The sequence below is a fragment of the Acipenser ruthenus genome, chromosome 18, assembly GCF_902713425.1.
Source record: "Acipenser ruthenus chromosome 18, fAciRut3.2 maternal haplotype, whole genome shotgun sequence".
NCBI classification, from domain to species: Eukaryota; Metazoa; Chordata; class Actinopteri; order Acipenseriformes; family Acipenseridae; genus Acipenser; species Acipenser ruthenus.
This window is the reverse complement of record NC_081206.1, coordinates 9,787,997-9,839,484: the sequence shown is the minus strand read 5'-3', so window position 1 is coordinate 9,839,484 and position 51,488 is coordinate 9,787,997. Positions and strand designations below refer to the sequence as shown.

General features: G+C 41.3%; 2 protein-coding genes across 12 annotated transcripts; both read left to right on the top strand.

The window, feature by feature from the left end:
* Window positions 1-4,568: 4,568 nt before the first annotated feature.
* LOC117423138 (ADP-ribosylation factor GTPase-activating protein 1-like) lies at window positions 4,569-27,689 on the top strand. Of its 11 annotated transcripts, none has more exons than XM_034038693.3 (14): window positions 4,569-4,775; window positions 8,526-8,590; window positions 9,005-9,114; window positions 9,296-9,467; window positions 10,474-10,574; window positions 10,818-10,904; window positions 12,087-12,201; window positions 14,689-14,745; window positions 15,877-15,909; window positions 16,613-16,642; window positions 18,879-18,935; window positions 20,940-20,999; window positions 22,524-22,594; window positions 23,390-27,689. In XM_034038693.3, exons 2-14 carry the CDS (start codon window positions 8,531-8,533, stop codon window positions 23,739-23,741), a joined length of 1,305 nt encoding a protein of 434 aa, XP_033894584.2. In that variant the 5' UTR covers window positions 4,569-4,775; window positions 8,526-8,530; the 3' UTR covers window positions 23,742-27,689. The 11 variants fall into 11 exon arrangements, with proteins under 11 accessions (XP_033894584.2, XP_033894502.2, XP_033894510.2 ...); XM_034038611.3 differs by having other exon boundaries at window positions 4,570-4,775; window positions 22,518-22,594; XM_034038619.3 differs by having other exon boundaries at window positions 4,570-4,775; window positions 10,815-10,904.
* Window positions 27,690-31,864: 4,175 nt separating this feature from the next.
* On the top strand, window positions 31,865-49,543 carry LOC117418064 (DEP domain-containing mTOR-interacting protein-like). The gene is made up of 9 exons (XM_034030631.3): window positions 31,865-32,250; window positions 33,492-33,670; window positions 35,143-35,266; window positions 36,059-36,237; window positions 36,877-37,059; window positions 38,210-38,341; window positions 40,015-40,085; window positions 41,419-41,523; window positions 49,188-49,543. The coding sequence occupies exons 1-9, from the start codon at window positions 32,165-32,167 to the stop codon at window positions 49,311-49,313; spliced, it is 1,185 nt and encodes a 394-aa protein (XP_033886522.3). The 5' UTR covers window positions 31,865-32,164; the 3' UTR covers window positions 49,314-49,543.
* Window positions 49,544-51,488: the final 1,945 nt, after the last annotated feature.

Below are 51,488 nucleotides of genomic sequence, written 5' to 3'. Positions count from 1 at the left end.
GCCATTATAGCTACTGTGATTTGAAACAGTACATTTTGTCTTATTATTGTATGCCTTTTGATACCATTGTACGTTAAAGTAATTGTAGCTTTTGCATTTCCATTAGCTACATCATGTTAGTCTCAAATGTGCAGTTTTGAAAGAAATATATGTTATAGCAAACATTGGCATTGTAAAACAGGATATCTGGTGCTACTTTTAAAGGATGAAGGAAGCTCTCAGTTTCTATGCCTTATTCTCAGGATATCTGCTACACTTGCACTTCCTGTCTCATTTCAGCAATGTGTTCTGGGTCATGTTACTGGCTGACAGCATGTCAGTCAGTAGGGGAAGTAACTGTTTGGTTAATGTAAGGAAAGACGCCTCCAGGTGACCAAGCAAGTGCAACGCTAACTGAAAGCAGGGCTTGCAAGCAGATTTCTTTAACATAGTGTAGTACCCGATATCATGTTATAAAATGAAAATACATGTTAACTATAACATGTGTCTCTTTCAAAACTGCACATTTGAGACCTACGTAGTAAATGGATGTGCATTGTGGAGAACGTGTATGGAACTGTAGCTACAATTACTCGAAACCTATTGTCTCGATGCCTCTTTGATGGCTTTTAAAGATATGGGAAAGGTATCTATACACAAGTCTTACAGATGGCAATGGCAAGATATTTTTGCAGACCCAACTGCCACCTTTGAACAGTGCAGTCATTTATTAAGTCCACTTGTTGATCTTATCATCAGTAGAGTACTATAGGCTAGCTAAAGAGCAGAGTTCAGTGTCAGTTTTAAACTGTCTCTATGAAAAGGCTTTGGAGAAATCTGATCTAACTAATGTTCTTCAATGGCAAGAATGACACTACAATGGTGAGTCTGCCATTGGACAGCAATGTGAATTGCTTCATATGACCCACAACATGTTTTGTCTGTTTACCCTGAGATGCGTTGGGGTGCATTTCAGTGTCTAAATAGCCATGCCATTACATTACATTCACTACATTAGAATACATGTCTATTTACTAAGTAGCTTGGAAGTTTGCATGAAACCATGAAGTCTCATTACTTTAATGAACAACTGGCTACCCCGCTCAAATAAACTCATTTTTTAAAACACTGCAAAACTGAGGAATGTGTGCCTGCAGCATAGCTTTGTGAACACGTGGTATTGAGCGTTTTAGAATATATACTGGGTTTGGCGAGCAAATGTTTGCAGAGTCAATAGAGTGAGGGTCACGTAAATTAATTTGAAATACAGTATATTGGATTGCACTGTCTCGGTGTCAAGTCTTCAGTCTGGAGCCCTCTAGTGGTTACAAATTAACATGCAGAAAAAGGACCAATGGTGCCAATGAAAAATGATATTCTATTTAAATTATTACTGTAGTAATAATAAAATAAAAAAATAGAAAAGCCATAGTATTACACTGTTGACAAGAATATTTTATCAATGTCTTTTATGTTATAATGTCCAAGACATCACTAGATTGTAATGATCACTGTTATCTCACTGCACCCTTCTAATCCTGTCATCTGTAATACGTTTTCTTAACTTTTAAATCTTTAAGAACATGAATTTAGAGAACCTTTTGAACTATGTGCAATTCACCTGTCCCACGGTTTCAGTTACTCAAGTGCGGACCGACATGTAGGCAAGTACTGAACCATCAAAGACCTTTCAAAGAAAATGTGAATTACAAGTTCATCTCCACGATGATAGGGTGAGCACTGAAAATCATGTAACTGCTGCTACCGGCACCTGTTTAATGCGTCTCTTTGCAGAACAAAGAAACAAACAAAAAACATTCAAACGCCTCTTCTAAGCTAAATGCATTTTTGTAAAAGCTATCGTTATCTCTGTGGTCATTTTTATTTTTTTGCAGGTGTGTTTACTACCAATTCTATCCATAGTTTTCTCTGCATTCTACTTTAGTAGAAACGTGTTGCCGGTTTGTTTATATTCCCTAGGTGGAGCCACACAAAACATTACGGTGGACAGCACAAACCCAAACTCCATCAAACACCAGCAGTTATCTTCTGCTTCTTCAGGTTAGTCTGAAGAGCGCATTCCGTCTATCATTTTAGATGATGAGCGCCCTCTATCTGTAGTAATTTCTCTCCCTTTGATTTATTTATTTATTGTCATCTTTATTTATTATTTGTCTCTCCTTTTCCTGTTTCCTGTATTCATTTCATCAATATCTTTTCTCTTTTCAGTCCACCTTCTTATTTCCCTTTTCCCAGCAAGCTCTTTATATTTAATTCACAAACTTCCACTTCCCTCAACCTCCTCTCCAAATTCCTTCTCTGCTCCTCAAATTTCTTGCATTTTAATAGATAATGTTCCACTGTTTCTATGGATGCATTCTTCACATAATCCATTGTCATGTTTCCCCAGTCTAAATAAAGGCTCATTCAGAGAACTAGGTCCAATCCTTAACCTATCTAACGATCTTTCCTCTTTCCTTCCCAATTCCTTATTCACCCAGCGACTATATTTCTCTTTCTGGATACTGTGATAAAATGTTCCTTTCAAACTTTCATCCCACTTCTCCTGTCATTCTTTTACTATCACTCTTTTAACATGGCTTCCCATTTCCTGTGATCCCAGTAGAATCACCACATCTATCTCCTCTCTTTTAACATGGCTTCCCATTCCCTGTGATCCCAGTAGAATCACCACATCCATCTCCTCTCTTTTAACATGGCTTCCCATTTCCTGTGATCCCAGTAGAATCACCACATCCATCTCCTCTCTTTTAACATGGCTTCCCATTCCCTGTGATCCCAGTAGAATCACCACATCCATCTCCTCTCTTTTAACATGGCTTCCCATTTCCTGTGATCCCAGTAGAATCACCACATCCATCTCCTCTCTTTTAACATGGCTTCCCATTCCCTGTGATCCCAGTAGAATCACCACATCCATCTCCTCTCTTTTAACATGGCTTCCCATTTCCTGTGATCCCAGTAGAATCACCACATCCATCTCCTCTCTTTTAACATGGCTTCCCATTTCCTGTGATCCCAGTAGAATCACCACATCCATCTCCTCTCTTTTAACATGGCTTCCCATTCCCTGTGATCCCAGTAGAATCACCACATCCATCTCCTCTCTTTTAACATGGCTTCCCATTTCCTGTGATCCCAGTAGAATCACCACATCCATCTCCTCTCTTTTAACATGGTTTCCCATTCCCTGTGATCCCAGTAGAATCACCACATCCATCTCCTCTCTTTTAACATGGCTTCCCATTTCCTGTGATCACAGTTGAATCACCACATCTATCTCATCTCTTTTAACATGGCTTCCCATTTCCTGTGATCCCAGTAGAATCACCACATCCATCTCCTCTCTTTTAACATGGCTTCCCATTTCCTGTGATCCCAGTAGAATCACCACATCCATCTCCTCTCTTTTAACATGGCTTCCCATTTCCTGTGATCCCAGTAGAATCACCACATCCATCTCCTCTCTTTTAACATGGCTTCCCATTTCCTGTGATCCCAGTAGAATCACCACATCCATCTCCTCTCTTTTAACATGGCTTCCCATTTCCTGTGATCCCAGTAGAATCACCACATCCATCTCCTCTCTTTTAACATGGCTTCCCATTCCCTGTGATCCCAGTAGAATCACCACATCCATCTCCTCTCTTTTAACATGGCTTCCCATTTCCTGTGATCCCAGTAGAATCACCACATCCATCTCCTCTCTTTTAACATGGCTTCCCATTTCCTGTGATCCCAGTAGAATCACCACATCGATCTCCTCTCTTTTAATATGGCTTCCCATTCCCTGTGATCCCAGTAGAATCACCACATCCATCTCCTCTCTTTTAACATGGCTTCCCATTTCCTGTGATCCCAGTAGAATCACCACATCCATCTCCTCTCTTTTTAACCAATGTTTTTTGCTGCTATATCTTCCATCTGATTACCCAGAATGCTAAAGTGACCAGGAATCCAAACTAAACTTACTTCAATCCCCATTATTGTACATTTCTTGTATCTTTATATTATTTTGAACAGGATATCATTTCTATTAGTAAAATCTCCTTTCAACACAATTAGTACACTTAAAGAATCTGAGAATATGATGGCTTTCTTAGGCTTTATTTCAGCTATTTTAACTATTGCAAATAGTTACATGCACTGATAAATGGTCCGATATCCTTGCTATTTTACAGATATCCAGTTCTGAAATATTGTACACCATGCTACTCTTACTGTTTTTGGATCCTTAGATCTGTCTGTAAATATACATAAAGCCTCCTTTCTGGCAACACCTTTACATTAACATTCTACACTAAATTCGGGTTTTCAATTCCTATTTCCTTTATCCATTTTCTCATCCAATACCCCAACGTGCCCCCATATGTTTCCCACCTCTCCTTTTTATAGTGATTTATCCACCTATCTTCCATGCTTTTCCGAGGAGGAAATTCTATATGCAGAGAGTTAGCCTTAATCCAATATTTAACACAATCATGTTCTCCTTAATTCCAGTAGCATCTCATTTACCAAAACCTGCACAGTATTAATCAAAGCAGATTTCACGAGCAGTTTTCATACCGCAGTGAAAGGGTTATTACGACTGCGAGTTACCCAGAATGCATTGTACATTGCAACGTAGACAGACGCGGACCGACAGTATGGCGGCCGTCTGAGGAATAAGATATCGATAGAGATTTTTAAATATTTTTAACACCGCTTGGGACAGCTTATAGCAGAAAAAAAGGAACTATTTCGCGTTTTTATAACGAGCGTTTACTGGGTGTAAGGTAAGACTTTCCTCCCCTCCCCCCCCCCCATTTTATGTATTGTGTTACCGGTATTGGCTTTGTGTTATAGCATTGAAAATTGAAACCAGCTTCATTTCGCCGGTCACTAGATGAGAGCTACAAAATAATAAAAATACAATAAGTATATTCGGTTTATGCATATTGACACACCCGTGTTCTGACTACTTGAGGAACTGGAATGGAATTACATCTCCAGTTACCCGTTTAATTTTATTAGAACGTGATTTTTACGAAATAAAGACCAGACGATCACTGGTTTGACGTTGTCTAGTTTTATACAGAATTGTGACACGTCTCGCTTTAAAACCCTTATTTTAAATAGCGTATCAGTTTGTTCTTGAGCAATGTTAGTACACTGACTGCGAGCATCAGAAATTGAAATGAGCGAAGTAAATGCTTTGTATCGGTATACAGTACCGTACCTTGGTTTGGATCTGAAACCGTTTCTAATTATTAAGTAAATCTCATAGACACGTTTCTTAATCCCTCGATGACTGTTAAACAGAAACCCAGGATAAAATGAATGAAACGGTTTTGTTTTATCCAGGGTTTTACAGAGTGTTTCCCCAGTGCAAAGTGTACAGGTGGCAGTTGTGCGGTTTTTCGGTTTATTTTGTACTTGATAAAAATGATTTTTGTTTTTGTTGTAAACTCATACAGTAGTAGAGTTCTGATTTTAAGTCCCATCAATTATATTTGTGTTAGTTACACTTTTTTGTTCTGCTTCTTAGACTGGGGACAGAGCTTGGATGTATAATTCACGACCAGATACGCTGTAATAGTGTTAGGCGCTCTCGGTGAGCGACGTGTCAAAGGAAGAATGAATCTTGGCCCCGCTTATACAGTGATAGTCAGGCAGGATCAGTTATTGTGGTGTAACACTCGGTGTTCGGGGGTGTGCACTTTTGAAAACCTACTTGTCTATGTGACAAAAGGCTAGACAAATCTACTTGTACTTCTTAAAAATCTACTTGCCCCCTCTCATTCGCACAAAACACACACAAAGTAGAATATAACTTGTAGGATTGTGGTTTTATTTAACAGTGAACACAATCAATCAATTAGTGACTAACAAGGGCGGATCTAGGCTTGTAGCTTGACTGGTTTACTGAATTCTTCAAGATACACAAAAGGTTCCCTGTGACCTCACCACAACACATTTATAACACACTTTAAGGAAATGTTCCTTTCAGTGCATTTTAGAACACTGGCTAGTAAATTTAAGTAACATACTAAGAGTACAACTATAATAAGCAATAATTGGAGTTATTCAAAGATAAAAAAAAAAAGCTTCTGCCTGTTTTTTTCCACTCCTCCTCTATAAGATGAATCCAACTCCTGATGTGCAGGTGTTTTAGTTTGTTGCATCACAGATACAAAATCATTGCCAACTATTACTGCTGCTCTGTGTAATTCTGATTTTTCTTGACGTTCTTTCAGTTTTGTAACGGCTGAACCCCAGTTTTATAAAGGACTTGTGTAGGCTGTAACCTGTCAAGTTTCTCTGCATTTTTTTTTTTTTTTTTTACTATTTTTCTACCAAAATGCATGTGACAGTACATTAGGCTCCATCAAATTATGCAAAGACAAAATATGTTTTTTTCTTTTGTTTATTTCTATTCTATACTTTAAAAAAACAAACAAACAAACAAACAAAAAAACACAGTGTACAGCATTTTAGAGCTGTTTTTCCTCATCTAACATCTTGTCCCATGATGGCTGACTGGAACACTGCTACAGCAGGGGGATCCTGGTTTCATACCCGCATGGCTTTACTACTCTCACTGAAAAATAAATACATAATTAATACATAAACACATTTCCGCGAGATTTACAGTCTGTATTTTATTTTAAAATAACATATTGTACATAATCTCATGTTACCATTTCATTTCTAATCTATAAAAATATTTGTCAACCATCATGTTTTAATAGTTTCACAAATCGATGGCGTGTGCATGTCGAATAAATAACTAATATCGCTTCTGTTTAAATCTAATAATAATAATAATAATAATAATAATAATAATAATAATATAGGCTTAGCATTTGAATCTAAAAAATGTCATTATGGTGCTTTTTCTGCTTTTAAACATCCCAATAAGTACACGCTTGACCACAAAGTAGACACAGAAATCATTTTATAAATTAACCTGTTTTTTTCTTATCCGCTACCTTAGCGACTGGTGTTTTTTTGTTGTAACTTCACTAGATTGTTGCATTTAAATGTCAGGTTCATGCATTAAGAAAGCAGTATCACTTATTTGCTAATTTACAAATTAAGCCCTCTTGGCAACCATTTCAGGGTTTCTTTGTAACCAATAGAAGAGCAGCTTTTTTTCACAGCTAGCCAATCAGAAGTGATAGGGGTGGGATGTAAGCACTTTTTAAAATGTTTGTGTAGGTGCTGGACTTCTGCAATTCAGTTTTCAGAAGTTTGCGTGGCTCTCTAAAAATATATCCAGAATGTCTTTCTAGCAACCAGATGAACATAGGAAAACTAAATGAATAAAAACCATTTGTCCAACAGACAAAGTATAACGGCAAAACATGTCGACCCTGTGAACAGGACAGCGCCACTCTGACAAGGCTGTTACGACCAGGAAGGGAGACTCGGACACAGAAGCTGCAGTTTAAAGGGCTAATGCACACTTTTAATAAGAGATAATAAACAAAACACTGCAACAAAACAATTCATATACTTTTAGTGGTCGTCCGTTATTGATTTTTCAAAGCCGATACTGATATATTAACCTCTTCTGTGCTACGGACGTACCTGGTACGTCATGATTAAAAACATGGTTTTGTTGTTTTTTCACTCCGGTCGCTCACCGAGGAGTTTTTACATAACACATTAGGTCAGTGGCTTTAATTTCATTATATTACACTGATAAAATATATTTGATGTGACGCAGTAGTTCAATGTAATTTACAGCCTGTTTGAACACAAGCGGTGGCTATCTTTGGCTTGTACTGTGAAACATCACGAATTAATTTAAAACAATCTGTGTGTAACTTTCGTTTTGTTTTCAATGAGGATTGATAATAGAAAAGGTTTACTTTTGAGTAGTAGGTGTTTTGTCGAGCTGTGCTTCATGAAATCAGCTTCGAAGTAGCATCTGAGTCTACATCTGGTTTTGTTGACATGACGGTAGCAGAAGATAATTCCTGCTCCTGAATGTCACAGGACACCATTGTAATGTATCGTGTGTGTGGGAGGTACTTAGTGGCTTAGTCAGCAATCAAATGGTAAAAATAAGCATTAGGAAGCACGTGTTTTTTGTCTAGAGTTACTGTGTGTGAAACCTTGTATCTCAGACTTGTTGTGTCTGGTTTAGTTGGTTGGAGAGACACTGTTAGGAAAGTGACATTGAGGATACGATTGAACTATTTTACATGTATTTCGAATACTGTATCTTATTTTTGTAATCCCTGTAGTCATCTTTCTTACTTTATAATTTTATATTAGATCTAATTTCATTTTTCTACCGCCCCCCCCCCAAAAAAACATGTATTCATCATTGTATATTTCATCTGATTTCTTTACTGCTAGGAAGACCATCGTATGGTACAAAAAACCTCATGGTCCAGATTTCTTTGTACAACAGCCATGTAGTGTACAGTACTCCAGAGAATCGGCTCACCTTTCTGGACTTTCAGGCGATTCTGAATTGAACACCCCTGGTGTTAGTGCAATACTATTCTACATGTAACTTTTCTTTCTTCCAGGTAAAATGGCGAGTCCAAGGACAAGGCGAGTTCTCAAGGAGGTCCGGACGCAAGATGAGAACAGTGTAAGTGTCTTCACACTAGAATCTTGAAGCTGTGAATGCCTGACACTGCTGGGACATTTCAGTTGACCTATAAAACTGGCTGATTATCTGGAGTGGTTCACACTGCTGTGCAACAGGATTCCTACTTCCATCTCGGATAGGGCATTTAAGCAGCGCTAAGTAATGCTTTAAAATACATGTTCTTAGCTTCTTTCAACGACCACACGTCAACTGTTACCTGGTCTGGTGACACATTTAGATGCACTAGGAGGCAGCAGCAACTTATCATTTTGTCTTTGAAATATCTGCCTGTTCCAAATAAAATACAAGAGAATCCCCCAGGCCTTTGAAGAGAAGGGGATTGATCCATGCATGTGTGGTCTTGGTTCAGTTTTCAGTTCTGTATACACTAGTGTCTGTTTGGTTTCCCTGCAGCTGTGTTTCGAGTGTGGCGGGTTTAATCCCCAGTGGGTGAGCGTTACATACGGAATCTGGATTTGTCTGGAGTGCTCGGGGAAGCACAGGGGCCTGGGCGTGCATCTCAGGTGAGGGGGCAGGCTTGTCTTGTTTTGCCTTTCAGAGGTATTAGATTAAATAAAGATGTAGGTTAACCTTTTCAAACTGACTGACAAATAGAATGGTTATCTGTTTTATTTGCTTATTTTTGTAATTGTTTTATCTATCATTGTTCATTTCATAAACGTTCTGTGCACTTGGATCTTCCAGCTTTGTGCGTTCGGTTACGATGGACAAGTGGAAGGATCTAGAGCTGGAGAAGATGAGAGCCGGGGGCAACGGCAAGTTCCGAATGTTCTTGGAGTCTCGGGATGACTACGACCCATGCTGGACAATGCAGGAGAAGTACAACAGCAAACCAGCAGCTCTGTTCAGGGACATGGTAACTCCTACAAGCTTTCAGTTACAAGCTAAAGGGACTGAACACTGAGGCTGCTAAAGACCGGTGACTGGCATATACAAGATGCCTCTGTCATTTATTAGCCCCCGCTGGAGATGAAACCCCTTGTGATGGGATAGTGAAGGCAGTTGTATGTACATATGTCACACTTAGATTTCTACATGTATGTGGAAAACCACTCATCCAAGTGTCAGTCGTGATAGTCACATTATTTAGAATACATTATTGATATCAGGGTTTAGGGGTATAGTGGGGGTGTCTGTCTGTCCCCTTCATTCACCCGTCTGTATGTCACTCTTACATTTTTGCACATGCCTCGATCATTGCTGATTATCATGAAACTCATCATTCTTATTCCGTGCCCTTCTGTACATCGTGGTTTATCCTGGCCATCATCTTTTTCCTCTACAGCCGTGTCGATTGTATGTTACTGACATTTTTTGTATTGAAAAATACAAATATGTCCTGTCTGGGGCTAGTGAAAAGCAGTGACTGCTTTGTGCTGGTGACTGATTTTTACTGCAGAAGGCTTGTTTGTTTCTGTATCTGCGTAAACCATCTGCAGTACTTTTATTAGTGGCCACATCCTTGACGCTTGGTAATAATCGACCCAACTCCCTGAACACTGTTCCTGGTCGAAGCTTCTAAACTACCTGTTTCAATCATTTCTGTGCACAATACATAACTTTCTACAGAGGTGTGCATTGCTGTTTGTACTCCAGCAAATGGATGAATACGTTTAATTTATACTTGGTATCAATACGTGTGTTTGCCCATCCTTAAATCTTTCAGCACTTTCTTTCCTCGACCTGTATGGACCTGTATAGTCTTTAAAAACAGTTAGACACATTTTAAAACCAGCTAAAGCCTTGCACACTTCAGCCATTCCCCATTGCATAACATACCTCAGGTATTTCTTAATTGTTCCCACTAAAGTGCTCAGCATTTGTTTTTTCAAAACATCATTTCCTCCATTTTCTTCCTGCAGGTTGCTACTTTAGCTGAGGGGAAAGAGTGGTCTGCAGAGACCTCCTCGGCTAACACCTGGGTGCCACTTCAAGCCAAGCCAGCCCTGCCGTCAGCTCACCGGTAAGGAGTAAGAGAGCAGGGCTTGTTTCAGTATAAAATAAAACGGCATTATTCAGCAAATCCTCATGCAATAAACTCCTTTGTTAGTGTGGATCATCACTTTCATCTCTGGTACTCAATCCATCAAGGGGAAGCATCCTACTGTTTAAAAGGTTACTCACACATGTTTATGAAAATAAACCCACAGATATCACCCACCTGCTCCAAATGTAAATATTAATTGTTTGCTTCCCGCTGCAGCAGTTCCGCAGGTCCACCCCAGAACTCTGCTTCCTCCTCGGATAAAGCCTTCGAAGACTGGCTGAGCGACGACGTCAACTCCTACCAGAGGTAAGACCTGAAATGAGTTGCACTCTGCCTCGCAAGCTGCGCAGAGACAAAAAGTGCAGTCCCTAAGATTTTCAAATCAGTTTAAAAAACTTGGCTAGTCTCTGAAGGTGTAATAAAGACAGCTCTGCTCCATGATTCACAGCAGCTTAGTCTATTGTAAACCAGGTACCCCTCCTACATACCAATCCGGTATCGTGTCAGACGAGTGTGACGTCAGGAGCAGAGCATGCAGTAGAGGTAGCATTTCTATTTAATGCTGATCATGCTACTGTATCATATTACCTGTTGTATCACACTGACACTAACTTACATGTCATATTACCTGCCCTGTAAACACCATGGGTAGATCAATCATTTCCCTTATTGAACTGGCTGCTCTAATGTGTTCTGTGTGTTTAAGAAAGGAGTTTCAGACAGTTAGTGACAGAGGTCATTGACCTTTGTTTTTGTTGCTGTTTGGGCAGATGACATTTTCCTGTCCGCTGTGTCTCCTAAAACAACCCCCAATCTCTCTTTATAGTTAGGCGTATTATGTATTGTTTTTGAATGTGTTGTATATGTTCTCAGTGATTTGTTAATGATTTGGTAAAATATTGAGTTTACCTTGCTAAATACCTCTATTAGTCTATTCAGCACTGTGTTTTTGGTGCAGTTCTGAACATGTAAGTTACATGGGAATTTTATAATTGCACTAATATTAAGGCAACTAGAAAACAGGGTGTTAGGTTATTGAAGCCTATACTTTCCGTCTTTGATTTGAACAAGGATTACTGTAATTAATATATAGCCGCACTCCGATGCATTCCACACAGCTTTTGTCATTCCCGTCTTGAGTTTGTTGTATTACACGGTCCTATGGGTAATGAGCGCTGTTCTTAGCACTACATTTACTTCACTTAGCAACATGCAGTATCTGAAACACACGATGGGGCACTTGGGGGATTTTTAGATTTTGTTCAACGAAATAGGTTTGAAAACTATTTAGTTTAAAATAAACTCTGCATTGCACACAATTGGTCCTCCTTTTGTATTGCACAGAACAGTACACGCTATCTGTTCAGTGTAGGCACCGTCTCTGAGAACTCTACACTTTGCAGGTGTAGTCTGTGTTCTACGGTATGGCTGGGAGCTGGTGTTTAATTGAAGCAGCACAGAACTGATTGGTTGTGACTCTCTCCGCAGTGGCGGGGGATACAGCGGTGGCGAGGAGAATCGCTATGTTGGTTTTGGAAACACTGTCACTCCACAGAAGAAGGAAGATGACTTTTTCAATAATGCTATGTCATCTATATACTCGGTAAGCAAATGAAGCTGCGCTGACAGATTCTCTGATGGTGTGCTGGGGTAGTATAGAAGTGCATCTGGTACGATGTATTTATGATGGATCATTATTATTATTATTATTATTATTATTATTATTTACTTCTTAGCAGACGCCCTTATCCAGGGCGACTTACAATTGTTACAAGATATCACATTATACATTATTTCACGTTATACAGATATCACATTATTTTTACATACAATTACCCATTTATACAGTTGGGTTTTTACTGGAGCAATCTAGGTAAAGTACCTTGCTCAAGGGTATAACAGCAGTGTCCCCCACTGAGGATTGAACCCACAACCTTCCGGTTAAGAGTCCAGAGCCCTAACCACTACTCCACACTGCTGCCCAATACATGCATAGTCTTCTATGTGGTCCAACATGAGATATTTCTGGTATGGTATGCTTTACCCTTCAGACAGATCGATGATGCATATATATTTTTTTAAATATACATTTTTTTCTTGTTTACAAACCGTTCCTTATGTTCCATTACATTTCCACAAGAGGGGTTTTATTGATTTTATTTATTAATTCATTTTGTTTAATGACCTGGGAAAGTGCTTTGAACTGTTACTTCAAATTCCAGTGTCTCCTTCTTCTAGTCCAGTAATTCTGTTTCCATGCCTACCAGTTCCGACCCTTGATCCTTTAAAAAGCCAAAGCAAGCAGATTCTATCGGTAATCCCTGCATCTGATCCAACAAGCACAATGCAGACTGCAGAGTATATTAGATTGTATAACAGTCATGTTATTATAACACTATAGATTGACATGTCTGTTACTCAAGTAAACATGTCAGAGGCTCAGTTCTGAAAACCTGAGGGGTCAAACTAAATGGATGCCATTTGAAGCCATGGAAATAACATTACTGGGATGAGGCAGTGTGATTTATAATGAATAGTTCCTTAAACCTGGATATCTGCACTTCAAAACAATCCAAAGCAGTTCCTAGGCTGTACCAAAATCAATTCAAATCAATGAGGTATGGCTCTCAGAACGATTGCAAATATTACAAAAATTAAGGGAAAGTAGAAAAAAACGATGAGATGAATCCATATGAGCTTGTGCAATGCAAGCTTTTACTATGACCTGGATTATAGAGGGAAAAGGCTTGTGTGTGACTAAGATTACCATAGAAACCTGGAGTGATTCAAACCTGATCAACAGGAGTCCTCTTTCCAGTTACATTTGATTGAAGTAACGTCTTACAATATATGGTAAGGGGGTGTTGAAATTAAATAGCACAGCTGAAACTGGGAATCGATAGTAATTTAGTGTCCCAGGTCAGTTCACATATCGGTCTTGGCATTTGTCCATTAGAGTATGGAATGTGACTTAAGAAATAAACATTGATTTTTCTTATTGATCTTGTAAAGCAAGTCAGTTTCTCCTATGAAGAGTTTTGGTATAATTCTGTTTTTATAGAGCTGACAGCTAGTGCTGAATAAACAGGTCAGATCCATACACTGATCAATCAAATATGGATTGTTTGGATAATTAAACCAGTCCTTGATTTAGTGCCTGAAACTTTGAAGAAATTGAACCAAATGAATAGTTTGTCTGTTTCTGAAGCACTCCACAGTTTGTGCACATGGTCGACTTTAAACTTGTCAAAGCAAAGCAACACATGTAATACATTCCTTGTCATTGTTATGCTACACATCTATCTTAAATCATTACACAAGTCCTGGCTGTCGTCTCTGCTGCGGATGAAATCTTCTGTGAATGGGATATAGTGGAGGCGATCATGCGTATGTATTGCATATATCTGGAGAACCATTTATCCAGTTGTCATGGAACTTGGTATTAACGAGGGAGGGGGGAGGGGGTGCTCTGTCTTTTCATCCATCTGTCTGTGTGTCATCTTTGCGTATATCTGGATAAGTCATGAAACGTATTATTCTGTACAGTTCTGTACATACTCTTGATATATGTCATGGTCATCAACGTTCTCCTCATCCTGAGAGCTGATTTTGAATTTACAGCAGCGGTGGGGGATGAATGTTATTGACATGCTGTTCCCATTAAATGATTTATTGCTGCACATATGCATCAGTATGTGTGTCACACTTTACCGTTTTAGAGAGCTTCCCCTTTTATAACGCTGTGGTCAGGAACCGTAGTTAAGAGGCTGTGCTTTTCATGTTCCTCCTCATGAGAATACATGGGCTTGTGGAAAGGCATTCTGAGGCAAATGGCAGCCCCAACCATACTGACTTCTAGCTAGTTTGACACTATAAAATCCTGCGTTTTAAAGAGGGAGCACTAGATCTAGAGAAGCACTTCTCTCACTGTGATGAAACCTGCTTTGGATGTTCTTTAGCACACGTTGTTCAAAGCATCAGCCTGTGGGGATGTATGGAGGAGCCTGTCAGTCTGTGTACATTATTACAAAAATATTCCTTTATTCATTTGAACAAAAAAACACTAAATGCCATGTCCATTTTTCCACAGGGTTGGAGCAGTTTTGCTGTCGGTGCAAGCAAATTTGCAACAGCTGCTAAAGAAAATGTAAGATAACAGTAGGTTGGCTGCGTAGAAGTAATAAATAATTCTCATTCCTTTTTATGTACTGTATAAATATGTACAGCTATTGCCAAAAGTTTTGCATCATGTGATCCAAAAAAGTCTACCGGAAGCCATAATAGTAGTACAGTATTTCATGTTAGATTTTGAAACGTTAAGTTTGTGGAAAACTATGAAGCGGTATGTAATTCAGTATGTTAACATAACATTATTCTGCAGGTCTCATTCTATAGGGTGATGCTAAACCTTTGGGCATAGCTGTATTTGTTTAACATCAGGTGGTTTGCTTTGTCTAGTGTACAGTACCAGGGTGTATCTATTTATAAAGCATGATCAGCTGGAATGCAGGTCAGCCTGAATGACTACCTTTTGAAAGGTGATCAAGTAAGAAAAACAAAATGGTTTTCTGAACACCTGTTAAGTCATTTGGTTTTGCAAAGGTTTCTTGGTTTTAGATGTTCAAAGGTATGTGGTTAAGATTTCCCTATCTCCTGTAAATATCTGGGTCTTTTCATGGCCAAAAAGAAACCACATGGAGTATTGCTGCCTTGGAGCATGCTCTTGATCTCCTATTTTAAAAATGGTATGTCAGTGCTTTCGGTGGAACTGTAATTCAGCGACTGACTGTAGGCCAGAGGCGAAGTCCGTTCCCCTGTGCTGGGAAATGCTTGAGGCAATGGGATTCTTTAGAGATTTATGTCCAGCTAGCGGAACACTGCGGGCAGTTCTTGGCAATAACAGGATCATATGTTTGTATTTCAATGTGTAGTGTAACTTAATAAAGTATATTGTAACCCATAGTTAGAGGGTTTAAATAGAAAAAAAAAAAGATTACTACCCTAACGTTACTTGAGTAAAGTGTATCTGTATTACAAGCAACAAGATACACAATTATTGAAATGGGGGAGGGTTTTTATGTTTAACCCTCTGAGTGATTAACACCTGTATAAACACTATTCTGTACAATCTGTAGTTTGTATTGTACCCGAGTTGTAATGCATATGTCAGTTTGTCACGCTGGCATCTCATTTTATGGTGGGAGGGGCATGTATTTGTACTTGTTTTACCCTAAATGATTCCATGAACAGGTTTTTTTTTTTTTAATCTATCCTGCAGACAACAAAACTTGCAAGTCAGGCGACTCAAAAGGTAATGTAACTTTCTTTTTTTCCCCCTGTGTTTGTGTTAGATTTTCATTGCCCTTCGACAGATGTGTCGGCTGATGAAGTCACTCGCCCAGATGTCTGTCTACTTGACTTAGGGGTTGATTTGATTAACCTATACACCCCCACAAAGAGCATTTTATAGCCTTGGCTTACCCCAGATTACCCCTTAAAATGAGTGGTGGATGTAATGCAGTCCCTGTGTACAGTAGGGTGATCAAATCAATCAATAGTTTTTGTTTTTTGAGCGATAGTTTTCTTGTTAGTGCTTTCATAGGAAACGCATTTACAAAGCTTTAATTCAGGAGTTAGGTAAAGATTATTTGTTGGTCAATAAAGTACAGGTTTGTATTCATGAAACAGAGACTTTTAAATAGCCAGCAGCAGACAAGAACTGTTTTAATGCATATCAAACTTATTTTATTAATCTAAACTGACTTTAAAAAGCATATTCATTCTTACTAAATGATTAGTTCAAGCTTTGATTTAATATATGACTGAGTTGTGTATTTAAAGTTAATGATATGTGCAGTCCTTGTGCAGTGTTGTTTTGGCATGATCTGTTTCTCACTGGAATGCCAGCGTCTCTTGTTCTAATTCGTTTTACCCCGAGAGAGCTTCCTGTACATGTAGCTCTTCTGCTGACCTGCTCCTTTTGCCTTTTTCTGCAACCTTTCTCATGGATTAAGTTTGGGGGCTATAGGCCACCTCTGGAGACGGTAAAGAAGCGGTGTCTCGCTGTGCATGCCTCGTTTGTTCACCTGTTTGTTTTTTTTTTGTTTTTTTTTTTGGTCTAGCTATTTCCCGAGGCTAATTTGTCAATGTCTTGTTTTCAAAAGATTTTTTAAACAGTGCATTTGAAATTGTTGACAGACCCCCCTCTGTCTCTTTTTTCATGCTCTGTTGTAATCTCTATCTGCTATTCACTGATCTGAACAAATAAGAGGGGTTGAGTTCAGGCCTGTGCTCTTTGAAGAGGTGAAGCAGACCTCCGGGTCATGTCCCATGTGTCTAAACTCAACAGAGGGATCAGAATAGTTTTACATTACCGATAATTAGCTGTACAGTACTGCTGCTTTCGTGAGCTGTTTCACAGGGCTGTAGTTTGACATGAATATATGTGATTGCAGAGCCTAAAAAGACTAAAGTTGCTATGGTGAAGATCTTCTCATCGTTGTGTTTTATCTATATATCACACTCCCAGAGCCAGATTTAAATACACTTATCCTTGTGTGTGTAAAGATTGGAAAATAATCTATTCTCGCAATATTTTATTTTGTGTCTTGATTGAATGAATTTTACTGCAGAATTCTTGATACTCAAGTCTGTAAGTGTTTAAACAGCACTTGGTTATCCTGTGCCACATACTATTTTACTAAATATACTGCTTATCAGGACCTGGCATTTAATAGTATATTGATTGCAGTTTAATACTGCATGTGGAAAATGTGAAATAAATTCAAAGGTATATACATAGGACTATACATAATAAATCAAGTTTACTTTTTATTGGAAACATGCGTTTCAACTGTAAACAACAAAACGTTCAATTGTTTTATTAAATACAGATTTACAGTTCCAAAGCTAAACCAAATAAGCCTCTCTGCTCCCCAAACACTTTTTTTCCTCTCTCTTCCTGTGTGCAACCTACTTTGTACATGAACAGATTCTGTGTTAAATAAATTATGTGTCTAGCTGCTGTCTGGCTCTGGGATTGAAAAACGAACATAGTGGTCTGTTGGGATGTCTTCAGTGCAGTACAACACTTCAAACTGAATGTCGTGTCCCTTCAGCCTGGGGGGAATATTAAATACTTTACTTACTAACTAACAATGCTGCACACTGCCTCCCCTCTCCCTGTTACACTGTAACACCAGTACATGTGGCTTGCCTGTAGGTGTGTAACTGTGTTCTAGTTGGCATTCTGTGACGCTGCACTAGTTTGAAAATCCAGTAGACTGAATGGAATCCGCTGTCTAAAGAGAACCCTGTAATTTCACTCCATTTACCCTGGGAGATAGTAAGGGTGTAGGAACTAAGGTGCACTCCCTGCTAGTGGATATGAATAGAGGCCATCAGTGCAAGTACACCAGGTTATTTTGTCTTGTAAAATCGATCTTCTTTTCTTAGCATATAATTTATAAATGTTGAAAACGCGTATCACAAATTCAACATTTTAAAATCATTAAAACATTTATAAAAACATTATCGTTCAGTAATTAAATCTTAAAAAATAAACCTAGGTTTTCACAAAAAAAATTATATATATATATATATATATATATATATATATATATATATATATATATATATATATATATATATATATAAGCACAGGAATATATATATATATATATATATATATATATATATATATATACCTACAGCACAGGAATAGGTTAGGTACCAGGAATCGATTTGCACTGTATCAAGAACCTGTTCACTATTATACTCACTGTATGTCAGGATCTTCAATCATGTTTAAAAAAGTGGGACTTAAAAAATACCTGCATTGGTGGCTTTCCTTTATCCATACACACAACAGTGCTAAATGATATAAATGATAAAAGAAAAGTCTTTCTCAATGTCTTTTTTTGTAATCAAGCCTGTGAAGAACAATGCTATGTGGCTATCCCAGAGTCTACTGCTTTTTCTGTCAAAGACCTGCTTCCAGTCGTTGTGTAGTAGCTAAGCTTCGCCCAGTGTACAGAGCTTTGAAGTCTTGCACAGCTGAATCGGCCTGGCAGTCTGTCAGTGAACTCTATGTGCCTGCCTGTTCTATGTATGTGAATATATGCAGACGCCCCGGTTGTCTTTGCTAGGAAGTCAAGCTTGGAATTGCTTTAATCCTCTGTCCTGGATGCTTTGTGGCAGAGCAGTGCCTTGGCATATAAAATGTTGCTTGCGATTTTGAATAAAATTCTGACTCTTATTTTCTTTTCTTATTCCGACTAGGCAACAGAGTTAGGTCAGACTATTAATGAAAATGTTATCAAACCTACACATGAAAAGGTAAAGGTGGATCTAAGTGTAGACAATATAATGGTAACTAATCACCTGGTAAGGTTGGGGTACTGGTATTATCAGGGCAAGTAAACAAGAACAGGCCATCCTTAAAGTGTACAAAATATTCCAGTACATCTTACCCAGTATGCATTGCCATCATGTATGAGATATCACATTTTCCCATATGAAAGATGCAGGCAGTGTGGTTAAAGGTGAATTCAGTTTTTTTTAATTGTATTTTTTTGCTCATAAGTGAAGATAAAATGTTGATCGCTCCACGTAGCGACTTCAGCTTCGCCCCTCCCATTCGTTGTATTATATTGTAACATGTCAGGCACATAATAATAATAATAATAATAATAATAATAAAAATAATAATAAAAATAATAATAATAATATTTGTTTAGCAAACTCCTTTATCCAAGGCGATTTAGAGACTTTTATAAAAATGTAAATCAAGTAAACATAATCAACTCAAACAATTTATTGTTTAAGTACTTCCAATTTAATATGTCAAGCTTTTTTGTCAGTAAAATCTTTAGACAAACCGAAACATCACATCACACGAGACTTCATATTGGGCCACATTTTCAAAGCCTTAACTCCAGTCTTTAATTAACTCCTGCTATCTATTAATTAACAAAACTAGAACCAAACAACTAAGCTGTCTATTTCAGCTCACTTTGGCAATCTGTTTATGATAATTATTATGATGACGATGTAGTTGCAGAATACTGTGAATCTGTGAAAGACTGAATTCCAAAGAATTCCATTATCTGCAGATTTGGACTGCCTCTATCGACAGGTCACAGGGAAGGCAAGCCAATGTGTGAAAGTTCTCAAGTTTGCATAGCAGGCAGTTAGAATGTTTTGAGTTTTCTATTCTTGAAAAATAGTCCTTGTATAAAAACCTGATTCTGAATTGTTTTTCAGTTTACAAAAACTCAAACTCCCAGAACCAGTGCTACGTTTCAGTGTTGAGAGGGCAGCATTGAAAAGAGTGCATGACACATTAGCCAGTTTTTTTGTTCACTAACAGATATGAAACCAAAATGCCATTAAATATCAAAGACATATAGCAAAATGTGGGCATCTTTGCATTCGGTAAGATTTACTGTAATTTTTTTGTTTGCTCCAAGACCTTTTAAATTGTTGGTTTTCTGTAACCCCACTCTGTCATTGAGAGATTTTAAAAAAATATTAATTCCGCTCAACAATGTTTGAAAATAAATATGAAAAACATAATTACTATAAGAAATATTCATAGTGCTTGATATTTGGATGGAGGTTAAAAGGATGGACAGGTTATAGCAAACCAACACTTATTATGGTGATTCAGTCCCATTCTGATCCTCACTAATCAAGTGTGTTTTATTTATTTCATTAAAAACATCCACTACAGTTAGTATTTTTTTTTTTTTTTTTTTTTACTAACTGCCTTGGGCAATCGCTTATTTTGAATCCCCAATCATTTCTAATCGTGCAGTTAGTCGGGTTGTAATAAATCAGATTTTGGGGACATTTATTACATGATAATTAAATGTACATTAGGGGTGAGATGTACTGTACTGCTTGTGCAATGACTGGCAAAGTGAAACTTCTGCATTATCACTGCTGCAGTCAGTGTGGTACAGTAGCAAGCAGGGACAGATTCACACTCTGATACTCTTATATGTGTTTGCTGATTCTAGCACATTCAGCCAATTGCTTTACAAATCTACAAATTGACTAAATTGCTGCAAAGTAATGTACTGAAGATGTTTTTTTCCAGTATGAATATTTTCCAAAGTACTAGAATGATAACTCACCCCAAATGTCTGCTTTGCATTAAGCATCGACTATGGTGCACTTAATATAAAAGCAAGCACCGCTTTTTCTAAAGAGCAGTTTAAAAGCACCTGAAATGTAATGTACACGTTCACTCTTTGTGGTAATGGTGTGAAATGATTACACGTGTGCCTGTATAATTCTCATTTTGCTCACCTAATTGTAACTGTTTCACTTGACCAGGTAAAAGAGGGCAAGATATTAGATGATGTTACGAGTGGTGTCAGCCAGCTGGCTAACAAGGTATGAGGCGTTTCCACACCAAGACTGGACACCCCGAGCCAGTCTCCGTATTCAAAGAAACCCAGCCAGGAAGAGGACTGAGTCTTCAATTAAACATGTAGTGCCCCTTAGGAATAGTTTTATGTGATGTCTTGTTGCAAATATGAGCAATAACAAGGATTGCAGTGTATCATCACTTGCGTCCAAACCCCACCAAAAGCGCAGTTGAAAGGTTTACCTTCTTTGATGTGGAGGCTGGCTAGGGGACATGGTGTATGTTTGTCTTTTCAAAAGTATTAATGGTTGTATTTCTTGATTATTTTGCTGCCCTGGATGTTGAATTTGTGGTAAGTATCTATTACTATTGTAGGCGAACATACTACTGTACTGTAATGTAATGTAATTATTAGCAGTTGACCTCTATAGTTTATACATACTGATGTTAGAAGGGCTTTGAATGGTTGCTTTCGTCCAGTAGATCTAGCCATGATAACTCTAGATCTAGCCATGATAACTCTAGATCTTTTTTTTTTTTTTTTTTTTTTAATTTAGTCGTCGCCAATTATTTTTACCCCGGTTTTCACCCCAATTTAGCATGCCCAATTATTATCTGTATCCCCGGCTCACCGCTCGCAACCCCCCCCGCCGACTCAGGAAACGGAGGCTGAAACACGCGTCCTCCGAAACGTGCTCCTTCCAAGCCGTCATTTTTCTCACTGCAGATCCACAGCAATGCTACCAGACCTATAGTGCCGGAGGACAACACAGATCTGGCGGCTCCGCTGCAGAGCCACAGGCGCCCTATCGGCCACAGGGGTCGCTGATGCGCGGTGAGCCGTGGATTCCCCTGCCGACCTAAGCCCTCCCTACCCGGGCAGCGCTCAGCCAATTGTGCGCCGCCCCCTAGGAACTCTCGGTCACGGTCAGCTGTGACATAGCCTGGATTCGAACCAGCGATCTCCAGGCTATAGGGCACATCCTGCGAGGAGCATCTTTACTGGATGCGCCACTCGGGAGCCCCGGATAACTCTAGATCTAGCCATGATAAGTTTACACATGTAGCTTTGTGTGATACCGACATACATGTTCATTAAAGTCCTCTTGTGTACAGTGTTCACAAAGTTGTTTGGTCTACATGGATTAAGCTTCTTATAGTTTTATCTTCATGATTGTCTGTTTTTGAAGTTTATGGATGATCTGTCTAGAGCATCTCAAGTTCCACTGCACATGTGAAGAAAAGGATACTTGCAGACATTAGCTGCAACGTTTTGTCTGCTGGTATTGCTTATCATAGTCAGCATGGGCAATCAAACTTTACTTCAAATCCTACACAACATCCATGATGACTGTTTGTTCTCCGAATTTCCATTTCAAGTGAAACAGAATGGGGAAGGTAGAGATCCACTTTGACTAATGTGGTTTGCATATGTTTAGGGAACTTGTGAACATCCTGCAGCTTGTCGACTGAAATGTTCAGCATTGATTTGATGTATGAGGCCCTGTGCTGCCGTTGAGATTTCTCTCTTCATATTGTTTAAGGTCCAGGGTGTTGGCACTAAAGGCTGGAAGGATATGACCACTTTCTTCTCAGGCAAACCAGAGGACTCCTCTGATGGGTAATGGCTTTACTCACAATAGTCTACTGCGCTTTTATAGCATAGCTCCAGCTTAGTGTCACATTCAAATCTGTATGTGCTTTGAATTGGTCAACTACCACAGTTAAATAACACTTACTGTTTAGCTATTCACTGAATGGTTAAACTAACCTCCAAGACATCAGCCAGTAATGATACTTAAAACATCTCCTTCCAGTAACACACTGGGGCTGCCTTCAGCAGTCCAATTTGCAACATGATGTTATACAATAAAAGTGACACATATCGGCAGCTCTTTGTGAATTTGCCTTTTCAGTATTTAAGTTGCCTCCTAGTATAATTGGCATGTCACTGTCATGATTGTTTAGTGTTAATATTCTTTCTGGAGAAGTCCTCATTATTAATAAATAGTGACTGCAGTTAAGGCTTACAGTGGAAAGCAGGGTGCCCTGATTGATTGTTGAAAATGTGGCAGACAGTGGGGTCTATTGCTCACCTGAGGTTGCTTTTTCAACCCAAGGGCAACAGTTTTCCACTACAAACCAAAAACTGCAGTCCAATATATTTTGTAATAAATCTATGATGTCAGCAGGCAATAGTGTTTTTTGACTATTGACTGCTGAGTGACATCAGAGGGCAAATCGATCTTGGACTTGGGCTGTTTTTGTGACACCATTAGCCAGTAAGGTTGTCAGTTTCAATCTTAGGGTTTATTTGAACATACTGTAAGTTCAGTATGACCATTCAGAGGAACGCAAAGTGATGCGTGATTTTCAGACTGACATTTTGTATTTTTTTTTTTTTTCTCCTTGCCAGGCATGGTATGGGAGACAACTACCAGAACGTGGGCTCCGGTGATGCTTACCAGAACAGCAACGTGGCCGCTGACTCGGATTTCTGGGACAGCTTCGCCTCCAAGAACAAGAAGAGTCCGAGCAGTGACAGCTGGACCTGCGCAGACGTCAACTCTGCAGCTGAGAAGAAGAGCTCCGACAGCTGGGACAACGGGGGCTCGGAGACAGTGTCTAACAACAAGCACAGCACCGGAGACAGCTGGGAGGTCTGGGATAACAATTGGGAGAGTGCCGGGAACAGCAAGAGCAAGAAATCCCCCAAGAAGAGCAGCAAACCCGCTGCAGACGACGGCTGGGACAACCCCACCTGGTAGCTTACTCTCCCCATCTCATCATCTAGATATTACATGGTGTTATCAAAGAGGACAGTTCATAACCTCACTTCTCATCTTCTGTACTGTGTGCTGGCAAGTGCATTTATTGTGGGGAGGATTATTTTTTTTTTAATTCCTTAGCTTTAATAATGAGTAGTGGGTGATCATTTTTCTTCCATGCCCCCTCCCTTAATTATTTTTTTTTTTTTAAAAGATCTTTATACATTTCCATTCTGCTTATCAAGTTCAGTGACTTTTGTATGTTTTATTTTATTCTATAGTAGGATACAAAATCAAGAAGTGTCTATGCATTCTTAGGTAAAACTAAGCCAGTAGACAAACTAATTCCTTCACTGATGAAAGCATTGGCTGAAATGTTGCTTTCTGTATTATTACCTAAGAATTTACAATGGTGTGTTTGAAGGTATGGATAAACTATATGCATTCTTGCAGGACCTCTGGTCAGACATGAATAATACTTAAGTGATAATGACAGCATTAAAATCTTTGGCTGTATTCACTAAGCAATTATCCCACTTTTTTTTTTTTTTTAAATGGAAGCAGCAGACTGATATTGCAAATAAACAACTCAGTAGGTTCTTAATGCACCCTAGTATTTATTGGCTAGTTCTGTAACATAAGCCAAATTGTGAATATGCACACTTGTGAGTATTTTATTTCCATCACAACCGTCTGCAATGCAAACTTGTAGCCGGCTTTTTTTTTATTTTTTTACTTTGTTTAGAGGAACCTATTCCATTCTTTTGTTCATACAGTGTTTCCCCTTCTTAACACTATAGAGCCATAGCTATGAGACCATGCTATTTGTGTTCTTCCTTATAAAGAGAATGAAAGGGCAAGTGGAACGGAATTATGGGGCAAATGGGAGCCACGGCCTTGCTGCTTGATAAAGAGGGAGCACAGTATTTTAAATCTAATTTTCCTACCCTTGGTTAACTGCAGTTAATTGATCATTTCTGAAGTTACAAAGCGAAGCAGCCCTCTCCTCCGTGTGTGTCTCATGTTTTGGAGTCCCCTGATTGTTTCCAGTTTCACTGCTACGCGCTGTGCAGCTCCCTGTGCACTAGGGAATCTAATACCTGGGGACCAGCATGAGAGGATGGCACACTTTAGTATTGTGTCTTCAGAGAGGGTTCAAAGTGAAGATGTTGAACCCATTTCAGAGGAACAGGTTTTGAAGCTTGTCCAGTGTAGGGAAAGTTGATTTTAAAACCTCAGTTTAACCTGTGAAGTTTTTCAATATGCACAGTGCTGACCAGGGCCTTTCTGTAATTCAAACATGTGAAAAAACGCTTTTAAAAGGCTGTTTTTAAGTGAATATGGTAGGCTAAAGAAAATGAGATATTTTTAAAACTGAAATCAAAGCTTTGGTTTAGCAATGGGTAAAAAAGGAGTTATCGTCTGTATGCCGAAAAGCTGTTGTGTATTATTGTTTAATTTAGTTTTTCCGGAGTCGTTGTAGTCCTATAATCAATTTTCAGTACATGGGATTCCTTTTTTATTCATTTCATAATCAAGTAAATCATGAACAGTGAAGTGCATTCATAACATGTCTCAGGTTTTTATGTTCAACAGCAGTGAATGCATATGCTTTAGTTTCATCTCAGTGTAGTTAAAATTTTACTTCGGAGATTATTGACTGTGTGTTACAGGACAACTAGATTTAATTTAATTATGTGTAAATCAATACTTGATTCACTGGTGTCTGTTTGTGTGCATATGTGTAGTACTTGATATTTCTGAAAGGTGTATTAGTTTTAAAATAGAAATACTGACCTCACAATTTGTGGCTTATTATTATTATTATTATTATTATTATTATTATTATTATTATTATTATAATTATTAATAATAATATTAATAATAATATGGGGTTTCCCAAGTTAATAAATATCCACATTGCATTGAAATTGATAAATACTTCAATGCCATCGGCGTTCATTTTGAATTGCACAAGAATTAATGTAAAAAACATCAATCTATATGTGTTTATTGTCCTTGGAATATTACTAAATGACAAAGCACTCAGAATATAAGCTAACGATCGCAGGGCTCAACTCCGCTGCCCCTTGCCGTTGGCACACACTCAGCTGTAGCAATCCCCTACCACAAGCCCACATCTCCTCTGGGGTTAAATGTTGTCTCCGATGTGCCAAGCTCAAAGATTTTTTACATGCGTGCTCATTGCTCTGTTTAAAAGCCGCAAATTACAGACTCGGAGGGAAAAAAAAAAGTGATCCCTAGCAAGAGTAGATTATGAGTTAAGCTCTTGTATTTGATGTAAATCGGTTGTGTGTTCATCAGAAGGAGCAGTATATGTCAATGGATTACAAGTGAATCATTTATTAAAGGCTCGGTAACCAGTCTCAAACTAGAAGCTGGTAGCGATATCCCTACTCTACTGTACAAGCAGAACAAAGAACAAAAGACACTGATTATACAAAAAAGCATTTTGAATATTGTCTTTGATATTCAAAAACAATAAAACCCTCCACACTGGAGAGATTCTGCAAAACCCCAGAATCAGGATTTGCTTAGACCAGGATTTCATATTTCAAAGACTTCCGAAAAGCATGTCCCAAAATGGGAATGTTGCAGTACATGAATCCTGTGTAGTTATAATAAAGATTATTATGTTTTATAGATGCATGTGTTCTTTAAAGACAGATGGCCTTTCTATACAGCTGGCCTTACTACAGGTTTTAATACAGCCCCCCCGTGGACTTTAAATTATATTATAGGGTGCTTTTATTGTGAAAATCCTCTTGGCAAAAGTTGTATGCTATGTGGTGTTTGTATGCTGCATTTTCCTATATTTTCAAAGTAGATCAGTTAATTAAAAGTCTATTTGTTTTACTGTTTTAAGCCTGCCTCTTTTCCCTGTCATTGTTTACAATGCTTTTGTGTGTCTGTGCAGCACTTTACCAGGTCATGAACCGCTTGACTCTGTGCTGCATTTAACCATGTGGTCCAAATAGCAGATTTACGATCAGTACACTTTTTAATGTGTTTTAAAAAGTGATTACGTTATTGTTTTTACATTGTATGCTACTTTTCCAATAAATTCTTAGTTCATGTTTTATTTTTAACTTGCGCTCGGAAATAGTTTCTTTCATGTTCATTGCTGGGACAAACATTTTTTCCCAATTGAATACAGCGCTACCTCTGTGTCGCTATTTGAGTTCAAATCCAACAGCAATGAATTGCTGAAAACAGTGAAAGACCCTTGCATGTATATAATCAAGCACTTTTAATTCCAACATAACCTAACAATGAGTTAATCAAATCCGTGAATTATCAAACAATTATTCATGCATTTTGAATTGACTGAAAAAAAGAAAATATATTTGCACCATATTAAAGAATCCTCCTAATGAACACTGATTCTGATCAAACAAAGAGCAGCACACAGTAGAACGGGGCTTTTATGAACTGGTTTGCACAGTACCTTTTTGAAGCATTTATTTTCAATTTTCTTTTACAATAACATAAATGCAAAATGGTTTAAATACATGCCAAACAGTATTGAATATTCAAATGTTTGTCCCAGCACTAAAAAAAACAAACAAACAAAAAATGCTTTTGTTAGATTTCCAAAAAGCTATTCTTGTAAAATGTTGTGATCTTGTTTGAAATTGAGTTTCCCTGCCTTTCATTCCTCCCGGCTTGACCATCATTCATTCCATAGTTGTCAGGGAAACTCATTCTCAGTATTTCTGTGCAATATTCGTCAGCATGAGTGAATGGAGCTGTGCCCCCCTCATCTCTACCATACAGGGCAGCAGCCAACCAACAAACCCGTGCCGTCAGTCTTACCAATTCTGTAATGAGTATGCTACACGTGTACCAGAGAATGGTGTTAGATCTTTTGCTGTGTAATCTTGTTTGAAAAAAAAAAAATCTGAATAAAACAGAAGCAAAAGTGTGTTTTTAAGGTTTTTTTTCAAAGTGACGTGGGGAGGAAAGTCAGACACCTCTGCAGTTTTAGATGCATATACAGGCGTGCTCAAATTTGTTGGTACCCTTACAGCTCATTGAAATAATGCTTCATTCCTCCTGAAAAGTGATGAAATTAAAAGCTATTTTATCATGTATACTTGCATGCCTTTGGTATGTCATAGAATAAAGCAAAGAAGCTGTGAAAAGAGATGAATTATTGCTTATTCTACAAATATATTCTAAAATGGCCAGGACACATTTGTTGGTACCCCTTAGAAAAGATAATAAATAATTGGATTATAGTGATATTTCAAACTAATTAGTTTCTTTAATTAGCATCACACATGTCTCCAATCTTGTAATCAGTCATTCAGCCTATTTAAATGGAGAAAAGTAGTCACTGTGCTGTTTGGTATCATTGTGTGCACCATACTGAACATGGACCAGAGAAAGCAAAGGAGAGAGTTGTCTGAGGAGATCAGAAAGAAAATAATAGACAAGCATGGTAAAGGTAAAGGCTACAAGACCATCTCCAAGCAGCTTGATGTTCCTGTGACAACAGTTGCAAATATTATTAAGAAGTTTAAGGTCCATGGAACTGTAGCCAACCTCCCTGGGCGCGGCCGCAAGAGGAAAATCGACCACAGATTGAACAGAAGGAAAGTGCGAATGGTAGAAAAAGAACCAAGGATAACTGCCAAAGAGATACAAGCTGAACTCCAAGGTGAAGGTACGTCAGTTTCTGATCGCACCATCCGTCGCTTTTTGAGCGAAAGTGGGCTCCATGGAAGAAGACCCAGGAGGACTCCACTTTTGAAAGAAAAACATAAAAAAGCCAGACTGGAATTTGCTAAAATGCATATTGACAAGCCACAATCCTTCTGGGAGAATGTCCTTTGGACAGATGAGTCAAAACTGAAGCTTTCAAAGAAAAGAACACCATACCTACAGTGAAACATGGAGGAGGCTCGGTTATGTTTTGGGGCTGCTTTGCTGCGCCTGACACAGGGTGCCTTGAATCTGTGCAGGGCACAATGAAATCTCAAGACTATCAAGGCATTCTGGAGCGAAACGTACTGCCCAGTGTCAGCAAGCTCTGTCTCAGTCGCAGGTCATGGGTCCTCCAACAGGATAATGACCCAAAACACACAGCTAAAAGCACCCAAGAATGGATAAGAACAAAACATTGGACTATTCTGAAGTGGCCTTCTATGAGTCCTGATCTGAATCCTATCGAACATCTATGGAAAGAGCTGAAACTTGCAGTCTGGAGAAGGCACCCATCAAACCTGAGACAGCTGGAGCAGTTTGCTCAGGAAGAGTGGGCCAAACTACCTGTTAACAGGTGCAGAAGTCTCATTGAGAGCTACAGAAAACGTTTGATTGCAGTGATTGCCTCTGAAGGTTGTGCAACAAAATATTAGGTTAGCGGTCCCATCATTTTTGTCCATGCCATTTTCATTTGTTTTATTATTTACAATATTATGTTGAATAAAAAATCAAAAGCAAAGTCTGATTTCTATTAAATATGGAATAAACAATGGTGGATGCCAATTACTTTTGTCAGTTTCAAGTTATTTCAGAGAAAATTGTGCATTCTTCGTTTTTTGTGGAGGGGTACCAACAAATTTGAGCACGTCTGTATAACTCCCCATATGAAACAAAACTGTTATAGAAAATGTTTTATAGGCATGGTGGACAGGAATCATTATAAAGTTTCCCTTTGCAAACGCATAACGAAAGCATGGTAAAGATCTATGGGAAAGGCATGGGAAAACTGCAAAATTACAGTGAAAGTTTGAAAGTGTGTATTTGGTGTTCCTGTGTAAAGTACTGGCAGGTCAAAGCTAAGTCACAGTGACAGTGTAGTTGCAAAGCTGTATGCAAATTACCATGTGCCAGGCCACGGTAGAGCTATAAAAGTATGCTTTCATTTTCATGAGGGAGCATTTATATTATGTAGCACCCAGTATATAATATATGGCTACTTCAGATTTATCAGTATTTTTTCGGGATAGGTGTTTTTATTATAAAGGTTATTTAAATGGATGCTTTATTTGTATTCTTTGAAACATTTCTCACAAAAAAAATAGGATCAAACCAAACATGTTGAGTTTTATAAAGGAAAAACCAAGAAAGATAAAAAAAAAACATTTTAGAGAAAAAAAAAAATGTGTGGTTTGCTTCGCTAAAGTTTCCTTGCATACTGTAAGTTCTAATATCTTCCCAGCCACAAGGAGAGACAACACTGAAGACTGGAAATAACAATGCTGTTGATTCAGTGTAAACGCCTTACAGGTTCAAGCAGTTGAAGGTAGGTATAAACCTCTTAAATAGTAAGCTGAGTTCTGAAAAATCTAGTGTTACACATCCCCACGTGTTGCTACTGTTTAAATAATATGCCTCTAATTTTTCTTTTCTTTGTTAACATCCTGGCAACATTTTACAGTAATAATCTGTTTCAAAGCTCTTTTCAAAATGGAGAACTGCAGGTCAGTGGGTTTCCTCCGATCCTCAAGTCAATCATCCCTTTACACCCAGGAACTCGAGAGCGGATGTCTGAGAGGTAATAGACCCTGGACAAAGGGCAAGATGGCCGTTTGAGCTGACCTGTCCAGTAGGGGCCGGTGTAGTATAGTGAGGTGACTCAGTCCCTGCCTATTAGACCCCTCCAAACTATGAGAGTGCGGAAGCCAATGTGACACCCCTGGTCCAGCCAAGGCTGTAAAATGGAACGGCCAGGAACATGCGCTCCCCAGACTATGACTCACCCTGCACCCCACGTGGTCGTGCCTTTACCAGGTGAGCCAATCGGGGACACAGGAAGTCCACTCAGTAAGTTAAATGTTCTACTTCTAGTTTTAATATAAACAATCCAAACCCCATCCAAGTTCATAATGAAAAGTACTTGTTTTGACAACAGAGTCATGCAACACTGGTAAAATCCACATTTCATACAGGATTCAAACAAAACCATGATGCACGTTCATTAGTATAAAACAAAATAACAACACAAGGCATGTTTCATGTGTATATACTGTACTACAAAATACAGGTAAATACGTTTCAGTCTTTAGGAAAGGTAAATTAATTCAGACCGACCAGGGATTAAAGTCAGGTGCTGTCAATTCTTGTGGAGACGAGGGAAAAAATGCTTATCAGGAATATTTTGTCCAATCTTGTGGACTACTGTATATTGAAACATATTTTACTTTGCTATTACTGCACATACAGCATACAGACATGTAAAATCAGATTATATTACATGCACAATTCCAGTACTGTATTTCAAAGTAAAACAGGTTGCAAAAAATAAAGGTATTTAAATTCACTTTTTAAATAGTAAAGTGCTGTGTCCTTTTAAAACAAAGAGCTGGAATACACTGTCATTTTCAGAGCACAGTATGCAAACTCTCACTCGCTTTCACTCTGCTGATTCTCCTTCAAACATAGTTAGTGTGCACATTTATTAGAACACCTCATTGCTTCTGTTTGTTGTGCTTATGAAATCAAACCACTGGAACTGGAAATTATGGAAAGCTGTCCAAATAGGCAAATTAGTGATTGTCTAATGTAATAGGCCACACATGCAGTTAATTTAAAATAGTTAGGAAAAAGGAACACAGCAACAAATGGTAAAATGCAGGAGACTTTTTTAGAAGTTGTTTAAGATGACTAATTAACTAGAATTTGTCTTTGAAACATTCGTTCTCATTATGTCATGCATTACATTGTTTTGAGAGAATGCAGACCGTCTCTTTCATGATTTATATCATACCAGTTTTCAATTTAACTCATTTTTCTGCTTTAATTACTTGATTTTAAAGAAAAACAAAAAACGTATGGGTGTGAAATAGAGCTGTCAGAATCATGTACATTCATAACCCTGGTGTGTTGCCACTAACCTGTAAGAAATACAGCAGGAATTAGGAGTAGAGTCAGGGATGGAAATAAGACTCCTATTGCATAGCAGTTTCACCCCTTCCAGGTTCTGTGTTTGTAAAATCTGTGCCTTTCTTTCTTCTCTCTCTCTCTCTCTCTCTCTCTCTCTCTCTCTCTCTCTCTCTCTCTCTCTCTCTCTCTCTCTCTCTCTCTCTCTCTCTCTCTCTCACTCTGCAACACTAATCATGCAATGAGTGACAATGAAAGTTCACTGGATCAGGTTACAAGACAGCACTCCTCTCATGACAGGAGCTCTCCTCTTCTACCTGCCTCTCAAAATCACCATGCAGCAATCGCTAACCACAAACTGACTTTAAAAGTGTTAACAGAACTTCAACCAAAGAAGTTGCGTTCAAGTCTGTGACACAGAATAGCGTGGAGTAACTGAAGACAGCTGTAAACAGGAACCTGTGTGCTGAGCGTCGATCAAGCATGCAGCCTGGCAGTAAATAAAGCAGGGTGGAGAAATCCTGGAGCACAGACTGGGCTTCTTTCTGCAGAGGTCTATGTGATCCAGGAAGATGGAAAGTCTTGGAAGCAGTGTGAAGAAGAAAGCAACTGAAAGACATCACAAAGCGGAGGTTCTGATTGCTGGAGAGCAGCTGAGGTGAGCCTTTGATTAAAACTAGTGACTACAGTCTTCAATGAATACCCTGGGATGGCTAACTTGGAAATCTTCTGTTAACTAGCTTCCAATGACATTGTGTTAGATTTTCTTTTATTGTCTCTTTCCCTTATTATGGTGTTTGCAATCATTTTGAGTGTTTCTTATTGCAATTACTTAAATATTGTGTGTGTGTGTGGGGGGGGGGGGGGGGGGATAACAAGTATTTTTTTTTATTGCATCCCTGAAACCTTTTCTGTTTGTAAAGTTTGAGCTCAGCCTGGTTCATAGCAATATTTTCTCTGCTAAAGCCCATTACAAGATGCTTTTAGCTAGTTTTTGTATAATCAATGTGAACCTAAAGAGAGGCTACAGTAGTGTGCACATTTATTCAAACACACCATTGCTTCTGTAGTATTGATTTGTTGTGCGTATGAAATCAAACCACTGGAACTGAAAACCTTGGAAAATTGTCAAAATAGGCAGATTGTGCTTATCTAATTTAACTGATGACTTTAATAGGCCACACTTGCAATTCATTTAAAATAGTAAGAGAAAATGAACACATAGCCACAAATGGTAAAATTCATGAGACTTTTTAGAAGTTGTTTAAGATGCCTAATTAAAGCACAAAGTGGTCTAACATTTTCACACGAGTGCCTGTTGTTTCCATATCACTGATTACTGAGCGAAATGGAAATTCTCTTTCATGCCAGTAGGTATATGAATGACAGATCTTGAGGTGTTGTAATACATGTGCACACTACTGTATATGTAACCTAGACTGGATCAGTCAAAATGTCTTCATAGAATCAAGAACGTGTGCCATCCCACTGCTGGAGCTGCTATGCACTCAATGGCACTTACTGACAAAAAGACCCATGCTGGTCTGAGGTACAGTAACTTCATAGAGGCATGATGCCTTTGGGTCAACAGGATGGTGACGGCCCTATTGCTGAATACAGGGTGGGCCTTAATATTGAAGGTGCCTTTACATTCAAGAGAGGCCAAAAAGTGTCTGTAACAGAGTTTTTATTGTTCCTGGTACCTAACCACTTCCTGTGTTTAAGTCCTAGTGACCTACTTTTAGGGGATGGTGAGGGGCATACTTTGTTACAGCATTGCAATCTGGCTCTGCACGAGAACACAACTGCCTGCATTCTAATAAAAATCTCGATTTCATTTCTTATATAAAGCGATACCATACATTCATAAAATATTGATTTTCATATATTTTTTCTCAGGCTTCGGTTGCACGATAGCAAGCTTATCAAAGACCGCCGCTACCACCTCCGCACTTACCCAAACTGCTTTGTGGCTAAGGAGCTCACTGATTGGCTGATAGAACACAAGGAGGCTCCAGAAAGGGAGACAGCAATACGACTCATGCAGGAGTTAATGGCTCACAACATCGTACACCACGGTAGGGTGCCATTTCTCTGACACGGACACCTTCATTATATAAGACATTGTAGGAACCCAAACAGAACAGCATGGCCTAAAAGCTTTTGTGATCAATTAAGCTGATGAATAATAATTGACATTGCTTTAATGACTCTGAATCAACAAAGAAAGGAAGTGTGTGCTACCTAATGGACGTCACGCTAAAACATTTAAAGATAATAATTAACCAGGTGAATACTGGCATTAAACTGCTTCAAGCTGCAGTGTCCTGCTCTCCTGTTCAGTTATATAATATGACTGTCCACTTCCTTGTTGGCTGACCAGGTTTCGTAAGTTCCCTCCCTCCTCAATGTACTAAAATACATTTTTGAAATACATAAAAAGCACTTTACACCCAGGATGTCTGGTAACCCTTTGTTTGAGGAGTGTTTTTTTTGTTAGGATTCAGCATCCTGGAAACCTGCTCTGTGTGTTTTGAAGTAATAACGCATTGTTTAGTTCAGTTCAGATTTATGAGAGATCTTTTTTGCTGGTTCTTTTTATCCAGTTACAGCAAACATCTTTCCTGCACAGTATATGACGACAAAAGGGGCCCAGGTAAACAGCGAACCCTGAGCCAACAGCTCGATCTAGAGGCACGGCTGGATTGCTTTATTTACATTTGCACTTGCTAGGAGACAGCTCTGGAGCTGCAGCTCTTTACATCCTAGAAGGGATATTAAAGTAACTGTAGCTAACACAATAGTTTCCTTAATCTTCCCTGTTTTGCACTTCCATTGGCATCCAATGTGCAGTTTTGAAAGAACCACATGGTAAAGCACACATGTATTTTCATTTTAAAACATATCTGGTACAGTCAATAGGGGAAGCAGCTGGTTGGTTAATGACAGGAGGTGGGGACAGTTTCACCCTCCAGATGAAATGAGTCAATGCAAAACTAACTGAAAGCATGGCTTGCAAACAGAGATTTCATTCACCAAATGTAGTACCATATATCCTGTTTTAAAATAAAAATGCAAGTTTACTGTAACGTGCGTTTCTTTTAAAATGGGACTTTTGAGACGTATAACAAATAGAAGTTCACAACCTGTCAGCTATGCGAGTATCTTATCTACAGTCGCTTCAAGAGTGTAGAGTTGAAATGTTTTCAATCTTCCTGAACCCTTGTCAATGATATGCATGTGAAATAGAAAGGTCAGCTGTAGTGCTTATAAAGTAGGATGTGTACACCTGTGTAAGCTTATTTATTCAAGTCTTTTCCATATACATGTAGATGTTATACACATTTAGTTTCATACACATTAATGTTGTATCATAAAAAAAGTAACTCTAAGGCAGGGCTTCTCTGGCTTTTTTGATTGGTTGCAAACAATTCCAATATGTTAAAGTTTAGCCCTAGAGTGTAGGAAATGAAACAGAGCCCTTGTGAATGCCACACGTCTTCCTTGGCAACGGAGTGATTTATTTTATCTGCGTTTTGTCTTGCTTTAGTTTGTGACAAGCACTCGGAATACAAAGACGCCAAACTGCTGTACAGGTTCAGGAAAGACGATGGGACGTTTCCGCTTGATAAGAACGTCAAAGTCTTCATGAGAGGTCAAAGTTTGTATGAGAGGTAAGCTTTCTGATTCTCCAATCTAACTCTCAACAGCAGACATGACGAGGAGGGCCTTCGTAATCGCGTTGTAACCGCGCCGTACCTGAAAGGTTACAAATCTAACGTTTATCGGATTATAGCCAATTGAGATCGGAAGGGTTTTGAAAATGTGATGCTTAGTTTATAGTTTTAAAATGTAAACTTCTTCCCCAGGGTGTTTTTACAGTGCAATGCTTAAAGCACACGATGCTAACAAAATTCTGGTAAATCCTGCTTAATGTCATCTGCTAGACCTCCCATTTTCAGAAATGCACACATTATGGTAAAAGTGAATTCGATTTTTCAATGTTAATTTATAGGGGTGTGACAATACCGGTATTTTCTTAAAGGTAATTGCTCTGAAAACACAGAGTGTCTTCACACCCCTAGTAATTCATTGGAAGCTGTCGGAGAATCATTCCCTGCCTAAACTTGGAGAGGTTGCATGAAGGAACTAAAACACTGAAAACAGGTCTTCAGGAAATGCAGCGATTTCATTTAGTGTCCATCTTTTCATTTAGGAAAATGTGAGCTCTATAGTGAAGGTATATGCATATTAGATTTATTTTGTTGGCTCAGTGTACTGTAAGCAGTAGAAAGCTACTGAAGGTGTCCGAGTGTAGTTGCTTCTGCAGTCAGCTTTTCTGTAAACCAGTGATATTTGTGTTTGTAGTGCTCTGCAGGAACTCCTTGGTAACCATTGTGTCTGCAGACTTCTGAAGGGGTTCCGTCGGACTGCCCCGTCCCTTGATTTGCATGTGTCTCCTGCAGCCTGATCAGTGCTGAGGACTCCATCATGAAGGTCCGAGAGGAGAGCAGCATCCAGTACCAGCGCACCTTCCCTGGCTGTGAGCTCATTGACTGGCTCGGTCAGAATGGGGAGACCAGCTCCAGGAAGGAGGCAGTGGAGCTCTGCAGGACCCTGCTGGAACACGGGATCATTCAACACGGTATGCTGGGAACCGAATGCCCATTTTGGGTACATTTGTTTATGCTTGATCGGAAAACCATTGTGGCCCCCTCTCTCATGGGTCTCTGCATTACTCATAGTATTCTGCAATGCTTTCCTTTATAACCCTGTGCAGCATACACACACACACACACACACACATCAAGCCCCGCTTGCTTTCATCACTGATCCTTCACTCGCTTTGGAAGCATGACAACTTAGCTATATTTAGGGCAGCAGTGTGGAGTAGTGATTAGGGCTCTGGACTCTTGACTGGAGGGTCGTGGGTTCAATCCCCGGTGTGGACACTGCTGCTGTACCCTTGAGCAAGGTACTTTACCTAGATTGCTCTAGTAAAAACCCAACTGTATAAATGGGTAATTGTATGTAAAAATAACGTGATATCTTGTAACAATTGTAAGTCGCCCTGGATAAGGACGTCTGCTAAGAAATAAATAATAATTATTATTATATTTCTACCAGGGTCCCCATACACATTTTTATATGTGCGTCTGGTCTGAATTAACCAAAACATTTCTTGATAATCCATTTTGATTCTGAAGCAGACATGAACTCAGAATTGCAAAGCAGGTTCCTGTGTGGAGCGAGCTGTGACTCTCCCCCTCTCTCTGCTCTGCAGTCACTCTCAGGCACCATTTCTTCGACAGTAACCTGCTCTACCATTTCCGAATAAACTTCCGGAGGCGACGGAGGCTGACGGAGCTGCTGGGCGAGATCCTCCGGCCAGTTCAGGAGGATCCGGACAGCCCCTTCTGTCTGCGCAAACTCAACCCAGAGACAGGCTGCACCAGCTTCCTCTCAGGTGGGGCTGTGTGTCGTTGCCATTGGCTATCCTGCCATTCCAGTTAGCACCCATAGGGAAATATACTGTTCATCTGGGACAGACAATTGCCTTCGAATATTGGGGTCTTCTCATTTTAATCTGATTCATGTGGTCTTTTATCAGCTGAGGGAACACAAAGCACAACACAGTGGCTTGAAACCGGTTGCAGGAGACGGGGAGACCTAGTTTGAGGAAACTTTGAAGTCTCACCAGGTGTGCCATGCAGTGGCCTGAAACCAAGTTCCAAGCCACAAAGTGGCTTTGTGTTCCCATTGTGATGTATAGTAAAGCTTGTGCATAAACATCTTTACGAATCCAGTGGGTACTCAAATATAAGCTCATACACCTATTTGTATGAATATATGGTACTTGAGACACAAATGTGACATATTTCATGTGTTTTAGAAACAGCAGTAAAAGAGAAATACACTTTGAGCTGCATATGTGAATCAAACAAGGCGCAGAAATGAACTACTCAAAATACGCCCATGCTACGCTTTGTGACATTTGAGTGTGTATTCCACAATTTGATGTTCGTATTGAGATCAAGCACTTTAAGAAACTGCAGGACACAGTTTATTATTTTGTGGATATGAACACCTTCAGATATATTCCAGTATACTGTGGAATGTACACTTAACCTATAGAGAATGATACTATCACAGAAGGCTGCTGGCAGCTGTAGAAACTTCAGTATCACAATTCTAGGATAATTGTTTAAAAGCTGTGTCTGTGTATTTGAAAGGGTTGGTACTGATTTTTGATTAATATAAAATAGAAGTATAAAAAACCCACAGAAGATGCTTAGTAAAAACACAGCAAAGTTCAAGGTGACGCCTGGGTACGCTTTGCAGAGTGCAGAGAGTTATGGAAAAGCGTATTATAAAACACAGTGAATGAATACAATATCCATAGGAAATCTAGTGCGGTAACCTTTCATAAGGGAGGATCATTCATCTGAACAGGGTCTGCAGCGTCTACTGCACTAAAAGAAATCTTTAACAACCGTTTCAGCTAGATGTGTTTCTGGTCACAGAATGAAGTAGGTTTCATTTGCTATTGCTCTGTATTCTACCAGCTCTCGTTTTGCAGTAGTAATGGTATTGTTTGCTGTTGTCTCTCCTCTCAGTCCAGCCCAACAAGGAGATCAAGGCCCCTCTGTCGGCAGTGCGCAGGAGCAGTGCCACCTCTCTCTCCGGCGGGGGGCCAGGCGGCTATTTCAACAGCCCCCCCGGCCTGGTGGAATGCAATCCCAAATCAGGTGGAGTCTGGTTTGCACTTTCAATTGTGTTTCCTGCATGTTTGCACCGCATGTGACCGGAGAGAATTTATCATCCGGAACGATAACCCTCGCAGGGTGTTTAGTGCTTAGGGGGATTCCAAATACAGAACTGCGCTAGGAACACATTATGATTGGGAATTTGGGACAATGCATGGCGGTTTATCCTCACTACTGGAATGTACTGCAGTTAGTAAACCTGTGTTTTAAAGTATATGCCCCTATTAAAGCTTACCATAGTAAGTTTACATGGTAATTGTGCTTTTTGCTATGCATTTACCATAGTTTGCCTTGTTTGTTTGTTTTTTTAAATAAGCTTTACTACACCTATCTGTGCTTTACAATGCTTACCATGCTGTCACTATGATTTATTACAATTTATTACATGCACTTTTATAAGGGTGCCACCAAACATTTCAACACAACTGTCGGTCTCTGCTTGAGAGTCCAAGGACTGTAGTGGGTCTTGCCTCAGGACTGAGGTGCGATCTTACCGTCCAGTAAAAGCAAATGCACCTGTGGGGGGGGAGGGGGGGACTTGCTTGCTTGCCTATAATATTTTTTTCCTTGTTGTTCAGATACTGTAGATGCTTGATATTCACATTTAGGCACAGTATAAAGACTTTGGATTTTGGGGGTTCCCAAGTGGCTGTGTTAGTAAAGTGAGTTATGCAGTCCTCCGTGGGGAGTGTTGCATTGGCTCTGGTGCTCCTGCGGGTTAGGGTAGGGTCTGAGTCGCCGTGCTACAGCAGCCCTGACTGCCCTGGTGTCAGGGGCCGGTAGCTCATCGGGATCGGAGGGCACCCACTGACCTTCAGCTCTCCTGAGCTCCTGTGGGGAGTAGCTGCAGTGAAGGAACGTAAATGAACATTCTAAACTGCATCTGTAAGTCATGTCACTATTGGAACCCATTGCAGCAGCTACGCTTCTAATTTCACTGAGTGTAGATCTTGCTCGCAGAATGTCAACAACAAAGTTTTCTAAATGTTTGAACAGGTTCTACACAAACATATTCGTGAGGTTTTCATCTGTTTTCTTTTGTTTTAGATGTAATGATTTATAATATGTTTAGAAGTGTTCAGTGGCTACCTAATCAAGTTGAGTTTTTGTATGACTGACCGAACTTTGCTCATGGGCCTGACAAAGCTAAGAGTGCGCGAGAAATACACACTCAACTTGATGAGAGGTAGGAAACAAACACGTAAACATACAAGCCACAGTATGTATTTTATGTCCAAATGACCCTAAAAAACCTGAAAAAATATAGTGGTACTCCTCCCCACGTGTTGCTACAACTGTATAAATAACGTACCTGTCATTTCTTTTCATGGTTAACATCCTGACAACTTTTTACACTTATGACTTTAAAGTTTGTTTCAAAGCTTTTTTCAAAATGTCCACTCTAGTGCACAGGGGATTGAGATCTATCCTCTAAATCACTCCAGGAAGGTGCATTATTTAAACAGTTGTAGCACCACGCAGGGACGTGTCACTCTATATTTTTCAGAGCCCCGCTACTTTCTCTTTTAATAGCAGTTTTACTCTCCACTATATCTTGGGACCCGCAGTGAACAGCATGTTCTGAAGAGGCTCCAGAATGCATCCCCAGTCTCAGGGACTGCAATGTAATGTCATGGGCTTCTCTCTCTGTTCAGTGTTGAAGAGGGTGATAACTAATGAAGAGCTCCTGTGTCCTGGAGCACCATACACCAAGAAAACAATCGCAGTGAGTAGAGAGAGTTTATCAGGGCTTATCTGTGTAAAAGAGAAGAGAAATCCAAATAAAGGAAAGCTCCTAAACGTTAATAAATAATAATAACAAAAGAAACGCAACAAAAGCAAAATATACTGAATACAATATATCCCCTTCGGTCATGATTTAATGTAATCTTTAGAATATGTTACAACAGTTTGTTTGAGCTACAGTATATGGTACAATAATTCAAAGCTAAATATTCAAACACAATGAACACATTTTTAACATGTTTGAAAACTAAAATAGTGCCTGTAAAATGTAGCTACAGTATCTGAATACTAACATTGTGCGCTTTCTATACATTCCACTTTTATTTCCAGCTTGAATGAGTTTGAAGGTGACACAGTTCACCTTATCAATCCCTACAAGGTAAATGCACATGTCTCTGAGCCAATGAAAACACTGTGTCACAAGTGTGTTGAACATTCCACAGACCACTGCAGACAATAAAAAACAAACACAGAAAACCAGTACCTGCTGGAATACTCTGAGGCCTGCGTTGTGTAACCAGAGAGGGTTTTTGAAAACACTCCCCTCCCACCCCCGTTGTAAAGACGCTGTGTCTGTAGGGCATCGTAAATCACAGAAAGGTTTAAAAAAGAACATTGTGTATCGTGTAGCATATCATGCAGGTACTAGTACAATGTAAATGACATACAGATAGACAAATGTACAGCTAGAGACATCCTCATACAACACCAGACTGTTATATTCTCAATAACCTATGCTAAATAAAGTTCATACCAAGTTTCATCAGAATTTAATAAGCTGTTTTCCAGATATACAGCAGTGTGCAAATTTATAAGAACACCTCAAGATTTTCCTTTTATATACCTGCCTGCCTGGGTGTGAGAATTTCAATTAATTGATTCATATAGTTAATCGATGATACAGAAACAATAGAAAATGTTAGACCACTTTGTGCTTTAAAGTCTGATGCATTTTATCATTTGTGGCTAGGTGTTCCTTTTTTCTCTTACTATTTTAAATCAATTGCATGTGTGGCCTATTGAAGTCATCAATTACATTAGACACTTATTTGCCTATTTTGATCATTTACCCAGATTTTCAGTGACAGTGGTTTAATTTCATATACACAACAAATCAAAACAGAAGCAACGGGGTGTTGTAATAAATGTGCACACTACCTTACGTAAGCGAGACTTACAGTAAGTAGATAGGACTGCCTTCACTGTATCCCCATCGGCAGGGCTCTCACCCCTTGCAGGGTGTAATAATACAGAACCAGGAAATCTGTGTGTACAGGCCCAGTGCAGTAACAGTGCACTCTGTCTCTTTTGAGATTGTGGGAGACGCAGTGGGCTGGGGTATCGTGGTACGTGGAGGGAAGCCCTGCCACATTCAGGCTGTGGACCCTGGTGGACCTGCTGCTGCAGCTGGAATCAAGGTAACTCTGCAGTGCTTGTGCAGGTCTCAGATCAAGGTAACTCTGCAGTGCTTGTGCAGGTCTCAGATCAAGGTAACTCTGCAGTGCTTGTGCAGGTCTCAGATCAAGGTAACTCTGCAGTGCTTGTGCAGGTCTCAGATCAAGGTAACTCTGCAGTGCTGGTGCATGTCTCAGATCAAGGTAACTCAGTCAAGTCAACTCCACAGTGCTTTGTGCAGATCTGAGATTCAACCTCTGCTGCCTCTAGATTGGAATTTAAGCATGTTATTGTTTTTTTAATCATGAATTTAATACATGACTGTGGAAGGGTGGTGGGTAATTCACTGACACAGGAGACAGAAATGAGGCTGAAAACACCGCACAGGTGCCCAGTTTTATTAGAAACTTATTTTGGGTTCAGCCCGCAGAGGGCGCTGTTGTCTGTGGCCTGCCGTACCAGCTATGGTAGCGACAGAGCCACAACTATACCGGAGCGGTACAGGGTACAGAGGTTAGAACAAAAAAATACTAATCAAAAGGCAAAAGAAACAGAGCAAACAAAACACAGTAAACAAAACTACAAAATAAAAAGTGCTGCACTCGGCAGCTTCTCCCCAACCGTCGCTACTCGTACGGCCCGGGTCTCCGTCCTACTCTAGCGGCTCCCTCAGCCTGCTATCCACTTTATCGGGGCTGCCCAAGAGTTTTCTTTTCCCCCGCTACTGCTAAATCTTTCTTTCTTTGTTTTCTTATTTATTTGTCTCGCCGGGATTTTTCGTCCGGGCTGATTTTCCTCCAGCGCTTCCGCACGCCGTTTTACGTCTCCGTGGGCAGACCTGAGGGAACAGCAGAATGAAACTTATAGGGTCAGCAATTCCCCCAAGACCCGCCTCCCAGCCACTCAGAGAGAAGGAAAGTCCACACACCCACTCTTTCCCCTCTCCGTGTCACTGCCATGACTGACAGGCAGATATTGACGAGCTGCTGCCCTCTCCCTGCAGCACTATGAACACGTCAGAAGAGTCAGCACAGATCTCCCCTGTTACATATCCTCCCCCTTAGAATGGCACCACCGGTCCATTCGAAAATCCTACAACCCCATGCCTTCCCGAGAGAAAAAATCTGCGTTTTGATGCAGTTTCCCTGCTCGGTGGACAACCCTGAAGGCATAGGGCTGCAGGGCCAAGTACCATCGCGTGATTCTGGCGTTGTTATCCTTCATCCGGTGAAGCCATGCCAAGGGGGCATGATCTGTAACCAGGGTGAAGTGTCGCCCCAGGAGGTAGTACCGGAGTGACTCGACTGCCCATTTTACCGCGAGACACTCCTTCTCGATGGTACTATAGTTCTTCTCGCGGGGAAGGAGCTTCCTGCTGATGTACAGGACCGGGTGCTCGCTTCCCCGCACCTCCTGAGACAACACTGCCCCGAGACCTGTCTCTGACGCATCCGTCTGCAGGGTGAACCTCTTACCGAAATCCGGACTGCATAGCACTGGCTTACTACACAATCTCCGCTTCAAAGCGAGAAAGGCCCTCTGGCACGGCTCCGTCCACTGAACCGTATTTGGGGCAGCCTTCCGGGTGAGGTCTGTCAAGGGAGCAGCAAGCGTGGCGAAGTCCGGAATGAACTTCCTGTAATAGCCCGCTAGTCCCAAGAAAGAGCGCACCTGGGTTTTGGTTGTAGGGACCGGCCAGTCAGCCAAGGCTTTCACCTTAGCAATCAGCGGTCTGATCTGGCCACCCCCTACTCGATACCCCAAATACTCCGACTCACTCTTCCCAATGGCACATTTCTTTGGGTTAGCAGTGAGCCCAGCCTCCCGCAAGGATTGCAATACCGCCGCTACCTTACACAGATGACTCGGCCAATCCTCACTGTGGATAACCACGTCATCTATGTAAGCAGCGGCGTACTGCTGATGGGGCCGCAAAATGCGATCCATCATCCGCTGGAAAGTGGCTGGTGCTCCGTGCAACCCAAAGGGCATGGTCCTAAATTGGTATAATCCGAAGGGAGTCGAAAACGCCGTCCTCTCTCTGGATTCCGGGGTCAGGGGTATCTGCCAGTACCCCTTCGTTAAATCCAGTGTCGTCATAAAATGAGCCGTGCCAAGACGCTCCAGCAATTCATCTACCCGGGGCATGGGATAAGCGTCAAACTTCGATTTTTCATTAACTCGCCTGAAGTCAATGCAAAATCGAGTTGACCCGTCCGGCTTATCCACTAAAACAATTGGACTATTCCAGTCACTTTGGGACTCTTCTATTACCCCCAGTCTCAGCATTTCATCAATTTCCGTTTTTATTACCTGTCTTTTACGTTCAGGTACACGGTATGGCCTCTGGCGAACTAGCGCCCCCGGCTCAACTTCAATGTGATGATGGGCTACTCGAGTCCGCCCCGGGACGGGAGAAAACACATCAGGAAATTTCGTCACCAGCGCCCGAGCCTGACATTTCTGTGTTGGTGTCAGATTCTCTGCAATCTGTACCGACCCTGTTTTCGCCAACACAGAAAGATCAGGTCCCAGGTCGGTGACGTCATCTGCCTGCGCCACTATCAATGCCTCCGGTTGCAGCCAGGGCTTCAGGAGGTTAACATGATAAATGTGTTTCTCTCTCCGTCGCTCCGGCTGGCAGATCTCATAATCCACCGCCCCAACCCGGCGTGTAACCTCGAAGGGTCCTTGCCACTTAGCCAGGAGTTTTGACTCAGAACTGGGTAATAATAGAAGCACTTTATCCCCCGGCTGAAATGTGCGCAACCGGGCTCCTCTATTGTATTGGGTCTCCTGTCTGTGTTGTGCCTGCTGCAAATTATCCTGCGCCCATTTTCCAACAGACTCCAGACGTTTGCGCAGGTCCAACACATACCGGACTGCATTAGTCGAATTATCCTGCTGTTCCTCCCACATCTCTCTGACCAGATCGAGCACACCCCGGGGTCTTCGCCCATACAGCAGCTCGAATGGAGAAAACCCCGTGGAAGCCTGGGGTACCTCTCTGATCGCAAAGAGAAGGGGAGGAATCAGCTGGTCCCAGTAACGCACATCACTACTAATAAATCTGCGCAACATGTTCTTAAGGGTCTTATTAAAGCACTCCACAAGACCATCGGTCTGAGGATGAAACACCGATGTCCTAATGGTCTTAATCCCCAAAAGTTTACATGTTCCGCGGATTAGCCGGGACATAAAGTTGGTGCCTTGGTCGGTCAGTATCTCCCTGGGGATCCCCACCCGGGAGAAAACCTTCACGAGCTCGTCGGCAACAGACTTAGCGGACATAGATCGGAGGGGTATAGCCTCTGGATAACGCGTCGCGTAATCCAAAATGACTGATAAGTGTGTGTATCCCGCCGCACTCCTTTCCAATGGCCCGATTATGTCCATCCCAATACGCTCAAACGGAGCTTCCACTAGGGGCAACGGCACCAGTGGTGCTCGTGGGACGGCTCTAGGGCTAGCTTTCTGACACTCCCCACACCGTTCACAAAACCGTCTGACGTCACCATCCAACCCCAGCCAATAGAACCGTGTCACAAGCCTCGCTTTGGTTTTGTCCCTTCCTAAGTGACCAGACAGGGGAATAGCGTGAGCAAGCTGCAGCAAATCCTCCTTAAAGGGCTGAGGGATGAGCAACTGATGACGCACCTCCCCCGTCTGGGGTAATTTGTCAACACGATACAGCAGGTCTCGATTAATCTCAAAGTGAGGGTACGTGGCGGCGCGTCTGGGCTCGACCACCCGACCATTAACCACCGCTGCCTGGTCAAAGAGCCTGCCCAGCACGTCGTCACGCCCTTGCTCGAGTCGGAAGTCACGGGAACGAGCTAAAAAATCAGCTCCCATGGCTTCCAGCTCTGGGTCGGGTCGGTCCGGAGCGGAGGCAGCCGAGCCGGACGCCTGTGCCGGCTCCGCAGCCTCCCCCCCCGACTCTTCACCAACCGCCCCCACCTGAAACCTCTCGGACTCCTTCCATCGCCAGCCCTCATTCTTAGCGGCCCGACGTTCCCGTTTAGTTTTTCGGGGTCTAAATCTATGGCAAAACCAATTCGGGTCACAGAAGGGGAAGATCTCTCCAATTACTTCCTCCTTCTTGGCCAATAGGGTGGGCGGGGCTGTCAGAGCAGCTAACCAATCCTTAAACTGCCCACAGTCCCGCCCCAGAACTACTGGTACTGGCAATCGAGGACATAACCCTACATGCACCTGCGTCCCCTGCTGGCCAATCGTTATATTCACACTTATCTTAGGGTAGGAGCGTACATCCCCATGAATACATTTAATATGCACCTGTCCCAATAACCGTTTATGCCCCAGTGAGATTAGGCTATCCTGTATTAGGGACTGACCACACCCTGAATCCAGGAGCGCCTGGGTTTTTGTACCATCCACTGTCACAGGAATAACAAAACCCGTCTGCTGAAGTGACTGAGGTAATTGAACAGGCTTACCTGGTCGGCTGAGGTCACACTCCATCACGGGGCAATCCCGCGCGAGGTGTCCCACCTCCCGGCACGTCCAACACCGCAGTGGGCTAGTTTCTCGCCCTGGAGCCTCGGCAAGAGGTGGAAACACCGGAGCCATCAAAGGGGCTCGACGGTAAGGAAACCGTGCGAGACCCCGGTCCGACCCCGCAGCAGCCCGCGGGGAACCCCACGCTGCCCCGGTCCCCGGGCCGGGAGCTCGCACAGCCCCCCCCCGCCCAAAACCTTGTACACCCCTTCCCCCCAGTCCCTTCGCCCTATCCGGGGCCGGTGGGGCCGATGATGCCGCAGTGCTTCTCCCCGGCAGCCTGGCTGGCGTTGGTTCGGCTGCCCGGTACTGCTCTGCCAGTGCGACCGCCTGATCCATGGTGGCGGGTGCCTGCCGCTGTACCCACAGCCGTGGTTCCGGAGCTAGACACTCCAGAAAGCGCTCCACCACAATCACCTCCACCAGCCTCGCTTTCGTGGTCGCATCTGGCCGCAACCACCCCATGGCATACTCATTTAAGCGATGCGCTATGGTTCTAGGGTGCTCCTCGGGCGGGAAGCGCTCCTCCCGAAACCTCCTCCGATAGCCCTCCGGTGTGGCCCCCACGCGATTCAGGATGGTAGCTTTTAGCGTGGGGTAGTCCATCATCCGGTCGGGAGACAGCGTCCTCGCTGCTGCTTGCGCCTCCCCCGTTAACTGGGGCAAGAGGTAACTGGCCCATTGGGCCTGATCCCACCTGGCAGAGGTCGCCAGCGCCTCGAACCTCCAGGTAGGCTTCGGGTCGATCCTCTGCCGTCATCTTGGTTGGTCTCATCAACCGGGGGTCAGGTCCCGCCGGTCTAGCCGCCCCTTGCACCGCTGCCGTCAGGGTCTGGCGCAGGAGATTCATCATCTCCGCAAACTGGGAAGCATCCATGCTGGTGTGCACTGCTTGAAGGGGGCAGTGCCAGTGAATCCCACTTCTGACACCACGTGTGGAAGGGTGGTGGGTAATTCACTGACACAGGAGACAGAAATGAGGCTGAAAACACCGCACAGGTGCCCAGTTTTATTAGAAACTTATTTTGGGTTCAGCCCGCAGAGGGCGCTGTTGTCTGTGGCCTGCCGTACCAGCTATGGTAGCGACAGAGCCACAACTATACCGGAGCGGTACAGGGTACAGAGGTTAGAACAAAAAAATACTAATCAAAAGGCAAAAGAAACAGAGCAAACAAAACACAGTAAACAAAACTACAAAATAAAAAGTGCTGCACTCGGCAGCTTCTCCCCAACCGTCGCTACTCGTACGGCCCGGGTCTCCGTCCTACTCTAGCGGCTCCCTCAGCCTGCTATCCACTTTATCGGGGCTGCCCAAGAGTTTTCTTTTCCCCCGCTACTGCTAAATCTTTCTTTCTTTGTTTTCTTATTTATTTGTCTCGCCGGGATTTTTCGTCCGGGCTGATTTTCCTCCAGCGCTTCCGCACGCCGTTTTACGTCTCCGTGGGCAGACCTGAGGGAACAGCAGAATGAAACTTATAGGGTCAGCAATTCCCCCAAGACCCGCCTCCCAGCCACTCAGAGAGAAGGAAAGTCCGCACACCCACTCTTTCCCCTCTCCGTGTCACTGCCATGACTGACAGGCAGATATTGACGAGCTGCTGCCCTCTCCCTGCAGCACTATGAACACGTCAGAAGAGTCAGCACAGATCTCCCCTGTTACAATGACTTACTGGTTTCTTCCAATAATAAAGTAGATACTATTGTAGGTGAGAGTGGCTATAAGTTGAGACTGCTGCAAAACATGTGTTCTGATTGGGACTCTGTGTGTGGCTGAATTCTTATGTTCTGAGTGTCCATTCTTAAAACTTCTATCTGCCCATTAGGAGAAACAAGCATTGAAGAGGTTGAATTAAAAACCAGCCCTTGAATATAAAGCATTTCCAGGGAATAGGGCGGTAATTCTCTAACACTGCAGTGCTTGAATTGAGGTGTGCCCGTGTGCTGTCACTACATGCTGCCCTGCCTCCGGGTCTGTTTTTATGGAATTACATTTTTAATCTCTTAATTGGGTTTCCTGGGAATGTTTGTTTAATTTTAAAAGCCAGTGTCTTAAATGCCTCCAGAGATTATTATTGTTGTTTTTTTTTTAATTGGAGGTTTGCCACGATTTGCTGGGGTGAGACTAACCGCCCCCACACTAATTCCATTTGCTTTAAATCCATGGATTTGCCAGTGCTGGTAATGCTGTAGTCTTGTGGTTCTGCCTGGGCATCACAGTGTCCTCGTGGAAACGTCTGGGGAAAATAATAACTTTTCTAACTTTTCTGGAAAGGCCTAACATTGGATTCAATAGGAATATCATGTACATTTTTCCTGATGTTTAATCTGTTTCATAGCCTTTTGAAGTGGGTATGATTCTCTGTTGTTTTTGCTTAGATCATTATTTGCTTAGTAGCTACAGTTGCAGACAAAAGTACTGGCAGTCTAGACATATTATACTATAAGTCAAGGTAACGGATTAAGGACAAGAATTTAGTGAACTTCAACCAATTATTAATATAACAAAAAGCAAAATACACAATTTATAGTATTTTAACAAATACTCTTTATCAAAAACAAACTTTTCACACGTTTGATCATTCTTAACCAGTATGTTACATCTTGTTGGTGAAATCTGGGGCCAATCTGTCTTGCATATTTCCTTCAGCTCAGGCAGATTGGATACACTTGGCTACAGCTTTTTTCATATCAGTCCAAAGTATTTCTGTTGCAGTGGGTAGTGTGTGTTCAGTAAGCAGAGTGCTCTGTAACAGATGTTGCCACTTCTAGAATGGTCTGTTAGGAGCAAGCACTGAAAATGGCAGGCAAGATATCGAAATGTTTTAAATTTATTTTTATAACTGTAATTACTACTATTGTATTTTTGTAATGTAAAGTTATTGACACTGTTTCTTTTCTAATACAATAGTCACTTAAAAAAATCATCATCAGTTTAAAAAGCCAAAATGACAACAAAAACATTACTTACCTCACATGTGTTGGTCAAACAAGTCCAGATTTGGAAAAATCAATTTTCAGCCACCGCACTGATAATTCAGGTCAGCCATTTTGAACGGTTGTGCTTATTGAGCACACCCCTGGTGATTGAGAAGGCCATTCCAGTACTTTTATCTTTGTTTTCTTCAAGAATTCCACAATTTGATTTGCGGTTTTGTGTCCTCGATAGGTGTGTCAGTTTGTGTTCTCTGTGAATTCCACCCTTGTGCTTCAGCTGGACTACAAGACCATCAGCCATCTGATCATGACAGGACCTCGCACGCTGGTCATGGAAGTGATGGAGGCCATCGAGTGAGCTGCACACGAGTCCAGTACCCCTGTCCATCTTAGCACTTTTTATTATGGCTATTAATAAAGTAATATATGTTTTAAAGTCAATAGATTATAATTAAGAGAGATTCTGTATAATACTTTAAAATGTATTTAATAGATGTGTGTGTTTTATTTATTTCTAATGTGCCCCATATAAAACATTGATATGTATTGTGTGATTGACATTTATGTCTGTGGATTGATTAAACTACTTTTAAATGTGACATAGTATATTATTTATTATGAGTTGAATGGGTGTGGGGCAAATCATGGCAACCCACACAAGTGTGGTTTTGTGAAAGCCAGGACTGAATCTTTGGTTAATTGTTGCACCCATTGATTTACTAAACCGTATAAAGATCATGCAGAGCTTTGGCAGAATGTTTCTGTTGTCTAAAACGTTGGGTTATTATCATAGCCTTGGTTCCCTGAAATAGAAATGTAACCATTACCGTATGGGTATTTGCCTCCTAAAGACCCAGAACCTGAATAAGAAAGCTGCTCAGCGAGCCTGTGATGCAGTCATGCCCGCCCCCGAGGGTACAAGAAGACTGCGTTCACAGATCTCTGTGTCATTTTTCCTTCAAGACTGCTGCAATCATGGACGCACGACCTTGAAGGTTAATGGGTACATTGATATTTCAGGGAACCAGGGTTATGATAGTAACCTAACGTTCCCTTTCAAGTATGAAATGTAACCATTACCATATGGGCAAGTGTTCCAAAGCCGTCGCAAGGGCAATATTGCAGAACGACTGGAATGCTACAAGGCTAAGCCGGGGCTGCCTTGTGCGTTACCATATGGAATCCCAGTAACAGTAGCTAGGGCAAAAGAATTGAGGGTGAAACTCACCTCTATGCCTGTGTTGTAAGGGTCGACTGGGAAGCCACCCTTAACACTAGTTCCAAAGCCAGGGTTTTGAGGATCTATGACATTCAGTCTGTAGAACCTAGTGAAGGTATGGGGAGTAGCCCACACCACTGCACTGCATATTTCCTTGACAAATGCACCCTGGAACAAAGCCCACAAAGTAGCCTTGCCCCTAGTGGAATGGGCAGTGAGCTTTTCTGGATGGGGCAAGTTGGCCAGCTCATAGGCAGTCCTGACTGTGTCTGCTATCCACTTGGACAGCCACTGCTTAGACAGGGCTTGACCATGGGACTTAGCCCCATAAAGACAAAATAGTTTGGACTGCCTCCAACTTTTCCTCCTGTCGGTGTAGTACGCCAGGGGCCACACTGGGCAGAGTGTATGGAGCTGTCGCTCTCAGACTGGAAAGAAGGTGGGTGGAAAGCCTTCAATTCCACAGACTGGTTGACATGGAATGCCAAGATCATCTTTGGGAAAAGGGCAGTATTGGTACGGACTGTAACCTTTGTCCTGGCCTCTGTAATAATCAAGCAGACTTTAGCTACGGGGAATGCCTGCATCTCACTCACCCGCTTTGCGGGGATGATCGCAAGCAAGAAAGCCTCTTTGAGCGATAAAAATGTCAGCTGAGCTGAATGCACGGGCTCAAATGGAGGCTTCATGAGTGCATTAAGCCCCACGTTTAGCCTCCAACGAAGAACAATGTCCTTCATAGGCATCTGAAGCCAACGAGCCGCTTTCTCCAGACACCACGGGAGCAGGGCAAGCGGTGGGAAGGGATATAACAGTGGCCTTGGCCACTGGTGTGCCAAGGCATCTATCGCCAGTGGGTCCCTGTCTCCTATTATGGAGAGCCAGAAGGGATAGTGGGTTGATTCCTGGAAGGCAAAGAGATCAAACTCTGCTCTCCCGAATCTCTCCCAAATGAGGCTCACCACCTCAGGGTGAAGCCTCCACTCTGAGGCACTAGGGATTCTCCTTGAGAGGAGGTCCACCGCCCAGTTTGTCAGATGTACTGCCCGTAGTGAGAGGAGGTTCTCATGCTTCCAGAGCAAAAGCATGTGGGCCGCACGATAGAGACTGGGTGACCTGAGCCCGCACTGGTGGTTGATGTAATCCACCACTGTTGTGTTGCCCGTACAGACAAGCACATCTCCCTTGAACCTCCTGCAAAACAATCTGCAAGACCAGGTAAACTGCCTGCAGCTCTAAAACATTGATGTGGAGAACCTGCCAAGGGAGGTTCCACACAACCGAAGCAAGAATCGCCACGTTGCAGCCAGGCCT

Excerpts from the sequence above, each read along its gene's own strand:
- LOC117423138 (XM_034038602.3), top strand. The coding sequence starts at position 8,531 with ATGGCGAGTCCAAGGACAAGGCGAGTTCTCAAGGAGGTCCGGACGCAA. Across the intron at positions 10,575-10,814 it reads GCCCTGCCGTCAGCTCACCG|CAGTTCCGCAGGTCCACCCC; the intron begins GTAAGGAGTAAG and ends TTCCCGCTGCAG. Across the intron at positions 16,643-18,878 it reads ATAGGCCACCTCTGGAGACG|GCAACAGAGTTAGGTCAGAC; the intron begins GTAAAGAAGCGG and ends TATTCCGACTAG.
- LOC117418064 (XM_034030631.3), top strand. The coding sequence starts at position 32,165 with ATGGAAAGTCTTGGAAGCAGTGTGAAGAAGAAAGCAACTGAAAGACAT. Across the intron at positions 38,342-40,014 it reads GGAATGCAATCCCAAATCAG|TGTTGAAGAGGGTGATAACT; the intron begins GTGGAGTCTGGT and ends CTCTCTGTTCAG. Across the intron at positions 40,086-41,418 it reads ACACCAAGAAAACAATCGCA|ATTGTGGGAGACGCAGTGGG; the intron begins GTGAGTAGAGAG and ends GTCTCTTTTGAG.